The 72089-nt window shown below is 44.4% G+C and overlaps 3 protein-coding genes and 2 pseudogenes across 3 annotated transcripts in view; 1 reads left to right on the forward strand and 4 right to left on the reverse strand.

Moving 5' to 3' along the window:
• LOC127032834 (olfactory receptor 10A7-like) overlaps positions 1-4603 on the reverse strand; it is a 59779-nt gene extending 55176 nt beyond the window's left edge. Inside the window, exons 1-2 of the mRNA XM_050920438.1 lie at positions 4333-4603; positions 3707-4047 (exon numbers count right to left, since the gene is read on the reverse strand). Coding sequence (XP_050776395.1) covers positions 3707-4047; positions 4333-4603 — 612 coding nt within the window. The remainder of the gene's footprint in view (positions 1-3706; positions 4048-4332) is intronic.
• Positions 4604-17554: 12951 nt separating this feature from the next.
• LOC127032864 (olfactory receptor 6N1-like) lies at positions 17555-18485 on the reverse strand. Its single transcript, XM_050920458.1, has one exon. It carries the CDS (start codon positions 18419-18421, stop codon positions 17555-17557), a length of 867 nt encoding a protein of 288 aa, XP_050776415.1. The 5' UTR covers positions 18422-18485.
• A 9800-nt stretch (positions 18486-28285) lies between these two features.
• LOC127032880 (olfactory receptor 6B1-like) lies at positions 28286-29263 on the reverse strand. Its single transcript, XM_050920474.1, has one exon. The coding sequence runs from the start codon at positions 29237-29239 to the stop codon at positions 28286-28288; it is 954 nt and encodes a 317-aa protein (XP_050776431.1). The 5' UTR covers positions 29240-29263.
• Positions 29264-35931: 6668 nt separating this feature from the next.
• LOC127033179 (olfactory receptor 6N1-like) lies at positions 35932-36952 on the reverse strand (annotated as a pseudogene).
• A 20181-nt stretch (positions 36953-57133) lies between these two features.
• On the forward strand, positions 57134-58104 carry LOC127033181 (olfactory receptor 6B1-like; annotated as a pseudogene).
• The last annotated feature ends 13985 nt before the right edge of the window (positions 58105-72089 follow it).

Genomic DNA, 72089 nt, shown 5'->3' on the forward strand with positions numbered 1-72089 from the left:
GTCTCAGGGTTTTCCCTACAGGAGCCTCTCTCACTCTCTCAAGTCTCACTTCAGCCTCCTGAGCAGGCATTTTACTCTAGCCTCCTTCTGACCTTTATTGAACATTGCCTGATTCCCCTCAGCTGGACTTCTTCTCTAATTAGGGCTGGCTTGGCCACAGGCTCTCCAGACCAGGGCACATGGCCCTGTCACAGGCAAGGATAGGCCAGTATAGGTAAAATGGTGCAATTTCTATATGTAGACAAACCTTGACATATTTATTCCTCACACTGGTTACAAAGGGGATAGATAATGGGACGTATGACAAGAAAGACAACAGAGAGAGAAGACTTAGTTTAGTTATTTTATTGCACAATGCTCTTGGTAACAGATACACAGCTATTAGTATCACCGAGAAAATGGCAAAACATGAGAAGGAAGTGGTAGGAAGCATTGCCTGGGCATGGAAGAAATTCTCAGGACATTGGTTTGGCTATAAGTGTGCAGGCTGGGTTTTCCCATAAGAGACTGATGTTAAGCATCCAAATCCTATGGACAGTGAGTGGCAGTAAGGCACCTAACACCCTTAGGTCCCATTGTCAATTACAACTGGACATGATGGAGCAGACAGTGCATTGGACTAGGGCTCTGGAGAACTGGTTTCTATGCCTGTCCCTGCCACTAGCCCACTGAGTGACTGTGGCAGGTAACGTCACCTCTTTCTGCCTTCGTTTCCCCAGCTATAATGTGACAATGAGGATGTGGAGCTAGGGACAGAGTCACAAAGCTCCTTCTTACTCTCACAGATATTATGGAGCACACAGCAAGCAGCAATAACAATGGGAATATTGCTTTCGCTGAGGTCTAACCTACTCAGCAAACTGCACCAGTGCCCCTTTAAATGTCCAAAGGAACATTCTACCACCATTCTGCATTTACTCAGCCTATAGTTCAACTGCTCCTTACTGCTGTTCAGGCTGTCTGTGTACAGTTTCACGAGCCATGGAGCAAGGGGTAGGCTGGGTCCCCAAGGATAACTATTGGCATTTCAACATCTGCAACAGTAATTTTCTGATCTAGGAAGAAAGTCCCTTCTTGCAGCTTTCCAAACAGTCCAGTTCTGATAGATGTGAGCGTCATGCACCTTTCCCGATCATCCCAAATTGATGTCGGTGAAATGGCTCTTGTGATCCATCTGCCCTTGCAACACCATCGAGAAATATCCTTTGCAGTTTATGTACTGTTTGGCAAGGTGGTCTGGTGCCACGGGCGGCTCCAGGCACCAGCGCTCCAAGCACGTGCCTGGGGCAGCAAGCCGCGGGGGGGCACTCTGCCGGTCGCCACTAGGGCGACAGGCAGGGGGCCCTTGGCGGCTTGCCTGCAGAGGGTCCACTGGTCCCGCGGCTTTACCGGACCTCCTGCAGGCCTGCGGGAGGTCTGCTGAAGCCGCGGGACCAGCGGACCCTCCGTGCTTGGGGCGGCAAAATGTCTACAGCTGCCCCTGTCTGGTGCCAAGATAGTGATATGTGTTCCGTCTATCTCCCCACCACAGTTAAGGAACCACATTGCAGCAGACCCATCCACTATGACCTGCACATTTCCCAGAGTCACTATTCTTGTTAGCAGAAGGGTATTGATTGCCCTGGCTACTTGGATCATAGCAGCCCCACGGTATATTTGTTCACTCGAAATTGGTAGTCAGGCATTGCAAGCTTCCACAGGGCTATCACCACTTGCTTCTCAACTGCCAGGGCAGGTCTCGTCTTGGTATTCCTTACGTATGTGAAAGTTTTGCAGCTACTAGGAATCATTCCATACCTGCAACACTATCTGGTCCCACCACTCTGTGCTTGTTTGCTGGGCCCAGAATCAGCATTTCATTGTATCAGCATGCCCCAATGCTGTCATGATATCCCAACTGCCACATCCTGTGTTTTCAGGAACATCTGTGTCCATGTCCTCCTCACAAACTTCCCTGTGCTGGCGGTTCCTATCTAGGCTCTGCACATACTACAGGATCATGCGTGAGGTGTTTACAATGCTCACAAAAGCAGTGTGCATCTCAGCGGCTTCCATGCTTGCTATGCTGCATGGATAACCCAGGAAAAAAGGCGCAAAATGATTGCTTGCCATTGCTTTCAACAAGAGAGCGAGGGAAGGAGGGGAGACTGACAACATGTACCCAAAACCACCCGCGACAATGTTTTTGCCCCATCAGGCATTGGGAGCTTAACCCAGAATTCCAGTGGGCAGCGGGGACTGTGGGAGAGCTACCCACAGTGCACCACTCCGTGAATTGATGCTAGCCACGGTATTGAGGATGCATTCCGCTAACTACTGTGCTTAGTGGGGACATACATGATCAACTGTATAAAATTGCTTACTAAAGATTGACTTCTATAAAATCAACTTAATTTCGTAGTGTAAACATGCCCTAAGTGTTTGCCATAAAAGGGCCACAGTACCCTATACTTGTGCCTCTGGACATGCCTTCTGCAGCTCCACACTAGGCACCCGGACTCTGAAGCCTCAGAGTGATGCATGGACCTGGGGAAGATAGACGTTCCCCTGCCTGACTCGCCTGCAGGGCCCGATCTGTCAGGTGAGTGCCCAGATGCTTTTGAAAATCCCACTGAGCAGCCAAGTATCTTGAAAAACAGGCTCTAAATCATTACTGCAAATGGGCAAATAAGAGGCCCGGGCTGGTGTCCTGTGGCACAGGTTAGAGTAGTGGCTCTCAACTTTTCCAGACTACTGTACCCCTTTCAGGAGTCTGATATGTCTTGCGTAACCTAAGTTTCACTTTACTTAAAAACTACTTACTTAGAAAATCAGACATAAAAATACAGAAGTGTCACGGCACACTGATAGTGAAAAATTGATGACTTACTCATTTTTACCACATAATTATAAAATAAAACAATTGGAATATAAAAATTGTACTTACATTTCAGTGTATAATATATAGAGCAGTATAAACAAGTCATTGTCTGTAGAAAATTTTAGTTTGTACAGACTTTGCTAGTGCTTTCTATGTAGCCTGTTGTAAAACTAGGTAAATATCTAGATGAGTTGATGTATCCCCGGAAGACCTGTGTACGTCCATGTGTATGCATACCCCTGGTTGAGAACACTGGATTAGAGGGTTTCCTTTTGCTTTTCTGTTCTTTTGAAAAGAAGCCTGGGAATGAAATACACTATAAGAAACAAAAGTTAATTATACAATTGCCTAACATTGGAGTTCCATGGTGATGTTGCAACTCAATATTTTTATAATATAGGTATCATATTTGTGTGTTTGTATGTGTGTTGGTAAAGAAGTCTCTAACCCTACAATGAATGGGTGCTCAGCATTCCTGCAGAGTCCATTTTGCCTGCACCCTCTCAATGAGCACAGTCTCTCTCATTTTCTGATCTTTGATCAGCTCAAGTTCAAATCTCCCACCAGCCCAGTAGTACCCACATGTGGCACCTTACATAAGTCCTAAAAAGAATGGGGACACAGGTTTTCAGAGGTCTGGCTATGCCCATGTTACTGTGATTCTGTAAGAGCATGGCAAGAAGACCAAGGAAACTAATGGAAAGATGATATTAGACTACAGAAGGCTTTGGTTCAGCCCCTAAACTAGCCTATGGTATGTCTATTTTATTTTAACCTAAGGAAACTGATTGGTTAGCATTGTCCAAACATGGATTTCCTGCTAGCTTTTTTCAGAGCCTCCTTGACCTCTTTGTTTCTCAGGCTGTAGATGAGGGGATTCACCAAGGGAGTCAGGACAGTGTAGAAGACAGAAAGAACTTTCTTGAAGTCTCTCAGTTTGTTGGTTGTGGGGAACATATAGGCAATCAATAGAGTTCCATAATACATGGTCACCACAATGAGGTGGGAGGAGCAGGTGGAAAAGGCCTTTTGCCTCCCAGTGCTGGAAGGGATTTTTAGGATGGTTGCAATGATGTAGATGTAGGACATCGAAGTAAGTAGGAATGGGACCAGTAAGAAAATCAAGCTGATTGTTAAAGCCAACATTTCCATCATCTGAGGATCATTGCAGGAGATTTTTACCAGGGGGATAAAATCACAAAAGAAATGGTCAATATCATTGGGTCCACAGAAAGTCAACTGGGTTATCAACAATGTTAGTATGCTACTAACAAGGAAGACACCTGTCCAAGAGCCACCTGCAAGCTGGAGGCAAGACCTGACACTCATATGGGCTGCATAGTGGAGTGGATTGCCTATGGCTAAATACCGATCATATGACATCACCAATAAGAGAAAGCATTCTGTCGCAAACATAGAAGCAAAGAAATAATATTGTGCGATACACCCACTAAATGAAATAGTCCTGCCCTCAGTCAGGAGACTGGCCAGCAAGCTGGGCAGGATGGTCGAGGTGTAGCAAGTCTCCAAGCAGGACAAGTTCCCCAGGAAGAAGTACAGGGGTGTGTGAAGGTGTTGATCAGTCACAACTAGTGCCACGATGAGGATGTTCCCGGCCATGGTTGCAATGTAGATCACTAGAAACAGCAGGAAAAGAAGGATTTCCAGTTCAGGGAGAGTCCCAAATCCCAGGAGGATGAATTCTGTGATGGACGTTTGATTTCCCTTTTCTGAGTTCATCATGGGGTATGTCTATGGGAAAGAAATTTACTGCGTGACATAAATGAACACCATTCACTCAGTAAAACGTCAGCATTGTTTTTTGAATGTCTGCCTCTGCTGGCTACCAGAACTATAGCTGAGTAGAGAATAGAGGACAAGGGAGGGAAAATGCCATCTCTTTTGATTCCTGGGACAGATTTCATATCTGAGCAGACTATAGGTTAAAGAAAATGTTAATCTCTTTGGAAACCTGTGTAGTACCTTGACACATAGCACCAAGCACTGAAATATTATAGTGATGGGGCTGATACAGAAGAGCACAGAAACACAGAAAGAGGAGACAGATTAGACTGATATTGGTTCAAATAGTCACATATATCATGGCCTAGTATCTAAAAGCAGAAAGAAGTAGGCTGGAGTTCCACTGTTGAAATGGGTCAGGATTTTATATTTTAGAGGAAGCCACAACAAAGAAAGAAACCAGTCAAATAGGGCTGGGAATTACAATGCGTGGGCAGCCAACTGAAAGTGAATTGCTCAAAAGCTTCTCTCGTTCACCAATAGAAGTTGGTCCAATAAAAGATATTATCTCTCCCACCTTGTCCCTCTACTATTCACAAAGCACATTAATGCCCCTGTTTGGTGGTGGTATAGAAATACAGTCAGAAAGTTGGTGCTCACCTGTAACCACAGCACAGCCCAAGTTTGAAGGGATGAACTCTTATTTCTCAGGGTTCGGCTGCCAGGATTCAGGATCCTCAGCTGAGGTTCTTGTCTCTCCTCTTTCTGCAGAAACTGGATTTTGTCAGTGAAGAGATCTGCAGTTACCTGAAGGGATGAGCAGATGCATTTGATCTACATTTGAGCAATGAGCTTCTCCTTGGATTTACAAAGTGCAAATGCTGCCTCATATTTGTATTCAGTCTTCACGGTTTTTAGTACGGTCACACTTCATACGTTCTCCCACTTCATTGATTTATTGTCTCCAAAGCTTTATAGCTAACAATGCCCAATGGGACTTGTACAGTGTGATTTGTATAATTGTATCTTTTATGAAGTCTAATTATTCCATGTGGAATATATTTCAGATCATGAACAAACACCAGCTTCCATTCTTGGGAGATGCCTGTTATAATCTACTTGCCCTACCTGGTTATTAATATTCGATATATACTGCCACTTAGTGGCCCTTTTTCTAGTATTATTCTATTGGCTACAAAAATCTACAGGTCATTAGTCAGTATGTCTAATACACCCTTCAGTTCCTCTGCTCTGCTGCCATCTAGTGTTGACTTCCCAGCATGGCAGCATGTTTCTTTGCTGTCCTCTAGTGGGTTCTTCTTGCTTTCATAGCTGCAGCTTTCCAGTTCTTGACTCATATCAATTGCTGGACATTATTTAGTATAACAGCCCATTTCTCACTCCACAACATGTGCTACTATCCACAGCTCATTACATATTGCAGGGCCCATTTCTCATCATTTATACACCATTATTGAACTTCACCTTCCTTTCCACTTCCCTCAGGTGGTCATTTGGCAACATAACATCTTCTTTCTTGCCCTTCCACTTTAGCTGCTATCCACTGGACAACAACACTACATCTTTCCATTCCTCTGCCCTCTAGTGACCCTAGCGAGCTTAATCACACCTTTCCTCATTTCTTACCTACTGCTAGGTGTGCACTATTCCAAAGTAGAGCCACTGAGAACCAAATTGTAGAACAGCCTGATTGCAACATTAGTGGCTGTATTAGAGAGAACCTGAGACATAAGGTCTAAGGCCTGAACAGAAGTCAGGCCTGTCTGCTATAAAGCAAAGTCAGGCTGTGAGCAGAAGTAGGATGTTATAAAACGTGCCTGCTGGCAGGTTCACTCTCTGATGTATAAACTTTCCCATTATTGGAAAAACAGAAGCAATCTAAGCAGTAACATGAGCACATTCCAGAGGGATGGTACCAGAACACCCCAATACCAAGAATGGTACAAGGACATTTCCCAAAGATAAGAAGAACATGCTGAACCCTTAAAGATAAGGTCAGGATGACAGTAAGATGGATAGAGATGTTTTGATAAGGTATTGCGAGGTAACAAACTATGTCAGAGTGGCAATACGAAACTTGTTTGTATCAGTGTATAAAAGAAGAGTCGCAGAGGGGGTGTCTTTCTCCGGCCTAGGAGGCAATGGAAATACCCGCTGTTCACTGAGCCATATCCATTGTCACGGGCATACATATTGTAGTGTAGCTATAGATATTGATCCGGGCAACTAGGACCGTGCTTCATCAGCAGTAAACCTGGATGAGTGCCTTCGCTACTGAACTGGAGTCTGGTAGTTTTATTGGGAAGTTCGACCAGAGACAGAGCAGCACACGGCGAGAACACACACTCACATGCAGCCAAAACATCTAACGACAGCGGCTACAACAGCACTTACAACAACGGCGGTGGCTCACAAATGTTTAGCAGGGGTTTCCCATCCATCCGATGCATTTCTATTGATGTGGGGTCTGTATCCAATGGAAATGCATAGATTGAACCTACCATGACAGAACACCAGTGGCTTTTTAGGCTGAGATTCTCAGAGGCATCTAAGAGAGCTAAGCATCCAAATCCCATTTCATAGGGATTAGGGTGCCTAACTCCATTAGGGCCCCTGGAAAGTAATTTCTGCAGGGTTTAAGTCCTACCATTCTCAGTGTTGCCCATCTTCCCTGTCTCTGGACAAGCCCTGATGTGCTCCCAGTGACTGAGCCAGCACTGCCATTTTGGCATCACAGGAGTTCTGCCCATTGGTAGGTGGTAGTCACTTTCTCTTATCCCAAGGAGATAGCCCTGCATACAGCAGAGCTGTCTAAGGCACCTGGGGCTGATTGGACACCGTGCCATGAGAACGACCCCTCTCGGGACGGGTGCTTGTTGCAGTGAGTTTTGGGGACACTCATTGCAACAGTATCCCTCCCTTTGCACTGCTCTGTGTAGCTGGAAGCAGCAGAGAAGCTTCTGTCCTGCAGGGCCACATGCCAAGTCCTTCCTCAATGACCGTTTGACAGACCCAACCCCAGGAATGGACTCGGTTCTACGTGTGCCCTGGCAAATACCCTGCTGGGTTTGGACAGACCCAGTGGACCTGGCTTGTGAGTCTAGTTCTTTCTTTGCCCAACTTCCCACCTCCAAGGGCCTGGTGAGCCTGGTGCTGTGGCTTTGCTGGAGCTGGTCACAGCTGGGCTAACCCCAGATAAGAGCTATGAAGCTGTTCCTGGTGAAGTGTCCAGACTGCTGGGGCCTGGCTGTTTGCATCCGGCCTGTATAAGTGCAGCGAAGATGATAGATTTGCAGATGCATATTAGGGCAATAAGCACAATTTCAGTGGTGGCAGATTTCCCAGGCTTATTTCCCTATCTCTGATGCCCCAGGAGTTAGTATTTTTATTATCCAAACATTAATTTTGATCAAAAATTGCTTTTTTATGAAAATAAAAAAAATGGTTAAAATTGTCTCCACTCTGCCTGGTGCCCAGTTAGAAAGTCTATGATGGGACCATGGTTATGGCCACCTCCCTCCCTGGTAAAAAGGACAACACTGACCTGAACTCTGTTTGGATTCTCCATTGTGTCCTTAGAGGCATAAGAAATGACCTGTAGCTACAAGCATGATGAAGTCATCCTGTCATGGATGCACAGGTCCAGTGCTCTTGAACAGCTCTGGAAGAGTCCCTGGGAGAACTACTTCAGGTTGTCAGCCCCCTTAGGGTCACACGTTCACTAGGGTAGGCCTCTTGGCTTCACCACCTCCTGGAACCTAATGTAGCAGCCTTCAGCACCCCTGCTTCTCACTGTGAACTCCCCTCAGCGAGTCCACCTGAATCGGACACATGGGGAAGACTTGCACACCCAAAGGGGGGCAATGAATCCCCGACTTCCTAACTCTGGAGTGATTTTCAGCCAGCGATGTAAAAGCAGGAGGGTTTATGGGATGTCTGGAACACAGCGTAGAAAGTCCTTCATTAACATAGAGAACGGCAAGTTACATCTGGGTCAATCCTAAAGCCCAGAGCTCTCTGACCCCTCTGTAGTCCCAATCCAAAAGCTTCTCCCTGCCTCCAGCAGCCCGCACTAAAGAATCCTACCTGGCCCCTCCCTGGTCTCTCCCTGGCCCCTCCCTTTGTCCTCCAGCTTATCACACACAGCTGGCTTCCTGCTAAGGGTGGGCCATCCATGGTCATTTGTTTCTAGGAGGCAAATATCCAGGCAATTGTAGTGGCCATTGTGTTCTGGAAGTCTCCATGGCCATGGGTACCCAGGCCCCAGGCAGATAGGTGTCAGTCATACCTATGTCTCTAAGTCTCTGCAAAGTGTAAACAGTCCTTTCCCCCACCTAATTTAATATGCACCCAGTAGGGGACACTGAGGCACACACAATATTCATATGAAACATTATGAAAAATTCCCACTTCATCTGAATTTGATTACAAGACTTTATTATCTAACATAGAGAAACAATGAACAGGGGATGTACACAAGGATTTACGCTGATGGTTAGTAGATTTTGTGTCTTACACAATGTTTGCTCTGTGAAGTTTTGAACACTGTACACCCTTCTCACATAGAGTGAACTGCCAACACCATGGAGAAAAATACTATAATACTGCATGTATCAGTGCTGAAAATGATAGAGTGATAGAACTGTCCACAACGGCACTTTCCTATAAGTTGTGTTACATGCAGCGATGGCTCTAGCTTTTTTGCCGCCCCAAGCACGGCAGTCAGTCTGATTTGGTGGTTTGCCTGTGGGAGGTCTGCTGGTCCAGCAGCTTCAATGGGACCTCCCGCAGGCAAGCCACGAAAGGTAGCCTGACTGCCACACTCACAAGGACCGACAGGGTTTCCCCCATAGATTGCCTCCCCAGGCACGCGCTTGGAGCACTGGTGCCAGGAGCCACAGCTGGTTACATGGACTCAGCAAGGGACCACAAAAACTGTCTTAGTAACTCTACGCAGATCATCTCCAATTCTTTTTCACTTTAGCGCTGAGATTTTTCAATGGGACTTATCAACTTAATTTTAATGGGGGCTGATTGCTTAAATCACCCAGGCAGCTTTGAAAACCTCAGGCTAAGTACTATTCTCAGAGTCTCTGACTGTTTTTGTGAAAACCACATTTACTGACTGCTTTGCACAAGGCTTCCTTGACCTCTCTGTTTCTCAGGCTGCAGAGGAGGGCAACAATGATTGAGAAAGGAAAAACTACCATCTGAAAAGAGATTGCAAAGGTCAAGATTGTTACCTTTGAAATGAGAGGGATAAAAGGGGACATGATAAATAATGATCTGGAAAAGGCAGAATGTGGAACTTCTGTTTTCCCTGCCCTTTACTGCAAGAACATAGGGGACTGTGACAAAGTTCCTCCTCTACCTTGGTGGGTCCTGCTCTTATTGGCAGATTTGCTCACCTCAGTGACCTTCCCCACAGTCTGGGTCAACTCCTCCTCTGTCTGATCAGGAGTTGGGAGGTTTGGGAGGAACCTGGGCCTGACCTTTATTCCGGGTTCCAGCCCAGGGCCCTGTGGATCGCAGCCGTCTATAGTGCCTCTTGTAACAGCTGCATGACAGCTACAACTCCCCGGGCTCCTTCCCCATGGCCTCCTCCAAACTCCTTCTTTATCCTCACCACAGGACCTTCTTCCTGGTGTCTGATAACGCTTGTGCTCCTTAGTCCTCCAGCAGCACACCCTCTCACTCTCAGCTCCTTGTGCCTCTTGCTCCCAACTCCTCACACGCACTTCCTCTCCACTGGCTCCTCCACCCACCTGACTGGAGTGAGCTCCTTTTTAAACCCAGGTGCCCTGATTAGCCTGCCTTGATTGGCTGCAGGTGTTCTAATCAGCCTGTCTGCCTTAATTGGTTCTAGCAGGTTCCTGATTACTCTAGTGCAGCTCCTGCTCTGGTACCTAAGGGAACAGAAAACTACTCACCCAGTGACCAGTATATTTGCCCTCTACCAGACTCCTGCACCCCACTGGCCTGGGTCTGTCACAGGGACATACAATGAAATTAAAATATGGGAATCTTAAAATCTATACAATGAAATCCTTGTTCGCACAGCATTTAGTTGAAGTGCGGCACTCACAGTGATGCTGGCAGACCAGGCCACAGCTCCTGCCAAGGTCTCTTTCTCTCAGTGGGACACTGACAGATACACAGCTGCAATCACCCTTGCTGTTGAGAGAAGCCTGTATTACCTATTGAAACCTGAGACTGAGACTCATTCATAGGTCTGCTTTCTTGCTTGAATCTTGTAAATAAGTCTCATTTCCTTTTCCTATTTAATAAATCTTCCTATAGTTCACTACAGCATTGGGTACAAGTGTCATCTCTGGTGTGAGACCTAAAGTGCAATTCACCTGGAGGAAGTTGGGAGTAACCTGAATATTGCTGCCATTCTTGGCGTAAGGGGCCGTGTACCACAGATACGGTCACGTGGGTGTCAGGAGAGACCGGTGCAGCCAAGGGGACTGTAAGTGACTGTCAGGGCTGTTAAAGTGCCTGAGGAGTTTGCACTCAGATTTCACCAACCAGCTGCATCAAGTTTAGAACTCACAACCAATGAGGGGTTCGTGCCCTGGTTTGTAACAGTCTGTCCTGAGCTTGGCACTCACCCTGTTGCATCCCCATTGGGAGCATCACACTCACTGCCACAGGAAGTCATCGATATGAAGGATTTAATTGGATTCCAGAAGAGACTGATATAAATATCCAGATATAAATATCCAGAGTTATCCTAATTATTGGCAACAACAGGTTTGGAATGGATACTAAGCCTCGTGTTTGTGGGGCTAAGACAATCTCATGATGGCTCAAACTTCAAGCCATGAGCTCGTATTTCTCAGGGTTTGGCCGTTAGGACTCGGTTGCCACCACTGAGGTTTTTGGGTTTCATCATTCAGTAGAAACTGGATCTTCTCAGCGAAGACACCTGCATCTACCTGAACAGAGAAGCAGCTGCTGCAACCTATCTTAGATCATGCTCCGCCCCCTCCATTTACGAAGTGCAGAATCCTCATGTTTGTATCCTTCTCCATGAAAGGCTTTGTCTCCCTTGATTCCATCTCTGAAGGGGCTGAGCCTGGGGAGTTAGCGCTGTGTTTTCTGTGCAGACAGTACAAACAACTGTTGTGATGCAACCAACCTCCCTCGCCCAGAGGAATTGCATTTCTTCTACCAGCTATATGAGCTCATTGCTCTGCATGGCTGAAATGTAATGTAGTGTCCATGGAGTGCCTGGCCATGCAGAGACTGACTCTACTCAGCAATCTTTGCTCATGTCACTTGTCCCATTGCCTTTGTAGTAGAAGAAGAGAGCCTGAGACATGAGGCCTGGTATAAGGAGCCTGGTAGGATACCTAAGGCCTGAACTAAAGTAGTCAGGCCCAGCTGATATAAAACAAAGTTAGGAAAATCAGGTTGTGAGCAGAAGTCAGGCCCTGTTACAAAACATGCCTATGTGCAAGTTCACAGAACCTGACAGGAACAGGGCTGGTGTTGTAAAAACAGAAACATTCCTAAGAAGTGCTAGGAACAGGACACTCATGTAAACTCATTCCGGAAGGGTGGTAGCAGAATACCCCAATACCAAGTATGGTGTAAACACACTCCCCAAAGATAACAGGGACACACTGACACCTCCTAAAGATAAGGTCAGGATAACAGGGTGATGGATAGACATGTTCTGATCTAACCACAGGTACAAGGTAAAGTGGTAACTAGCCACATCAGAAGGGCAATAGGTAACTTGTTTGTATCAGTGTATAAAATAGCGGTCAGAGAGGGGGTGTTTTGGTCCTGCTGATGGGGAGCGGAGAGTTCTGCAGCTCACTGAGCCGAGTCCATTGTAACGGGCATATATGTGTTAGTGTACCTGTAGCACATATAGGATGCAAAGACTGTGCTTCATTGATAATAAATTTGGTCAAACACCTTCGGCACTGAACCAAATCTGTGGTCTTCTTGGAAAGTTCAATCAGAGTCTGCTGGGCCTGCTTTTTGTGCAGAGCTAGTGCAGCACACGGAGAGAACACACACAGAGCCGACAAGTGACAACAACCTTCAGTGGAAGAATTGCACAAGTAACAATGGCTAACATGATTGGGCTTACCTAATTGGGTGCTGAAGCCACACAGTTTAACAAACACACAGGAGATTGAATGTAAGAAAAAAGCACTAATTCTCCAGGCTTAGCCCTTTCAGAGGTTGAAATAAGTGTGACTTTTATAATTGCAACTTTTTTTAAGTCTAATAATCCTAATGTGTAAAATATTTGAGATCATGAACAAACACCAGCTTAAATTTTTCAGAGATGCCTATCCAAGGTGATGGCCTATTATGATGTACTTACACCATCCCTTTATTAACATTCAATATATACTGCCATCTAGTGGGCATTTTTGAAAATAGCTGCCCATACATTGCCCTTACAACATACTTTCACTTCGGGAAGAAAAACCAAATGCACAAAGGCAGAATGGGGGATAACTGGCTTGGAAGAGGCACTGCTGAGAAGGATCTGGGAATTGTGGTGGATCACAACATCAACATGAGTCAACAATGCGATACTGTTTCAAAAAAAACAAATGCAATTATAGGTTGTATTAACAGATGCATAGCACGCAAGTCTTAGGAGGTGATAGTACCACTCTGCTTGGCTCTGGTTATGCCTGAGCAGAAGACTCTGTCCAGTTTTGGTCACCAATGTATAGAAAGGATGTAGAGAAACTGGAAAGTATCCAGAGACGAACAACAAAGATGATCAAAGGGATGGAATGCAAGTCATGTGAGCAAAAGGCTGAAGGAACTGTTTATGTTTAGTTTGAAGACTGCTATCATACCCCCCCCATCTGCTCTTTTCCAAATACTTGAAAGGCTGCCATAAAAAAGAGAAAAGTTGGTCTCTCTTGCCACAGTGGGCAGGACAAGAGACAATAGGTTCAAACTGCAGCATTATAGATTTAGATTAAATCTCAGGAATCTCCTTCACTGGAAGTTTTCAAAAGGAGGCTGGACAGCCATCAGTCTTGGATGGCTGAGACTCAAACAAATCCTGCATCTTGGTAAGGGGTTGGACTAGATGAGCCTTGCAGTCCCTTATAACCCAAGGGTTCTATGCTGCCACCTAGTGGCCATTTTACAATATAACTTTCCCATTATTTTATTGGCTACTGAAATCTATTGGTCACTATTTTTAACCACCCACTCCTTTCCTTTTCTCTACTCAGCTGCCATCTTATGTCGATTTCCCATGGCAGCATGTTACTCTGCTCTCCTCTAGTGGATGATTCTTGCTATAGCTGCTTCTTTCCCATTTTTGACTCTCGTGTCACCTGGTGGACATTGTTTAATATAACAGCCCATTTCTCAATCCGTAACATATCCTACTCCAACAGATTCATTACAAAGCACAGAATTCCTTTTCTCTTCAATGCTCTTTGCTCACCACTTATACCATGTTATATAACTTCACCTCCCTTTCCTCATTTCTTACTTATTGCTAGGTGTGCGCTGTTCAAAATTTTAACCATTGGGAACCAAATCACACAACAGTATGTTTGCAACAATAGTGGCCTATCGTAAAAAGATGGTTAAAGGTTAATGTCTCTTTTACCTGTAAAGGGTTAAGAAACTCAGTGAAGCTGGCTGACACCTGACCAGAGGACCAATGGGGGGACAAGATACTTTCAAATCTTGGTGGAAGGAAGTCTTCGTTTGTGTTGTTTGTTTTGTTCGTTGTTTGCTCTTGGGGCTAAGAGGGACCAGAGGTACACCCAAGTGTTCCCAATCCTGCTGAATCAGTCTTTCATGTTTCAAAATTGTAAGTGTAGCCAGGTAAGGCTGATTAGTCTTATGTTTGTTTTCTTAACTTGTAAATGTGTCTTTTGCTGGAAGGATTTTTACCTCTGTTTGCTCTAACTTTGAATCTCAGGCTTGGGGGTGAGGGGGAAGTCCCTCTTGGCTATATGAATCTGAGTACTCTGTAAGCATTTTCCATCCTGATTTTACAGAGATAAATTTTACCTTTTTTTCCTTTAATTAAAAGCTTTCTTTTTAAGAACCTGATTGATTTTTCCTTGTTTCAGAATCCAAGGGATTGAGTCTAAACTCACCAGGGATTGGTGGGGGGAAAGGAAGGGGGAGGGTTAATTCCTCTTTGTTTTAAGATCCAAGAGTTTGGATCTGTGTAGTCTCTCAGGGCAACCCAGGGAGAGGAAAGTCTGGGGGGTGGGGAAGCAGGGAGGATGGTTTATTTCTCCTTGCTTTAAGACCCAAGGGGGTTGGGTCTTGGGTTCCCCAGGGAAGGTTTTGGGGGAACAGAAGTGTGCCAGACATAGACTTCTGGCTAGTGGCCGTGTACCAAATTTAAGCTGGTAATTAAGCTTAAAAGTGATCATGCAGGTCCCCACTTTTTGGACGCTAAAGTTCAAAGTATGGGAAAAAAACCTTGACATGGCCACAACTAAATATACAACATTAGTGGGTCTCAAAGGTTAATTGGGTTTTACCATTAATTCAGTGCATTTCTGTTGCTGGGCAGTCTGTTTCCAGTGGAAATACATAGATTGAAGCTACAGTGACAGCAGCCCAGTGGTTCTCCAGACTGAGATTCTAGGACGTGTCTAAGTGAGATAGGCACCCAAATCCTTTTGCAGTGGGAGATGGATGCTGAACTCTGTTAGGTCACTTGGAAAATCTTTTCCATGGTGCTGAAGTCCTGCAGTTCTCACTAGTGCCCAGCTCCGCTGCCTCTGTCTTAAGTCCTGATGTGCTCACAGTGACTGAGCTAGCACTGCTGTGTGTGGCACCACAGGAGTTCAGCTCATTGCTAGGCGGTAGCCTCTTTCTCTCACCATAGGTTGTGTCATGGCCCGAAGAGGGGACCCTGCATGCGGTAGAGCTGTCCAAACCAGTTTGGGAAGGCTGGACACCGTATCTTGAGAACTAGCCCTCTCGGGGCATGTACTCATTGCAGTGAGTTTTAGGGACACTCATTTTAACAGGTCCTCTCCCTTTGTACTGCTCTGTGCTATTGGTAGCAGCAGAGCAGCTCATGCCCTGCAGGGCTGCATGCAGAGTCCGTCGTCAGTGACCATTTGACAGACCTAATGCCAGAATGGCCTCAGTGCTACGGGTACCCTGGCAAACCCCCAGCTGCGTTTGGACAGTCCCAGTATTCCTGGCTTGTGAATCTACCTCTTTGTTTGCCCAGCCTCCCCACCTCCAAGGGCCCGGTGAGCTTGGAGCTGTTGCTTTGCCAGAGCTGGTCACAGCCAGGTTTAGCTCAGGTAAGTGCTATTAAGTTGTTCTTGGTAAAGTATCCGGAGGTTACTGCTGGTGCCTGGCTGTTTGTATCTGACCTGTGTGAGTGTAGTGAAGGTGGTTGGTTTGCAGGGGGTATGGTCAGGATGGAATTAGGCACAATTTCAGAGGTGGCAGATTTTCTAGCCTTATGACCCCAAAAAGGTTGCACCAAGAATTTGGACAATAAAAATACTAACATTTATTTTGATAATAATGGCTTTTTTACAGACACAAAAAAAATTGGTTAAAATTGTCTCCTCTGCTCTTGGTGCCCAGTTGAAAACTTCATGATGGGAACATGGTTTTGGCCACCTCCCTCCCTCGTCCTTCAACTTAGATGGACAATGAGAGTTTTAAACTTAATTTTAATGGTGCTATGCAACAGGACCCCCGGTGTACAACCTGGAGCTGCGGGACCACTGTGCCCCCTTATCTCTTCAGCCTGGGCTGTCTCTCATGGTGCTTTAATAGTGAGAAGCAGCAACCCCCTGCCCTCCCCAATTGCTGTTATCACAAATCACCAGCATACAGAGACACACTCAGCTGAATTGCATGAATGCTCTCCAAGCTACTCGTGAACTATACAGAGGAAGACACCACCAAATCCCCCCAGCCTTGCACCCCAGAAATGTACCATCTTACACTGCTCAAGACCTTCTCTTGAACAATGCAAGCTCATTAATTATTTCACCACTTCATCAAAGGATAGTGGGCACCAACCTTTATAATCTGAGCAGATTCCCAAGAAGTTTAAACAAACTCACTGGTTAAGATTAAACATTAAAATAAGTTTATTAACTACAGACAGATAGATTTTAAGTGATTATAAGTGTTAGGTAACTGTCTCTGACCCTTATGCCTAAGAAATAAAAAGGAAACACACATTCTAAATCCTAAACTTTATCAGACTCAGTAAGATTTGATTCAAACAGCTTTTCTCACCCCACTGGATGTCACAGCCAGTTACAGTTCTTAATACACAGGCTGAATTCCCCTCCTAGCCTGGGAACAACCTCCCCAGTTCAAAGTCTTTGTCTTCCCAGTGTTCTTGTTGCCTCCAGAATAGGTGGGGGAGGAGAGAGGTGGTCTCATGAGGCCACTGTCCCTAATGTTACACTCTCAGTTCATGTCCATGGAAAAATACTGGCCCAGATATGTCCTGCTGGGCCTTGCTGAATCACAAAGTTCAGTGATTCCCATGGTGTGGTATTTACACAACTGTCTTTTACAGAATTATGAATCTCTTGTATACAATTCCCCTGCTGGTCAATCGCTGGTGATGGTCACTTAATGCCCACCTGGGTTTGGAGCAGCTCCTATGTTGTCCCTGTAGAACTAACAGTGGGCGACTCCCAGACTCCCAACATATTTCAATAACAACAATATTACAAAATCTCATACTGCCATATACAATGATGATATACATATTTTAACAGAAGAATGAGTTTCAGCAGATCATGACCTCACATATGATACCTCACAAGGCATGCTTTTCATGAAACATCAAAACCATATACAAAAGACAAATATAGGGGTTACAGGATGCTACTTTGAGGTACAGTGCATCACAGGCTCATTGCTTCAATCACAGAGGCAGCTTTCAAAACCTCAGACTAAATTATTATCTCATAGTCTCTGCATGTTTTTGTGAAAGCCACATTTACTGACTGCTTTGCTCAAGGCTTCTTTGACCTCTCTGTTTCGCAGACTGTAGATGAGGGGGTTTGCCAGGGGAGTTAGGACCGTGAAGCAAAGAGAGAGCACTTTCTTCAGATCTATGAGTATATCATGTTTTGGTAGCATGTAGAAAATCATTATGGTGCCATAGAAAACTGTCACCACAGTGAGGTGAGAGGAACAGGTAGAAAAGGCCTTTTGTCTCCCGGTGGTGGAAGGGATTCTTAGGATGGTGGCGCTGATACACATGTAAGACATCATGGTTAGTAGGAATGGAGGCAGGGTGAATACGGAGACAAATATGAGATTCACCAATATGCTCAGATGTGTGTCACTGCAGGAGAGTTCCATCAGTAGGACGGGATCACAATAGAAATGGTCAATTTCATTCGGGCCACAGAAAATTAACTGTGATATGAATACTATAAAGATGGTAGTGGCCAAGCTACCGTTTAACCATGACCCAGCAGCCAACTGGAGGCAAAGCCTGTTATTCATAAGAGCTGAATAGTGAAGGGGTTTACATATCGCTAAATACCGATCATAAGACATCGCTGCTAGGAGACAACATTCCGTACCTGCTAGAGCACAAAAGAAATACAGTTGTGAGAGGCAGCCACTGACTGAGATGGTTTTGTCCTCAGTCAGGAGACTGATCAGCATCCTGGGCAGGAGGGTGGAGGTGTAGCAGGTCTCCAAGCAGGACAAGTTCCCCAGGAAGTAGTACATGGGGGTATGAAGATGCTTATTAGACACAACTAGAGCAGTGATGAGCATGTTCCCAGCCACAGTTGTCATGTAGATCACTAGGAACATTAGAAAGAGAATAATTTGCAGGACAGGGAGATCCCCGAAGCCCAGGAGGATAAATTCTGTGACAGCTGTTTGGTTTCTCCGGATTATGTCTGCCATGGGTTAAGTCTAGGAATAATAAAGCAAACTGTGCAATTGAATTGGAAGAACAGAGCTGAAAGGTAATCAAGGGTCATGAATTAATTCCATAAATATTCAGAAACTCCCTCCATTTCCTGGCTACCAGCTGAAATTTTAAGGCTAAATGTAGACTTCAGTCAAAGTGCCAGGAATCTCAGTTCGAGAACAGATCTTTTGTACCCATGTAGACCACCCTCTGCCATAGCAGAGCAATGACTAGTATAACAGTCCATTTATCTGGTAGCCAAGTACTGATACGACAGATCAGACACTTCATCTAATATTGTATCCCATCTAGTGACATACAGAACTTTAACAAGGATGCTTACATGCTGTATTTCACATCTGGCAATTGCCAGAATCATGCCATGACTTTGGAGTCAAAATCAATAAACGCATCAACTAAAATGTTGAACCGATCTTCTCTTAGAATTAATGGAAATTAATCTAACAGTGTTGCTTGCTATATTCAGCATTTCAGTGCCCTGTAGGAGAAAGAATAATTTCTCCGCTCTCCTCACAAGAGAACAGTTCATGTCATAGATTTATGAAGTGGAGTAAATTCTCCTTTCGTTCCCGTGGTGGTGATGGTGACGTGGTGAGGGACTGGCAATGCCTTTTCTGATTCCCGACATTGGCTACATAGCAGTAAAAAAATATAGCTCTTAAGAGGATGGCACTTAGGAATAAGTAAAACCAGGCTGATGTGCAACCCTAACTGGGGAGTGACCCTCTGCACTCCATATGATTGTGGGATGATAATAGAGAAAAGCACTGGTGTGTGTGTGTGTGTGTAAGATGCCGTCCCTGAAATCAGTGTCTAAAAACCCTCTGGCCTGTGTGATCTGGGCTAGTAAGACACTAGCACCACTCCACACTCCATGTGCAGCACACTGAGCCAAATCCCCAGCTGGTGTAAATCAAGGTATCTTCATTTTTGTCAGTGGGGCAGATCCTCAACTGAGGACGTGTCACAAGACATGGATCTCAAGCTCCATCTCTGTGAAATGGTGCTATGAATCCTGACTGGCACTGCTGTGGGAAGGTGAGGATAAAACTTCTTATATTAATCAGAAGAAGAGCTCTGTCTAGCTGAAAATCTTCTCTTGTTCACCAACAGAAGCTGGTCCAATAAAAGATATGACCTCACCTGCCTCGTCCCTCTAATATTCACAAAGCACATTCATGCCCCTGTTTGGTGGTGGTATAGAAATACAGTTAGAAAGATGGTGCTCACCTACAACCACAGCACAGCCCAAGCTTGAAGCGATGAGCTTCTATTTCTCAGGTCTTGGCTGCCAGGAATCAGGATCCTCGGCTGAGTTTCTTGTCTCTCCTCTTTCTGCAGAAACTGGGTTTTCTCAGTGAAGAGACCTGCAGTTAGCGGAAGGAATGAGCAGGTACATTTGATCCACCTTTGGAAAATGAGCTTCCCCTTTGATTTAAAAAGTGTAAATGCTGCCTCATATTTATATTCAGTCTTCAAACTTTTTTATAAGGTCCCGCTTCAACCTTTCTCCCACGTGGTTCATTTTGTGGCTCCAAAGCTTTGTAGCTAACAATGCCCAATGGGACTTGTACAGTGTGACTTGTATAATTGCATCTTTTTCAAAGTCTAATAATCCATTGTGGAAAATATTTGAGATCGTGATTAAAGAGCATCTTACATTTTTGGGAGATGCCTGCCCAAGATGATGGCCTCTTATAATGTACTTGCACCACCCCCATTATTAATATTAAATATATCCTGCCATCTAGTGGGCATTTCTGAAAAGAGCTGCCCATATATCACCCTTACAACATGCTGCCACCGAATGGCCATTTAACATTCTGCCCCACCCCCTCCACACACATGATAGAGTTTTGTGGTGATCTGGAAGCCTAGAATCATAGAATCATAGAATATCAGGGTTGGAAGAGACCTCAGGAAGTCATCAAGTCCAACTCCCTGCTCAAAGCAGGACCAACACCAACTAAACAATCCCAGCCAGGGCTTTATCAAGCCTGACCTTAATAACCCTCTAAGGAGGGAGATTCCATCACCTCCCTAAGTAACCCATTCCAGTGCTTCACCACTCTCTGAGTGAAAAGGTTTTTCCTAATATCCAACCTAAACCTCCCCCACTGCAACTTGAAACCATTACTGCTTGTTCTGTCATCTGCAACCACTGAGAACAGTCTAGATACACCATCTTTGGAACCCCCTTTCAGGTAGCTGAAAGCAGATATCAAATCCCCCCTCCCATTCTTCTCTTCTGCAGACTAAACAATCCCAGTTCCCTCAGCCTCTCCTCATAAGTCATGTGCTCCAGCCCCCTAATTATTTTTGTTGCTCTCCACTGGACTCTTTCTAATTTTTCCACATCCTTCTTGTAGTGTGGGGCCCAAAACTGGACACAGTACTCCAGATGAGGTCTCACCAATGCCAAATAGAGGGGAATGATCATGTCCCTCGATCTGCGGGCAATGCCCCTACTTATACATCCCAAAATGCTGTTAGCCTTCTTGGCAACAAGGGCACACTGTTGACTCATACCCAGCTTCTCATCCACTGTAACCCCTAGGTTTTTCTCTGCAGAACTGCTTCCTAGCCATTCGGTCCCTAGTCTGTAACAGTGAATGGGATTCTTCTGTCCTAAATGCAGGACTCTGCACTTGTCCTTGTTGAACCTCATCAGGTTTCTTTTGACCCAGTCCTGTAATTTGTCTAGGTCCCTCTGTATCCTATCCCTACTCTCCAGCGTATCTACAACTCCTCCAAGTTTAGTGTTTCGCCATCTCCAACTCAAGGAATATTTTCAACACACCACTGAACAGTGTATTGACTCACAGGAACCTCCCTACCAATACTACAAGAGGAAGAATTCTGTGTGGACTCCTCCTGATGGTCATAATGACAAACTGGACTTCCACACAGAGTGCTTCCACAGATGTGCACGGGCTGAAATTGTGAACAAACAGCATCACTTACCTCATAACCTCAGCCGTACAGAATGCAAGGCCATCCACAGCCTCAGAAACAACTCTGACATTATAATCAAAGGGGCTGACAAAGGAGGTGCTGTAGTCATCATGAACAGGTCAGATTATGAACAGGAGGCTGCCAGGAAACTCTCCAACACCACATTCTACATGCCACTATCCGCCAATCCCACTGAGGAGTATCAAAGCAATGGCACCATCTGCTCAACAAACTCCCTGGTACAGCACAGGAACAAATCTACACAGACATACCCCTAGAGCCCCGAACAGGAGTATTCTATCTGCTACCTAAGATCCATAAACCTGGAAACCCTGGACGCCCCATCATCTCAGGCATTGGCACTCTTACAGCAGGATTATTTGGACTCTCTCCTCAGATCCTACACTACTAGCGCTCCTAGCTATCTTCGAGACACCACTGACTTCCTGAGAAAACTACAGTGCATTGGTGATCTTCCTGAAAACACCATCCTGCCCACCATGGATGTAGAAGCTCTTCATACCAATATTCAATACAAGGATGGACTACAAGCTGTCAGGAACAGTATCCGTGATGTGCCCATGGCAAACCTGGTGGCTGAGCTTCATAACTTTGTCCTCATCCACAACCATTTCAGATTTGGGGACAACTTATACCATCAAGTCAATGACACTGCTAGGGGTACCCGCATGACCCTACAGTTTGCCAACATTTTTATGGCTGACTTAGAACAACGCTTCCTCAGCTTTTGTCCCCTAGAGCTCCTCCTCTGCTTGTGCTACACTGATGACACCTTCATCATGTGGACCCATGGGAAGGAGGTCCTTGAAGAATTCCACCTGGATTTCAACAATTTCCACTCTACCATCAACCTTAGCCTGGACCAGTCCACACAAGAGATCCACTTCCTGGACGCTGCTGTACAAATAAGTGATAGTCACATAAACACCACCCTATACTGGAAACCTGCTTACTGCTATACTTATCTACATGCCTCCAGCTTCCATCCAGGACATATCACATGGTCCATTGTCTACAGCCAAGCCCTAAGATACAACCAAATTTGTACCAATGCCTCAGACAGAGACAAACACCTAGAAGGTCTTAAAACTACAATACCCACCTGGGGAAGTGAGGAAACCAATTGCCAGAGTGAGATGGTGTCATAAACAGATAGCTAAGGGTTAATGTCTCTTTCACCTATAAAAGGGTTAACAAACAGTGACCTGAAACTCCTGACCAGAGGACCAATCAGAAAATAAGACTTTTTCAAATCTGGGTGGAGGGAAGTTTTGGGTGTGAGTTCTTTGTTCTTTCTCTTGGTTCGGTGACCCTCTCAGCTCTGGGAGTGATCTCTCTATCTCCAAGTTTTCTAATCTTCTGTTTCCAAGTTGTAAGTACAAGGATAGTAAGACAATAGGTTTATCTTGTTTTTTTGTATTTACATGTGTGTAGTTGCTGGAATGTTTTAAATTGTATTCTTTTTGGATAAGGCTGTGTATTCATTTTTTCTTTTAAGCAATTGACCCTATATATTGTCACCTTGATACAGAGACCATTTTTATGTCTTTTTCTTCCTTTTTATATAAAGCTTTCTTTTTAAGACCTGTGGATTTTTTTTAGTGGGGGCTCAAGGGGATTGAGTCTGCAGCTCAACAGGGAATTGGTGGGAGGAAGAAGACAGGGGGGAAGAGAGAACCTCTTTGTGTTAGATTTACTAAGCCTGACTTTGCATACCCTCTGGGTGAGGGGAGAGAGAGATCGATTTCTCAATACTTGTGTTTCAAGGACTTGAAGCAGGGAATATCCTAGAGTACACAGGGTGGGGAAATCTGAGAGGAGGTAAAGAGGGGGAAGGGAAGTGGGTTATTTCCCTTTGTAGTGAGACTCAGGGCATCTGAGTCTTGGGGTTCCCCAGGGAAGTTTTTGGGGAGACCAGAGTGAGCCAGACACTGGAATTCTGGCTGGTGGCAGTGATATCAGATCCAAGCTGGTAATTAAGTTTGGAGGTTTCATGCTAGCTTCTCATGTTCTGAACTCTAAGGTTCAGATCTGAGTAGGAAAGTTATGACTGATGGGTACCCAGAAGTCACCTATTAAAAGAAAGACTCAACAAGGAAAATAACAGAACACTACTGTCCATCACGTACAGCCCCAGCTAAAACCTCTCCAGCACGTCATCAACCATCTACAACCTATCCTGTAAACCCGATCCCTCACTCTCACAGACCTTGAGAGGCAGGCCAGTCCTCACTTCCAGACACCACAGAAACACCAACCCAGGAACCATTCCCTGTAGCAAACCTCGTTGCCTACTCTGTCTCCATATCTGCTCTAATGACACCTTCTTAGGAGCCAATCACATGATGAGTCACACCATCAGGGGCTCATTTACCTGCACATCTACTAATGTGATATATGCCATTACGTGCCAGCAATGCCCCTCCGCCATGTACATTGGCCAAACAGTTCAGTATCTATATAAAAGAATAAATGGACACAAATCAGACATCAGGAATGGTAACATACAAAAACCAGTAGAACACTTCAATCTCCCTGGATATTCAGTAAGAGATTTAAAAGTAGCCATCCTGGGGGGAGCAGGGAAGACTTCAAAGAGAAATTGCAGAGCTACACATCATTTGCAAATGTAACACCATTAATTTGGGCTTGAACAGGGACTGGGAGTGGTTGGCTCACAATAAAAGCAATTTTACCTCTCTGGTATCAGAGGGGTAGCCGTGTTAATCTGGATCTGTAAAAGCAGCAAAGAATCCTGTGGCACCTTATAGACTAACAGACATTTTGGAGCATGAGCTTTTGTAGGTGAATACCCACTTTGCCAGATGCATGTCATGCATGTATCTCACGAAGTGGGTATTCACCCATGAAAGCAAATGCTCCATAACGTCTGTTAGTCTATAAGGTGCCACAGGATTCTTTGCTGCTTTTCCCCTCCGGGTATTGACACCTCCTCATCAATTATTAGGAGTGGATCACATCCACCCTGATTGAACTTGTCTTGTCAACATTGGTTCTCCACCTGTAAGGTAACTCCCTTCTCTTCATGTGCCAGTATATTCATGCTTGTACCTATACATTTCACTCCATGCATCTGAAGAAGTGTTTTTTTTACCCACAAAAGCTTATGTCCAAATAAATCTGTTAGTTTTTAAGGTGCCACTGGACTCCTTTTTGTTTTTGTGGAAACAGACTAACACAGCTACCCCTCTGACATTTAACAGTATAACTTTCTCATTATTGTGTTGGTTACTGAAATCTGTTGGTCACTAGTCAATATTTCTGCTACCCCCTCCAGTTCCCTCTACTCTGCTGCCATCTAGTGGTCATTTCCCAGTATGAAAGTGTAACGATGCTGGTTCTGGCAGGACCCAACTGAGAGTGCCAATTCAAGACAAATTGCTTAAAGCAGGGAAGTTACAGCCCAAGGCTGGGGTTTTTCCACCTCTAAGGCAAACCAAACCAGCCAGACAAAGAGGACTTTGCTCTCACCCCACTGGCTAACCACAAGTTACACAATCAATTCCCTTAGACACTCCAGTTTCCCAGTATCACTACCAGTGTCACTCGTTATGGGGATGGATGGTTATGAAAACCAATACCCCAGTAAAAGAAAAAAGGTTCTTTTGATCCCAAAGGACCAAGTCTCAGACCCAGGTCAATATACAAAACATATCTTACCCACAAATCATGCTGTTGCCAGTCCTTCAGAATCTAAAATCTAAAGGTTTATTCATAAAAGGAAAAAGAAATAGAGAGCTAGAATTGTTTAAGTGGAATCAATAATTTACAGTAATGGCAAAGTTCTTGGTTCAGGCTTGTAGCAGTGATAGAATAAACTGTAGGTTCAAGATCAAGTCTCTGGAGTGCATCCCCAGCTGGGATGGGTCATTCAGTCCTTTGTTCAGAGCTTCTGTTTGTAGCAAAGTCCCTCCAAAGGTAAGAAGCAGGACTGAAGAGCAGATGGAGATGAGGCATCAGCCTTTTATAGTCTTTTCCAGGTGTAAAAATACCTCTTTGTTCTTACTGTGGAAAATTACAGCAAAATGGAGTCTGGAGTCACATAGGCAAGTTTCTGCATACTTTGCTGAGTTACAATGCCTTCTCTCAATGGGCCAGTTGTATAGCTGATGGTCCTTAATGGGCCATCAAGCAGGCTAGGCAAAGCTAAACCCAACTTGTCTGGGATGTCTCCCAGAACCATAGCATAAGTTTGGAATACAGACAGTATACAGCCAATATTCATAACTTCAACTACAAAATTGATACACACATATAGACAGCATAATCATAACCAGCAAACCACAGCCTTGTCTTGCCACTTCTTCAGATGCATGGAGTGAAATGTATAGGTACAAGCATGAATATACTGGCACATGAAGAGAAGGGAGTTACCTTACAGGTGGAGAACCAATGTTGACAAGACAAGTTCAATCAGGGTGGATGTGATCCACTCCTAATAATTGATGAGGAGGTGTCAATACCCGGAGGGGTCATTTGACCCCCTTTATATAAGTTTTGGTGCCACTACAGGACCTTCATTGCATCTATGTTCTATATGATCCAAGTTCAAATCAATAACATGACAGACAGTCTGGACTGTTAATGGACTGATGGATTATTCTATCACTGCCTCTTTCCAGTTCTTGACTCATGTCACCTGCTGGTCATTATTTAGAAAACTGCCCACTTCTGACTCTGCAACATCTGCTACTATCCATAGTTCATTACATGCATAGAGGTCCTTATCTCTTCAGGGTCCTTCCCTCACCATGTATAGACCATTATACAGCTTCACCTCCCTTTTCTCTTCCCGCGGATGGTCACTTGGCAACATAATTTCTCCTGTCTTGCCTTTCTGCTTTGCTGCTATTGGTTGCCTATTGGTCAGAAGGGCTGCAACTTTCCCATTCCTCTGCCCTCTAGTGACCCTAGGGAGCATAATCTTACCTCTTCTCATTTCTTACCTACGGTTAGGTGTGCGCTGTTGCAAATTATAGCCACTGAGAACCAAATCGTACAACAGCATGTTTGCAACATTAGTGGCTACTACAGCACCTACAACAACAGCAGCAGCTCTCAAAGGTTCAGCAGGGGTTTCCCATCAATAGAGGGAATTTCTGTTTCCAATGGAAATGCATAGATTGAACCTACTGAAATAGAATCCCAGTGGCTCTTCAGGCTGAGATTCTCAGAGGCATTGAAGGATGTTAAATGCCCAACTCCCATTTCACAGGGATTTGGGTGCATAACTCCATTAGGGCCTTTGGAAAATCCTTCCCGCAGTGCTGGAGTCCTTCTGTTCTCACCAGTGTCCACCTCCCTGCCTCTGGCCAAGCCCTGACATGCTCCCAGAGACTGAGCCAGCACTACCATTTGGGCATCGCAGGAATTCTGCCCATTTGTAGGTGGTAGCCACTTCATCTCTCAGTAGGTTGCCTCACTCCCCAAGGGGAGGGCCCTAAGTGCAGTGGAGTTGTCTAAGACGCATAGGACTGGCTAGGCATCATGCGCTGAGAACTAGCCCTCTCAGGACGAGTGCTTGTTGCAGTCAGTTTTGGGGATGCTCAGCATAACCAGTCCCCTCCCTTTGAACTGTTCTGTGCAGCTGGCAGCAGCAGAGAAGCTTCTACCCTGCAGGGCCACATGCCAAGTCCCTACTCAGTGACCGTTTGACAAACCCGACCCTAGGAATGGCCTCAGTTCTATGTATGCCCTGGCAAACCCACTGCTGAGTCTGGACAGCCCCATTGTCACTAGCTTGTGAGTCTACTTTTCTGTTTGCCCAGCATCCCAGCCTCCAAGAGCCCTGTGAGCCTGGAGCTGTTGCTTTGCCGAAACTGGTCGTAGGCAGGTTTAGCTCAGATAAGAGCTATAAAACTGTTCCTGGTGAAGTGTCCAGAGGTCATTGCTGAGGCCGAGCTGTTTGCATCCAGTCTGTGTGAGTGCCGTGAAGGTGGCTGGTTTGCATAGAAGTATGATGGCAATAAGCACAATCTCAGGGGTGGCAGATTTCCCAGGCTTACATCCCCATCTATGTTGCCCCAGGAGTTAGTATTTTTCATTGTCCAACCATTAATTGTGATCAAAAATTGTTTTTTTATGGAAATGAAAAAAAAAGGTTAAAATTGTCATCACTCTGCCTGGTGCTCAGTTAAAAACTCCATGATGGGAAGGTGGTTATGGCCACTCTCCTCCATGATCCTTCCAGTAAGATGGACAACATTGTCCTGAGTTCCGACTGGATCCTCTGTTTCATATTTAGGGGAATAAAAAATGATCTGCAGAAACAAACATGATGTCAAAACTCGTTGTGTTTTGTTCGTATTTGACTGTCTGAATTTGATTACAAGACTATTATCTAACATAGTGAAACAATGAACAGGGGATAGATACAGGGATTTACTTGTATAATTAGCAGGTTTAGTGCCTTACACAATGTCAGTTCTGTGCATTTTCAGATGTTGCACAAGTTCATTCCATAGGGTGCAGATTTAGCCAGCACGATGGAGAAAAATATAATCATACTGAGTGTCTCAGTGCTGAACATGAGAGAGTGACAGCTGTCCGCAACCTCACTTTCCTATATGTTGTGTAACATGGACGCAGCACTGGACTACAAAGACTGTCTCAGTAACTCCATGCAGATCATCTCCATTTTTTTCATATTAGTGCTGAGATTTCCAATAGTAGTTTTCAACTTAATTTCAATGGGAGTTGATAGCCTGAGGTTTTCAAGCTGCCTGGATGATTTAGACAAAGTCTCAGCATGTTTTTGTGAAAGTCACATATTTACTGATTGATTTGCTCAAAGCATCCTTAACTTCTCTGTTTCTCAGGCTGTAGATGAGGGGATTTACCAGGGGAGTCATTACTGTGTAGGAAAGAGAAAGCACTTTGTTCAGGATTAATGTATTGCTTTTCGGAAGCACATAGACAATCATTAGGGTTCCATAGTAAATTGTCACCACAACGAGATGGGAGGAGCAGGTGGAAAAGGTCTTTTGTCTCCCTATGGTAGAAGGGATACTCAGGATGCTGGCAATGATACACACATAGGATATCAGGGTTAGTAGTAAAGGAGGCATGGTGAATACACAAGATAGAATGAAATTGAACAATACTAACCAGTGTGTGTCACTGCAGGAGAGCTCCATAAATGGGAGGGCATCACAATAGAAATGGTCAATTTCATTTGGGCCACAGAAAGTTAACTGTGATAGGAACAAGACAAAGACAACAGTAGCCAAACAACCATTTAACCATGACCCAGCAGCCAACTGGAGGCAAAACCTGGTATTCATAAGAGTTGAATAGTGCAGGGGTTTACATATCGCTAAATACCGATAATAAGATATCGCTGCTAGGAGATAGTATTCTGTACATGCCAGAGAACTAAAGATAAAAAATTGTGTGAAGCAGCCACTGAATGAGATGGTTTTATCCCCAGTCAGGAAACTGGCCAGCATCCTGGGCAGGATGCTTGATGTGTAGCAGGTCTCCAAGCAGGACAAGTTCCCCAGGAAGAAGTACATGGGGGTGTGAAGCTGCTGATGAGTCAGAACAAGCACCACTGTGAGGATCTTTCCAACCACGGTTGCCATGTAGATTACTAGGAACATCAGGAAGAGAAGAATTTTAAGTTCAGGGAGAACCCCAAATCCTAGGAGGATGAATTCTGTGACAGCTGTTTGATTTCTCCAGTCTCCGTCTGCCATGTGTTTAGTCTAGGAACAATAAAACAAACTGTGCAACTGAATTGGACACACATAGTTAAAAGTTTGTGATTTAATTACATAAATATTCAGAAATTACCCTTCCTCTCCTGGTTATGGGTTGAAATTTTAAGGCTAAATGTGTATCTCAAACTAAGTGCAAAGAGTCTCAGTCTGAGGCTACAACATGGTTGTCTAAGTAGATCTCCCTCTATCATGTCAGAACAATGACTAATATAACAGGCCATTTCTCTGGTAGATGAGTACTGATATGACAGATCAGACCATTTCTTTATCTAGTGTCATATTCCTTCCAGTGACATACAGGAGATTAACAATGATGCTGAAATGATGTATTTCACTTCTGGCAATGTCCGGAATCATGCCATGACTTAGAAATCAAAATTAATAAATACATCAATTACAATGTTGGACTGAGATTTCCAATGCGGTTTAGTGTTCGTATGCATGGGTTTCCTGGTAGAATTAGTAGAAATTAATTTAACCATATATCCTGGTATATTCAGCATTTCAATGCCTTGTAGTAGAAGGAATAATTTTCAGCCCCTCACAAGAGATCAGTTTATGCCATATGTTCTAAAGTGGCGTAAATTCTCTCTTAATTCCTGTGGAGGTGATGGTAACATGATGAGGGACTGGCAATGCCTTTTCTGTTTCCCAATGTTGACTGTGTAGCAGTAATAAAATAGGGATCTTTGGGGGGTGAATCTTAGGAAGGGACAGAACCAGGCTGATGTGCAACCCTACCTGGGGAGTCACCCTCTGCACTTCATAATACTTGTGGGATGATAATTCACTTGGGGTTGGGGGTGGAAGATGTTGTCCCTGAACTAGGAGTCTAGAAACAATCTAGCATGTGTCTTCCGGGCTAGTAAGACTGTCTCCACTCCCCACTCCTTTGGGGCACACACTGAGCCTGATCCCCAGGTGATATAAATCAACGTAGCTCCATTTGTGTCCGTGGGGCAGTTCCCCAACTGAGGACCTGTCACAGAACATGGTTCTGAGGCTCCACCTCTGTGAAATGGTGCTATGAACGCTGACTGGCACTGCTATGGGAAGGCGAGGCTAAAACTGCTAATATTCACCTGAAGAAGAGCCCTGTGTCGCTCAAAAGCTTCTGGTTTCAGAGTAGCAACCATGTTAGTCTGTATCTGCAAAAAGAACAGGAGTACTTGTGGCACCTTAGAGACTAACAAATTTATTTCAGCATAAGCTTTTGTGGACTATAACCCACTTTGTCAGATGAATAGAATGGAACATACAGCAAGAAGATATATGTACATAACAGAGAATATGAAATGGTGGAAGTTATCATACTAACTCTAAGAGGCTAATTAACTCATAGAATAGTAGGGTTGGAAGGGACCTTAGGAGGTATCTAACACAACGCCTGCTCAAAGCAGGACTAATCCCCAGACAGATTTTTGCCCCAGATCCCTAAATGGCCCCCTCAAGAACTGAACTCCCAAACATGGGTTTAACAGGCCAATGATCAAACTGTGGAGCTATCCCTCACCCCAATTACAATAAGCTATTATCAGTAGGAGAAAAAAAAACTTTTGTAGTGATAATCAAGATGGCCCATTTCAGACAGTTGACAAGAAGGTGTGAGGATTCTTATCATGGGGAAATAGATTCAATTTGTATAATGACCAACCACTCCCAGTCTGTATTCAAGCCCAAGTTAATGGTATCTAGTTTCCAAATTAATTCCATTTCAGCAGTTTCTCATCGGAGTCTGTGTTTGAAGCTTTCTCTTGCAAAATTGCCACCTTTAAGTCTGTTACTGAGAGAACAGAGAAGTTGAAATGTTCTCCTACTGGTGTTTTAATGTTGTGATTCCAGATGTCAGATTTGTGTCCATTTATTCTTTTTGTGTAGAGACTGTCTGGTTTGGTCAATGTACACAGCAGAGGGGCAATAACTTTGGCTTGAATACAGACTGGTAGTGGCTGGGTCTTTACATAAATTGAATCTATTTCCCCATGATAAGTATCCTCACACCTCATTAATTAACTAGTCTCTAAGTTGCTACAAGTACTTCTGTTCTTTTTTCAAAAGCTTCTGTCATTCACCAACAGGAGTTAGTGCAATATAACATATTAGCTCACCCACTTTGTCTATCTAATATTCACAAAGCATATTCATGGTGGTATAGAAATGCAGCCAGGCAGATGGTGCTCACCTATAACCACAGCACAGCCCAAGCTTGAAGAGATAAGCTCTTTTTTCTTAGGGTTTGTCAGCTGAGGTTCTTGTCTCTCCTATTTCTTCTTCAAAAACTGCGTTTACTCAGTGAAGAGACCTGGACTTACCTGAAGGGATGAGCAAGTGCATTTGATCTACCTTTGGAAAATGAGGTTCTCGTTGGATTTACAAAATGTAAATCCTCTTTCATATTTGTATTCAGTCTTCATAGTTTTTGGTACGGTCCCACTTCAACCCTTGTCCCACTTGGCTCATTCTGTGTCCCCAAAGCTTTGTAGATAACAATGCCCAATGAGACTTGTACAGTGTGACTTGTATAATTGTATCTTTTATTAAATCTAATGATGCCATGTGGAAAATAATTGAGATCATGAACAAACACTAGCTCTCATTCTTGGGAGATACCTGTTAAGATGATGTCCTGTTACGATGTACTTGCCCTACCCAGTTATAAATACTCAATATATGCTGCCACCTAGTGGCCCTTTTTCTGTTATAGCTTTCCCATTATTGTATTGGCTACTAAAATCTTTTGGTCACTACTCAGTATTTCTGACACCCCCAATCAGTTCCTCTCCTCTGTTGCCATCTAGTGTTGATTTCACAGCCTGTTTCTTTGCTCTCCGCTATTGGATTCTTCTCGCTGTCATAGCTGCCTCTTTCCAGTTCTTGAGTCATGTCACCTGCCAGCCATTATTTAGTATAACAGCCCATTTCTCACTTCCCAACATTTGTCAGTATCCAGAGTTAATTACATATTGAAGAGGTCTTTTTCTCTTCAGGGCCCATTCCTCACAATTAATAAACCATTATTCAACTTCACTTTCGTTTCCACTTCCCTCAGGTGGTCATTTGGCAACATAACATCTCCTTTCTTGCCCTTTCACTTTGGCTGCTATCCACTGGGCAATACCACTACATCTTCCCATTCCTCTGCCCTCTAGTGACCCTAGAGAGCATAATAACACCTTTCCTCATTTCTTACCTACTGGTAGGTGTGCACTATTCCAGAATAGAGCCACTGAGAATGAAATAGTAGAACAGCCTGATTGCAACATTATTGGCTGTAGTAGAGAGAGCCTGAGACACAAGGCCTAAGGCCTGAACAGAAGTCAGGCTGTGAGCAGAAATCAGGGTGTTACAAGACATGCCTGCTGGCAGGTTCACTCTCTGATATATGAAGTTGGCAAGAACAGGGCTGGTGTTGCAAAAACAGAAGCAGTCCTAAGTACTAAGCAGTCACGTAAACACATTCCAGAGGGATGGTACAAGAGCATCCAGATATCAAGAATGGTAGAAACGCCCCCCCTAAAGATAAGAGGAACATGCTGACCCCTTAAAGATAAGGTCAGGCTGACAGTAAGAAGGATAGAGATGTTTTGATAAGGTATTGGGTGGTAACAAACCACGTCGGGGGCAGTCACTAACTATGTCAGAGGGACAATACGAAACTTGTTTGTATCAGTATATAAAAGAAGAGTAGCAGAGGAGGAGGGAAAAGAAAATATCCGCTGTTCACTGAGGCATATCTATTGTCACGGGCATACATAGTCTAGTGTAAATATAGATATTGATCCTGGCAACTAGGACAGTGCTTCGTCGGCAATAAACCTGGCCGAGTGCCTTCGCTACTGAACAGGAGTCTGGTAGTTTTATTGGGCAGTTCGACCAAAGTCTGCTATACTGGCTACCTGGCCACAGCCAGTGCAGCAAAAGAGAGAACACACACATGCAGCCAAAACATCTTATGACAGCAGCTACAACAGCACCTTAAACAACAATAGTGGCTCACAAACGTTCAGCAGGGGTTTCCCATCCATCCAGTGCATTTCTGTTGATGTGGGGTCTGTTTCCAATGGAAATGCATAGATTGAACCTACCATGACAGAATACCAGTTGCTTTCCAGGCAGAGTTTCTCATTGTGTTTAAGGGAGTTAAGCAGCCAAGTTAAGGATTTGGTGCCTAACTCCTTAGGTCCCTTGGAAAGTAATTTCTGCAGAGCTGAAGTCCTACCGTTCTCAGTGGTGCCCATCTCCCCTTTCTCTGGCCAAGCCCTGACATTCTCCCAGTGACTGAGCCAGCCCTGCCACTTTGACATCACGGGAGTTCTGCCCATTCGTATGCGGTAGCCACATTCTCTCTCCATAGGTTGCCTCATGCCCCAAGGAGAGGGCCCTGCATATAGCAGAGCTCTCTAAGGCACCTGGGGCTGACTAGACCCCATGCCCTGAGAACTACCCCTCTCGGAAAGGGCGCTTCTTGCAGTGAGTTTTGCGGACACTCAATGCAACAGTTCCCCTCACTTTGAACTGCTCTGTGCAGCTGGCAGCAGCAGAGCAGCTTCTGCCCTGCAGGACCACGTGCACAGTCCTTCATCAGTGACCGTTTGATAGACGCGACCCCAGGAATGGCCTCAGTTCTACATGTGCCCTGGCAAACCCCCTACTGGGTTTGGACAGACCCAGTGGACCTGATTTGTGAGTCTACTTCTTTGTTTGACCAACTTCAAGCCTCCAAGGGCCTGGTGATCCTAGTGCTGTGGCTTTGCTGGAGCTAGTCACAGCTGGGCTTAGTCCAGGTAAGAGCTATAAAGCTGTTCCTGGTGAAGTGTCCATAGGTCACTGCTGGGGCCTGGGTGTTTGCATCCGGCCTGTGTGAGTGCAGTGAAGGTGGAGCATTCAGGGCCGCCCAGAGGATTCACCGGGCCTGGGGTCAATGGCGGTGGCGGTAATTCGGTGGTGGGGGTCCTTCTGCCCTGGAGCGGAAGGACCCCCTGCCGCCGAAGACCTGGAGCGGAAGATGCTCCAGGGGCCCCTCCCCTGCAAGAGTTTTCTGAAGCCCTCGGAATGAGTGAAGGACCCCCGCTCCACAGGCCCCGAAAAACTCTCATGGGGGCCACTGCAGGGCCCAGGACAAATTGCCCCACTTGTCCTCGCTCTGGGTGGCCCTGGGTGGATTTGCAGATGCATATGATGGCAATAAGCACAATATCAGTGGTGGCAGATTTCCCAGGCTTACTTCCCTATCTCTGCTGCCCCAGGAGTTAGTATTTTTATCGTCCAAACATTTATTTAGATCAGAAATGGCTTTTTTATGGAAATAAAAAATTGGTTAAAATTGTCTCCACTCTGCCTGGTACCCAGTTAGAAAGTCTATGATGGGACCATGGTTATGGCCACCTCCCTCCCTGGTTAAAAGAACACTGACCTGAACTCTGTGTGGCTTCTCCATTGTGTCCTTAGGGGCATAAGAAATGGCCTGTAGCTACAAGCATGATGAAGTCATCCTGTCACGTATCCACAGGTCCTGTGCTCTTGAACAGCTCTGGAGAGTCCCCGGGAGAACCCTTTCACGTTGTCAGCCCCCTTAGGGTCACACGCACACTAGGATAGGCCTCTTGGCTTCACTGCCTCCTGGAACCTAATGTAGCAGCCTTCAGCACCCCTGCTCCTTTCTGTCAGCTCCCCTGAGTGAGTCCATCTGAACTGGACACGTGGGGAAGACTTGCAAGGGAGGCAATGAACCCCCAACTTCCTGACTCTGGAGTGACTTTCAGCCAGGCTTGTAAAAGCAGGAGGGTTTATGAGATGTTTGGAACACAGCATAGAAAGTCTTTCATTAACACAGAGAATGGAAAGTTACATCTGGGTTAGTCCAAAAGCCCAGAGTTCTGTGACCCCTCTGTAGTCCCAGTACAGAAGCTTCCTCCTGCCTCCAGCAGCCCACATTTAAGAATCCCATCTGGCCTCTCCTCGGTCCTTTGTCCTCCAGCTTTTCACACCCAGCTGGCTTCCTGCTAAGGGTGGGCCACCCAGGGTCCTTTGTTGCTAGGAGGCAAATGTCCAGGCAATTCAAGTGGCAATTGTGTTCTGGAAGTCTCCATGGCCATGCATACCCAGGCCCCAGACAGCTAGGCATCAGTCATACCTATGTCTCTAAGTCTCTGCAAATCTAATCTAACTAAATATGCACCCCACAGAGGACACTGAGGCACACACAATATTCATATGAAACATTATGAAAAATTCCCATTTCATCTGAATTTGATTACAAGACTTTATTATCTAACATAGAGAAACAATGAACAGGAAACGTACACAAGGATTTCTGTTGATGGTTAGTGAATTTTGTGTCTTACACAATGTTTGCTCTCTGCAGTTTTGAACACTGTACACCCTTTTCACGTAGGGTGATCTGCCAACACCATGGAGAAAAACACCATAATACAATGTGTATCAGTGCTGAACATGAGAGAGTGACAGAGCTGTCCACAATGGTAATTTCCTATAAGTTGTGTTACATGGACACAGCGAGGGACCACAAAAACGGTCTGTGTCACTCTATGGAGATCATCTCCAATTCTTTTTCATTTTAGTGCTCAGATTTTTCAATGAGACTTTTCAACTTAATTTTAATGGGGGCTGATTGCTTAAATCACCCAGGCAGCTTTGAAAACCTCAGACTAAGTTATTATCTCAGAGTCTCTGCATGTTTTGTGAAAGCCACATTTTCTGACTGCTTTGCACAAGGCTTCCTTGACCTTTCTGTTTCTCAGGCTGTAAATGAGAGGGTTTACCAGGGGAGTTAGGACCGTGTAGCAAAGAGAAAACACTTTTTTCAGGTCTCTAAATTTATCATATTTCGGTAGCATGTAGACAATCATTATTGTGCCACAGAAAATTGTCACCACGATGAGGTGAGAGGAGCAGGTAGAAAAGGCCTTCTGCCTCCCAGTGGTGGAAGGGATTTTCTGGATGGTGGCAATGATACACACGTAGGACGTCAGGGTTAGTAGGAATGGAGGCAGAGTGAATACACAGATTAGTATGAAATCCATCAATATGATCAGGTGTGTGTCACTGCAGGAGAGTTTTATTAATGGGATGGGGTCACAATAAAAGTGGTCAATTTCATTCGGGCCACAGAATATTAATGGTGACATGATTAATATAAAGATGGTAGTAGCCAAACAACCATTTAACCATGCTCCAGCAGCCAACTGGAGGCAAAATCTGTTATTCATAAGAGTTGAATAGTGCAGGGGTTTACATATTGCTAAATACCGATCGTAAGACATTGCTGCTAGGAGATAGCATTCCGTACCTGCCAGAAAACCAAAAAAATACAGTTGTGGATGCAGCCACTGAATGAGATGGTTCTATCCCCAGTCAGCAGACTGGCCAGTAGTCTGAGCAGGTAGGTCGAGGTATAGCAGGTCTCCAAGTAGGACAAGTTCCCCAGGAAGAAGTACATGGGGGTGTGAAGGTGCTGATCTGTCACAACAAGCACCACGATGAGAGTGTTCCCAACTGTCGTTGCAATATAAATCACTAGGAACATTAGAAAAAGAAGAATTTGCAGGTCAAAGAGATCCCCGAATCCCAGGAGGATAAATTCTGTTACGGTCGTTTGGTTTCTCCATTCGGTGTCTGTCATGGGTTGAGTCTAGGAACAAAAAAACAAGCTGGGCAATTGAATTGGAAAAACAGCATGAAAAGTTAATCAAGACTTGTGAATTAATACCAACAATAATCAGAATATTCCCTTCCTTTCCCGGTTACAGGTTGAAATTTTCAGGCTAGATGTAGCCTTTAGAGCAAAGTGCCAGGAGTCTCAGTCGGAGGACAGAAGATTGGTATCCAAGTAGACCTCTGCCATATCAGAGCAATGACTCATATAACAGCCCATATCTCTGGTAGAGAACTGGCCTGATCTGTCATATCAGTATTGGGTTATCTATTATATCGCACCTCGTGATATACCAGAGCTTAACAACTAAAATCTTCTACTCAGATTTTTCAATGCAATCTAGTGTCAATAGGCACCAATCTCATAAGAATTAATGGAAATTAATCTATCCATATGTAATGATGAGTACTCTGGCGGGACACAACTGAGAGTATCAATTCATGACAAATTGCTTAGAGCAGGGTAATTACAGCCCAAAACTGGTGTTCCTTTACTAAGGCACAGCAAACCAGCCAAACAGAGAAGACTTTGGTTTTACCCCACTGGCTAACCATAAGTCACACAAGCAATTCCCTTAGATACTCCGGTTTCCCAGTATCAACACTAGCATCGCTCCTCAAGAGGATGTCTCGTTATGAGAATCAATATCCCAGTAAAAGAAGAATGGTTCTTCTGATCCCAAAGGACCAAGCCCCAGACCCAGGTCAATATACAAATCAGATCTTACCTGCAAATCACGTTGTTGCCAGTCCTTTAGAATCTAAAATCTAATGGCAAACTTCTTGGTTCAGGCTTTTAGCAGTGATGGAATAAACCGCATATTCAAATCAAGTCTCTCAAGTACATCCACAGCTTGGATGGGTCATTCAGTCCTTCATTTAGAGCTTCAGTTTGTAGCAAAGTTCCTCCAGAGCAGGATTGTCAAATTCTCAGTCCATCTGTGGCTAGAGAAACTCCCCACTTCTGCCCGCAGAGGAGAGACGGAGGAGAGACGCAGGCAGACACATTGCCAGGAATCTCAACTACAGGCGCCGCCCCCCCTGGAGTTCCCATTGTCTGGGGGAGAGGGACAGAGAAACCATTACTAATTGCAAGGCAGAGTCAACTATGGAGGTAACATCATTAGTTTCCAGGCAGAGTCAGCGCAGAACAGGGGTTCTCAAACTTTTGTACTGGTGACCCTTTTCATACAGCAAGCATCTGAGTATGACCTCTCACATAAATTAAAAAAAATGTTTTAGTATATTTAACACCACTATAAAAGCTGGAGGCAAAGCGGGGTTTGGGGTGGAGGCTGACAGCTCGCAACCCCTCATGTAATAACCTTGTGACCCCCTGAGGGGTCTCGACCCCCAGTTTGAGAACTCCTGGTGTAGAGGCAGCATCCCTTTTTTCCACAATGAATACAAGTAAATATACCGAACACAACTATCTGATGCATGCCTTGCTGCAATCCTGAAGGTTTCAACTGCTCAGTCACTGAGGCCAAACATTAACAAACTGACAGAACTGAAGCATTGCCAGGTGTCTGGCAAACACTAAAAACTCTCTGAGAGGCGAAGAATTGTATAAAGTTGTATGACAGTTTTATTATTTCTAAGATATTTGAAATAAAAATTATAATATACATTTTTTGTTTTCTGAACACCATCTTCAATGACATTATTGGTCCATTGGAAGGATTTGAGGACTGGCACTGGCCCTAAGGTAAATTGAGTTTGAGACCCCTGCTCCAGAGGTTAGAAACAGGATTGAAAACAAAATGTAGATGATGCAGCTGCTTTTATAGTCCTTTAGCCATGTGGCTTGTGCTTCCTTTGTCTCAAATACAAGCTACCCAGCACATGGCATGGAAAAACCTAAGAGTTCTGTTCATAGGCATGTCCCTGCATGCCTTGCTGAGTCACAAGGTGTATTTGCCTTCTCTCAGTGAGTCAATTGTATAGCTGATGGTCCTTAATGGGCCATCAAGCAGGCTAGGCAGTGCTGATACCAAATTATCTGGGGTGTCGCCAAGAAGCATAGCACAAGTTTGAAATACAGACAGCATAGAGACAATACTTATAATATTAAATACAAAACATAATACATGCATACAGATAGCATAATCATAACTAGCAAATCATAACCTCCTCAGAGACACCTTACTTAATCGCATTTTGACAAGATTTGGTGCCACTACAGGATCTTGGTTTCAATAATGGTCTGTATGGTCACAGTTTGTGTCAACAACATCACACCCCCAATGCAAAATTGATGCAGGAAAGAATGACACAAACATCGACTGCATCCCAAGAGCTCCCCATCATTGGATCGGTCTTACTACAGCTAGTATTGGGTTAGAAGTCGTATCAGTGTAAAATAGAAATGGTTTATCAAAATCATGTGGAATAACATGCTTGAATCTCTTTACAAACTCAAGGTAAAACTTGATTAGAACAATAGTGGATTGGATCTGCTCTTGTTCCTGTATGTCTCATGTGATCTTGCCAAGAGCTAAAGAACATAACTACTTTATCCACACAAGCTCTGGCAAATGTTAGGGACTCAATTAATATTACTTTAATGTAGATATTAATGTTGTTCATAGTATAGGAATCTCGGAATTTAGCTACGAAAGCAATATGTTAGTGTGCCTCAGTTTCCCTTTTCATTCAGCACATAAGATCTGGAATGTCTTTTCTTCTGTGAAAAGTTCCAAGACTATACTGTACAACATCAGTATTACAAGGTCTTTTAACATAAAGTGTGTTCTTATGCATAACTCTTAACATGTTCAAGGGATTTTTCAAAAGATGAGGCACATTGTATGTTTTTACAAAGTTTGGTATTAGCAACACATTAGCTACAAAAAATCACCATTAGCAATAACAAGAAATCCATTGCAACTGTGCATGTACAAGGATTTTTGTTATGCCGTGCCTTTTGTTTAATACCATTAGCATGATAAAGTTTTTTTCTTTTCTTCCTGTCCTGAGGGGTCAAATCCTGAGCTTTCTTGCTTAACAGAATTCACTGGCTGTTTGGGTGTGGTCTCTTTGCTAACAGCTATTAGCAAGTCTTTCTTCTCCCTAACACCCAGGTAATATGCATTAACAGAGACAGGAGCCTGTTCATTGGTTTTCAGATCCTTAACTGCTATGAATTCCAAGGCACAACACAAATCCAAAGCATCTGAACCTGAGATTTTGCTTGCTCTCTCCTGCATCCTTAAGCATTCAGCCATAAAACGGTTCTGCTCTGAAACACCAGTAACCAAATCTGTCCTCAGATGCTGAAGCACAGACTGCTCACTTACAGAATCAGCAGGGAGACATTCCTGTTCCAACACCATTGTCTTCTAAACAAGCTGGCCAAACACAGTCACTTGGTCATAGGGCTGTTTAAATTTCCTATGAATTTTTCATTTCATCTGAGACATTTTCTAAGCGATCCACACTGGATCTTTCAAAAGGGAAGTCAGTGGATCCATTCCCAGTAGAAAATTTCTGGCTGTTAGGAACTGAAACTTTCTTGACTAAATTATGTCCACATCCTTCAGTTGCAGCAAACTGCTTGCAAAGACTATCATGAAATTTTTTCTCTTCAGGAATCTTTCTAAGCAGCAGTTTATATTTACTTTGATCCACAGAAGCATTGCTCTGCCGAGCCACTATCAACTCCTGAGTTTTACTTATGTCCAAAATTACCTTTGGCTCATCATGCGGATTCCTACCCAATCCTCTTTCAGGCAAACTGCTAGATTTCATAGTCAAAAGGTTAGAAGCATTGTCCTTCCCTTTGCCACACACAAGCTCAGGAATCTTTTCCTTCTTCCTACAAGTTTTCAAACTGTTAGTGAGTAACACAATCAAAGCAACTTTATGCTCTCCTGGTGCCCTAACTAGGGTATGACCCTGATTAGACAGAGTTGCTAAGCCATTTTCCAGCCACACATTACCAACAGGCAAAATATAAGCACCAGCATTGTCTGGTCTCTGGGATTCTGCTAGGACACTAACTGGATACAACCTAGTTACAGTGCCATTCTTCTTAGCAGAAACAAATTTAGGACCATTCCCTTTCTGGGCTTCAGTTGAATCCAGGACCAACAAATGCAGTACCATCAACCTTCACAGGCTAAAAGGCACCTTCTGTCTACTTCACAGACAAAGAAGAGCTGGAGTAACCTTCCGCTTTAACAGAAACACAGTTTGGGATTCAATTTCCCTTGTCCCAACACACAGGGCTGTTCACAGACAATTGCTTGGAGACTTGGGTAGTGCCCCTAACAGCCAAAACCAAGACTGATGTGCAATCCTAACTGGGAAGTGACCCTCCACACTCCATAATGAGTGTGTGTTGATAATATAGGAACAAGAAAGGCACTGGACGGGTGGGGGCAGAAGCTGTCCCTGAACTCAGAGTCTAGAAACAATCTAGCCTGTGTGATCTGGGCTTGTAAGTCTCTGTCACCACTTCCCATCTCATTTGGGGCACACCGTGCCAGATCCTCAGCTGGTGTAAATCAACGTAGCTCCATTTATTTAAGTGGGGCAGATCCCCAACTCAGGGCCTGTCACAAGACATGGATTTCAAGCTTCATCTCTGTGAAATAGTGCTGTAAATGCCAACTGACACTGCTGTGGAAAGGAGAAGCTAAAACAGTAAATATTCACCTGCAGAAAAGCTCTGTGTAGCTCAAAACCTTCTCTCATTCACCAACAGATGTTCAGCCAATAGATGTGATTGCCTCACTCATCATGTCCCTCTCATATTCACAAAGCACATTCATGCGTCTGTTTGGAGGGTGGTTAGAAATGCAGTCAGGAAGATGGTGCTGACCTGTAAACACAGCACAGACCAAGCTTGAAGCAATGAGCTCTTATTTAACAGTTCTTAACTGCTAGGACTCGGGATCCTCAGCTGAGGTTCTTCTCTCTCCTCTTTCTGCAGAAGCTGGATTTTCTCAGTAGGCAGACCTGCATCTCCTTGAATGGATGAGCAACTGCCGCAATCTATCTTAGAACATGCTCCTCCCTCTCTATTTACAAAGTGCAGAGGTGTCCTCATACTTGTATCCTTCTCCATGGAAAGCTACGTCTCCCTTGATTCCTCCTCTGAAGGGGCTGAGCCTGGGGAGTTAGTGATTTTTTTTATTGTGCAGACAGTACAAACTGCTGTCCTGATGCAACCAACCTCCTCCACCCAGAGGAATTTCCTTTCTGCTGTATGAGAACATAGCTCTGCATGGCTGAAATCTAATGCAGCGCCCATGGAGTGCATGACTGTGCAGAGACTGATTCTACTCGGTCATCTTTTCTCATGTCAGTTGTTCTATTGAAGGCAAATACAAGAGTAAAAATGGCTAAGATGATCAGGCCTGCCAGATTGGGTTCCTAAGTCACACAGTTTAACACACACACAGGAAACTGAATGTAAAATAGATTTAATCCATAGTTTGCAAACGAAAGATTTGGATGAAAGAATCTCTCCCCCACCAGCCTGGAAATAGTTCTCCCAAGGATCTTTATAACTGCTAATTAGAAATGTTCATTTAACAATACTCTCACCCTTCTGCTGAGCCGTAGCGGAACTCAGCATCTTGCAAATTGGTTTCTGTGACACCTCAAGGGAACACCCGGCACCCTCATGTTCATCCTTATAATAAGATTGCGTGGCATCCATGCAAAGTTTGTCATGTTGGGTGTCTTTGGAAGGCTCATGATGCATTGATCGTCATTGTTATAGTAATGTACTGACTGTAATTTCATGTATACAGTTATAAGTCTAAAAATGTGCTTAATACATTTCCAGACAAAATGCTCTGGGAGCAGAGGGGCAGTCCACACCTCATCAGGTTGTGTATGGGACAAATCCAGTCCAGACTAAGACTACCTGACTCTGAAGGGAGAGGAACCAAGAGGGAGAAAGAACCTTATAAAAGGGACATGTTTGCCATACTCTCTCTCTCAGTGGTTTGATCATTGGCCTGTTAAACCCAGAGTTGTGAGGTCAATCCTTGAGGGGGCCACTTACGGATTTTGGGCAAAATCAGCACTTGCTCCTGCTAGTGAAGGCAGGGAGCTGGACTCAATGACCTTTCAGGGTCCCTTCCAGTTCTATGAGATTGGTATACCTCCATATATTATTTTTTCCACCTCCATCTATACACACCACCATCAAGTGAGTAAAGCGCTGATCAAAGCGAAGAGCCTGGCATAAGGGCAAACAGCCGGCCTGTGGTGAGAAGCATCTAAGTTGTAAGGGGCCTGAGAGTGTTAAGATGAGCTTAGAATGCATTTTGCTGGTATTTCTTTTGGTAATTTTCCAAATATTTTGCCTATCACTTATAATCATGTAAAATCTATCCTTTACGTTTATCCTCAGCAGAGAGTTTGTCTGAAGTGTTTGGTAAATCTGCTCAAGTGGCAAAGGCTGTGCATGTCTACTTTCCCTTAAAGTAAGTGGTGAATCAATTAATAAATTGGCATTGTTCTGTCCAAGGTGGTACATCCCTGAGGTACAAGGCTGGGAGCTGGAGGGATCCGGTGGGATCCGTTGGCGTCCTTCTCTGTGAGATTCATGAGTGTCTGTGGGAGCATTGATGCAATCGAGCTGGGTGTGGGGCTCCACTTGCTGCTGGACTGAGTGATAACAGCACCTGGAGGGATTTGCTTCTTGTCACTAGCAGAGCATTGTGACAGACACCCCAGATTAGTGTGTTCAGGGGACAGAGCAGGTCACATAGTTCCAGGCTGTATCTGGGAAACCACCTAGACCATCACAGTTTCCCACTGGAGGAGAATCCAGTGATGTGGCCTCTTAGTGTCACTTGTTTGTTTACACTATGTAAACCAGTCCTGGAACAGAGGTGGCCACAGACAACAAGCAGGGTCTCCCCTCTTTTAGGGATCTCAAACCGTAAGCCAGGAGGAAGACTAGTGTGCAAGGACCTCTCCCCCCCACAATACTTTCAGCTTAGGACACTAAGGGTGAAAGCTGGGTCATTACCAGTAAGTGTGAACTGGGCAAGGCAGAGTACTTCTCTGTATGACCTCTCTGACGAGTGTTGCTGTGCTTCTTTCTAATGCTCTTGCATCATGTGTTTACATATTTTTGATGCAATAGCCCTCTGGTCTGTCCTAGTTATAATTGCAAAAACTTCTTTATAGATCCATTGTCGTTCCTAGTATGTGCTGCATGGGTTGCCTGACCATTCTGTGTGTTGGATTCACATTTCTGAGAGTTTCCTGCCTCTCCCAAAGGAAGAGAAAATAAATGGTTTGAAATGGAAAGGAAATGTCCAGCCTTCTCTGTCCTGAGGCTACTGAAGTGATGCATGGTGCCCACTTTTGGGGGGCAATCCTGTTTAAAGTAAACTTCTTAGGTTTCCTGACCTCTTTGATTTGGCCAGTGTTCCTACCAAGTGGCACTGAGGAGTTCTCAAAACTGTACCTGCAAAAGTGCCAGAAAGATTGTGAGATGACAGTTTGGAAAGAGTTTTCCATAAATGTGTCCTTTTATAGTCAGCGCTTTTTGAGACCCTGCCTGGTGACAGAATGGAACCTGGACATTTGGAGGCTGGCTAACTAGTCTCCCCAATCCCTGGTCTTACTGACTCAAGAGAGATGGAGAGGGACAATGTATGTGAACTCACTTCCTAATTGAAATATCTGAGGTGTGAAAATACCGAGTCACTGCACAGGGGTTGTTCTAATGTAACTAACCTCTGGGCATGTCACGGTTATTACTAAACTTCAAAGCATCATTGTTTGAGCCAAAAATTCAAAAAGTAATAACAAAATGTTTTTTAAGTACATCAGAAGCAAGAAGCCTGCTAAAGAACCAGTGGGGCCCCTGGGCAACCAAGATACAAAAGGAGCAGTTATAGACGATAAAGTCATTGTGGAGAAACTCAGTGAATTCTTTGCTTCAGTTTTCATGGCTGAGGATCTTAGGGAGATTCTCAAACCTGAGCCGGCTTTTGTAGGTGACAAATCTGAGGAATTGTCACAGACTGAGTTGTCACTAGATGAGGTTTTGGAATTAATTGATAAACTTAACACTAATAAGTCACTGGGAGCAGGTACGGTACAACCCCTGAGTTTACTGATTCATTAAAAATTCTTGCTAACGGGCTTGCAATTTCATGTGCCAGTTGCTTTAATATTCTTGGATGAAGATTATCTGGGCCCTCCAATTTTGTCCCATTAAGCTGTTTGAGTTTGGCTTCTACCTCGGATGTGGTAATATCTACCTCCATATCCTCATTCCCATTTGTCATCCTTCCATTATCCCTAAGCTCATTAGCCTCATTAAAGACCAAGGCAAAGTATTTGTTTAGATATTGGGCTATGCCTAGATTATCCTTAACCCCCACTCCATCCTCAGTGTTTAGCTTTCCCACTTCTTTCTTTCTTTTCTTCTTATTTATATGGCTATAGAACCTTTTACTATTGGTTTTAATTCCCTTTGCAAGGTCCAACTCTACATGGCTTTTAGCCTTTCTCACTTTATCCCTATATGTTCTGACCACAATAAGGTTGTTTTCCTTGCTAATCTCTCCCATCTTCCACTCCTTGTAGGCTTTCTGCTTTTTCTTAATCACCTCTCTGAAATGCTTGCTCATCCAGCTTGGTCTACAACTCCTGTCTATGATTTTTTCTCCTTTCTTAGGATGCAGGCTTCTGATAGTTTCTGCAACTTTGACTTGAAGTAATTCCAGGCCTCCTCTGCCTGTAGAGCCACAAGTTCTTCACTTCAATCTACTTCTTTAACTAATTTCCTTAATTCTTTAAAGTTAGCCCTTTTGAAATAAAAAACCGTAGTCCCAGATCTATTTTTGATTATCCTCCCATCTAGTTTGAACTGAATTAGCTCATGAACCTGTCTGTTACAGCTATCCCCCTATTTCCCCATACTCCATTTTGTTTTTGTTCTCCTCCTGCGACCGCCCTGCCCTGGCTGTTAAGTTGCTTACCAGCTTACCCTCGTTCTCAAAGGGAGGGCCCCTTGAGTTGTTTAACAAGAGCCATTGCCCTTCTCAAAGGGATGGCCACTTGTGCTGCGTGCTAAATGGGACCACTGCCCTGTTCAAAGGGTTAGTCCTGTTATCACCTCGTTGAACCTGGGCTCGGTGTAGGGCAGGCAATGTCCAGAGCTGCAAGACCTATTGTGTTTTTAAGATCCTGGTCATGAGTCATAGGCCTCATGTCCTTTTGAGACACCTATTGCACAGGACTCTGCCCAGACATGTTTCTGTGCTCATCTGCCTGGTTTTTCCCTATGCCTCCTCCCCTGTGACAGAGGGAGCCTATCAGGATTACTGACCGGAAACTGCCTGTGTTTGCCTTTAAAAACAGACATTTTTGGAACAAACATCAGAAAGGTTCCTGCATTGCTGCCTGGTCTGATCAGCCAGGGGTTCTGGGGGGTCCTTTCTCCGCTCTCGTTTTATTTTTGAGCGAACCCCCGGTTTTTGAACCCTCCCCACGAAGAACGAATTGCTACCTGAGAGATCTCCTGATTATTGAGACTGTACCGAGCCCTTCTTGCTTCTTCTGATGTTGCTGCTGTTTCTGCCTTTGCTGTTGCCTTGGAGACTGGTAAGAATCCCTCTGTAAAACTTTCCCTACTTTTATTTTATTATTTTAGCTGCTGGCTCTGTTTCCCCAGCACACAGACTCAAGCTAAACCTTGGTCCGTGTCTTTAAAACCTCTCAAACTCCGCGGCACTTTGCTGCTAAAAATAAGTTTGTGCCGCTGCTAAGCTCTGCTCCTGTGGGCTTTGCCTCGGGGCTCCCTGCTTTCAGCTGTATCCCTTGGCTTCAGCCACCATTGTCATAAACAGATAGCTAAGGGTTAATGTCTCTTTCACCTGAAGCACCTGACCAGAGGACCAATCAGGAAACCAGATTTTTTCAACTTTGGGTGGAGGGAATTTTGTGTCTGAGTCTTTGTTTTCTGTCTGCCTGCTTTCTCTGAGCTTTGGAGAAGTAGTTCTGCTTTCTAAGCTTCCGTTTCTAAGTGTAAGAACAAAGAGATCAGATAGTAAGTTATATGGTTTCTTTTCTTTGGTATTTGCATGAATATAAGTGCTGGAGTGCTTTGATTTGTATTCTTTTTGAATAAGGCTGTTTATTCAATATTCTTTTAAGCAATTAACCCTGTATTTTGTCACCTTAATACAGAGAGACCATTTGTATGTATTTTTCTTTCTTTTTATATAAAGCTTTCTTTTAAGACCTTTTGGAGTTTTTCTTTACTTCAGGGAAATTGAGTCTGTACTCACCAGGGAATTGGTGGGAGGAAGAAATTAGGGGGAGATCTGTGTGTGTTGGATTTGTTAGCCTGATTTTGCATTCCCTCTGGGTGAAGAGGAAAGTACATTTTGTTTCCAGGACTGGGAACAGAGAGCGGGAGTCACTCTGTGTAGTTTCACAGAGCTTGTGTCTGTGTATCTCTCCAGGAGCACCTGGAGGGGGGAAGGGAAAAAGGATTATTTCCCTTTGTTGTGAGACTCAAGGGATTTGGGTCTTGGGGTCCCCAGGGAAGGTTTTTCAGGGGGACCAGAGTGCCCCAAAACACTCTAATTTTTTGGGTGGTGGCAGCAAGTACCAGGTCCAAGCTGGTAACTAAGCTTGGAGGTTTTCATGCTAACCCCCATATTTTGGACGCTAAGGTCCAAATCTGGGACTAAGGTTATGATATGGTGGCAGCGGTGGGATATAGACAGACTCCAGAAGCCAGTAGGAATATTATATTTTTCTTTTCTCTGCTAAGGGCTTTTTAGCAGAGAGAAACAGTTTGGTTTTAAAAGGGAACCAGAGAGAATTTTTTTTTTCTGCTCTCTCTGGCAGTTTGTGGCTTGCATAATAAGCAAGAAACCATTAAGGTGCTATTAAGAGTCTTTTGTCACACAATAGCACTCCCATTGAGAGTCATTACCAGCACTATATACATGTAAATAAAGTGGTTTTTCAGGTTTACTTAACATTGAAGATTAGCTAAAGGCACTGTTGCTAGGCAGACTTCAGGAGGCAACAGAGAACCTGCAGTTCAGAAGATAAACACCAGAGGGCACCCCAACACAAGAAAACAGGAATCATGACTTCTAAGGCAAAAATTGAGACCGAAGAGCAATTCAGAGAAGCTGAACACAGGTGACAACTGGAAATAAAACAAAAAGAGATGGAGATGAAAGAAAGAGAAGAACAGATCAGAGAGGCAGCCTACCAAAGAGAACAGGCAGCCTACCAAAGAGAACAGGCAGCCAAAGAGGCAGCACACAAAAGAAAACTAGAAGAAGAAGAGGTGGCCTACCGAAGGAAACAAGCAGAAGAAGAGTTGGCCCACCGCCGAGACATGGAAAAGCACCAAAAAGAAATGGAAAAACAACAAAAAGAGAATGAAGAGAAGGAAAAACAGAGAAAACATGAACTGGACTTGGCAAAAGCTGGGCTGCATGTGCCAGCCAACCCTAACAACCCGGCGCCAATTATTGCTCCACAGCACAGGAAATTTCCCACCTACAAGGCAGGTGATGACACCGAGGCCTTCTTGGAAAATTTTGAAAGAGCCTGTCTTGGGTACAGAATCCCCGAAGACCAGTACATGGTAGAATTAAGGTCACAGCTCAGTGGACCTTTAGCAGAGGTGGCAGCCGAAATGCCTAAGCAGCAAATGAATGACTATAAACTTTTTCAAACCAAGGCCAGATACAGAATGGGGATAACCCCAGTTCATGCCCGTCGGCGCTTCAGAACCCAAAAGTGGAAACCAGAGGTGTCATTTCCCAAACACGCCTACTACATTGCAAAAAACTATGAGGCCTGGATAACAGGAAACAACGTTCAAACCTTGGAAGAACTGCACCTCCTCATACAAATGGAGCAGTTCTTGGATGGTGTTCCTGAAGACATCACACGGTACGTACAAGATGGAAAACCCAAAGATCTCGCTGAGGCGGGGGAGATTGGAGCCAAATGGATGGAAGTGGCAGAAAGCAAGAAAGCTACTGTCAAGGGGAACGATTACCCCAGGGGGCACACAGACCATAAACCCTACAACCGAGGACAGCCAAAGACCCCACATACCACCCAAGTAAAGCCACAGACACCCTACTCTTCTACCTCACCAGTCTCCAGTAACTCACCTCAGCCCAGTGACCCATCAGATGGAAGATGCTTTAAGTGTAATGAACTGGGACATATCAAGGCCAACTGTCCCAAGAACACCATGCGAGTGCAATTCATTACACCACCATCACACCAAAGATCCCCAGGCCCAGATGCCTCTCAAATACCCTTGGAGCGAAGGGAAAATTTGAGAGTGGGTGGTAAGAAGGTTACTGCGTGGAGAGACACGGGGGCACAAGTGTCAGCTATCCACCAATCCTTCGTTGACCCCAAATTCATCAACCCAAAGGCCAAAGTTACAATTTACCCCTTCATGTCACAAGCTGTAGACTTGCCTACAGCTCAACTGCCTGTCCAGTACAAAGGCTGGTCAGGAATGTGGACTTTTGAAGTCTATGACAATTATCCTATCCCCATGCTACTGGGGGAAGACTTGGCCAACCAGGTGAGGCGGGCCAAGAGAGTGGGAATGGTTACCCGTAGCCAAACCAGGCAAGCTTCCAGACCCATTCCTGTTCCTGAACCGTCCACAGACGCCCCGTCTGTGTTACCAGAGACCCAGACAGAGGTATTGGATCCAAATTCCATGCCAACCACTGAAACTGCCACAGCACCTTCAGTCGCAGGCCCGGAACTGGAATAGCAACCAGCACCAGCAAGTGCAACCACATCTTCAAACTCAAAGCCAGAGGGTGCCAGGGAGCCAAAACTGGCAGAAGCAACAGACAGCCATACCCAAAAGGCTCAGCCAGAGCCTGAAATACCCTCAGGTGCACCAGCAGAGAGCGGTACACCAGCAACAGAAACAACCCCATCACCTACATCGCTTCCAGAGGGACCAAGCCCAAGTCCACAGTCTGAGGAAGAACTGGTGACCCCAGCCTCAAGGGAACAGTTCCAGACTGAGCAGGAAGCAGATGACAGCCTTCAGAAAGCTTGGGCGGCAGCACGGAGCACCCCACCGCCTCTCAGCTCTTCTAATCGATCCCGGTTTGTTATAGACCAAGGACTTTTATACAAGGAAATTCTTTCTGGTGGACACCGGGAAGAATGGCAGCCGCAAAAACAATTGGTGGTTCCAACTAAGTACCGGGGGAAGCTCTTAAGCTTAGCCCATGATCATCCCAGTGGCCATGCTGGGGTGAACAGAACCAAGGACCGGTTGGGGAAGTCCTTCCACTGGGAGGGGATGGGCAAGGACGTTGCCAAGTATGTCCGGTCTTGTGAGGTATGCCAAAGAGTGGGAAAGCCTCAAGACCAGGTCAAGGCCCCTCTCCAGCCACTCCCCATAATTGAGGTCCCATTTCAGCGAGTAGCTGTGGATATTCTGGGTCCTTTCCCAAAAAAGACACCCAGAGGAAAGCAGTATGTACTGACTTTAGTGGACTTTGCTACCCGATGGCCAGAAGCAGTCGCTCTAGGCAACACCAGGGCTAACACTGTGTGCCTGGCCCTAACAGACATCTTTGCCAGGGTAGGTTGGCCCTCTGACATCCTTACAGATTCAGGGTCTAATTTCCTGGCAGGGACCATGGAAAAACTGTGGGAAACTCATGGGGTGAATCACTTGGTTGCCACTCCGTACCACCATCAAACCAATGGCCTGGTGGAAAGGTTCAATGGAACTTTGGAGGCCATGATACGAAAATTCATCAACGAATTCTCCAATAATTGGGACCTAGTGTTGCAGCAGTTGCTGTTTGCATACAGGGCTGTACCACATCCCAGTTTAGGGTTTTCACCGTTTGAACTGGTGTATGGTCACGAGTTTAAGGGGCCATTACAGTTGGTGAAGCAGCAATGGGAGGGGTTTACGCCTTCTCCAGGAACTAACATTCTGGACTTTGTAAGCAACCTACAAAACACCCTCCAACACTCTTTAGCCCTTGCTAGAGAGAATCTAAAGGATGCTCAGGAAGAGCAAAAGGCCTGGTATGACAGACATGCCAGAGAACGTTCCTTCAAGGTAGGAGACCAGGTTATGGTCTTGAAGGCGCAACGGGCCCATAAGATGGAAGCATCATGGGAAGGGCCATTCACGGTCCAAGAGCGCCTGGGAACTGTAAATTACCTCATAGCATTTCCCTCATAGCATTCCTCACTAAAACCTAGAGTTTACCATGTTAATTCTCTCAAGCCTTTCTATTCCAGAGACTTACAGGTTTGTCAGTTTACAGTCCAGGGGGATGATGCTGAGTGGCCTGACGGTGTCTACTACGACGGGAAAAAACACGGTGGCGTGGAAGAGGTGAACCTCTCAACCACCCTGGAACATCTGCAGCGGTGACAAATCAAGGAGCTGTGCACTAGCTTCACCCCATTGTTCTCAGCCACCCCAGGACGGACTGAACGGGCATACCACTCCATTGATACAGGTAATGCTCACCCAATCAGAACCCCACCCTACCGGGTGTCTCCTCATGCCCAAGCTGCTATAGAACGGGAGATCCAGAACATGCTACAGATGAGTATAATCCGCTCATCTACCAGTGCATGGGCATCTCCAGTGGTTCTGGTACCCAAACCAGATGGGGAAATACGCTTTTGCGTGGACTACCGTAAGCTAAATGCGGTAACTCGTCCGGACAACTATCCAATGCCACGCACCGATGAGCTATTGGAGAAGTTGGGACGTGCCCAGTTCATCTCTACAATAGACTTAACCAAGGGGTACTGGCAAGTACCGCTAGATGAACCTGCCAAGGAGAGGTCAGCATTCGTCACCCATGCGGTGGTGTATGAATTCAATGTCCTTCCTTTCGGCCTTCGAAATGCACCCGCCACCTTCCAGAGGCTGGTAGATGGTCTACTAGCTGGACTGGGAGAATTTGCAGTTGCCTACCTCGATGATGTGGCCATTTTTTCAGACTCCTGGCCTGAACACCTACTACACCTGGAAAAGGTCTTTGAGCGCATCAGGCAGGCAGGACTAACTGTTAAGGCCAAAAAGTGTCAAATAGGCCAAAACAGAGTGACTTACCTGGGGCACCATGTGGGTCGAGGAACCATAAACCCCCTACAGGCCAAGGTGGATGCTATCCAAAAGTGACCTGTCCCACGGTCCAAGAAGCAGGTCCAATCCTTCTTAGGCTTGGTAGGTACCACACTACAGCCAAATCGCTGCCCCACTGACCGACCTGACCAAAAAGACCCAGCCAAATGCAGTTAAGTGGACAGATGAGTGTCAAAAAGCCTTTACCCAACTTAAGGCAACACTCATGTCTGACCCCGTGCTCAGGGCCCCGGATTTCGACAAACCATTCCTAGTAACCACAGATGCATCTGAGCGTGGTATAGGAGCAGTGCTCATGCAGGAAGCAACAGATCACAACTTCCATCCTGTCGTGTTTCTCAGCAAGAAACTGTCTGAGAGGGAAAGTCACTGGTCAGTCAGTGAAAAGGAATGCTATGCCATTGTGTACGCCCTGGAAAAGCTACGCCCATATGTTTGGGGACGGCGGTTCCAACTACAAACTGACCATGCTGCACTAAAGTGGCTTCATACTGCCAAGGGGAACAACAAGAAACTTCTTCGTTGGAGTTTAGCTCTCCAAGATTTTGATTTTGAAATTCAACACATCACAGGAGCTTCTAACAAAGTTGCTGATGCACTCTCCCGTGAGAGTTTCCCAAAATCCAGTAGTTAAAGAGTGTTCTTAAAATGTAAAAGTCTGTTAGTTATATACTTAGTAGTATATGTAAAGGTGCATGTGTTGTAATAATCTGTTTATTTTAAAGTTCTAGAAGGAAATCGCCGCCAGTGAGCTTCCCCACTGTCTGCAATTTGGGGGGCGTGTCATAAACAGATAGCTAAGGGTTAATGTCTCTTTCACCTGAAGCACCTGACCAGAGGACCAATCAGGAAACCAGATTTTTTCAACTTTGGGTGGAGGGAATTTTGTGTCTGAGTCTTTGTTTTCTGTCTGCCTGCTTTCTCTGAGCTTTGGAGAAGTAGTTCTGCTTTCTAATCTTCTGTTTCTAAGTGTAAGGACAAAGAGATCAGATAGTAAGTTATATGGTTTCTTTTCTTTGGTATTTGCATGAATATAAGTGCTGGAGTGCTTTGATTTGTATTCTTTTTGAATAAGGCTGTTTATTCAATATTCTTTTAAGCAATTAACCCTGTATTTTGTCACCTTAATACAGAGAGACCATTTGTATGTATTTTTCTTTCTTTTTATATAAAGCTTTCTTTTAAGACCTGTTGGAGTTTTTCTTTACTTCAGGGAAATTGAGTCTGTACTCACCAGGGAATTGGTGGGAGGAAGAAATTAGGGGGAGATCTGTGTGTGTTGGATTTGTTAGCCTGATTTTGCATTCCCTCTGGGTGAAGAGGAAAGTACTTTTGGTTTCCAGGATTGGGAACGGAGAGGGGGAGTCTCTCTGTGTAGTTTCACAGAGCTTGTGTCTGTGTATCTCTCCAGGAGCACCTGGAGGGGGGAAGGGAAAAAGGATTATTTCCCTTTGTTGTGAGACTCAAGGGATTTGGGTCTTGGGGTCCCCAGGGAAGGTTTTTCAGAGGGACCAGAGTGCCCCAAAACACTCTAATTTTTTGGGTGGTGGCAGCAGGTACCAGGTCCAAGCTGGTAACTAAGCTTGGAGGTTTTCATGCTAACCCCCATATTTTGGACGCTAAGGTCCAAATCTGGGACTAAGGTTATGATAACCATCCCTTGGCTTCCTTGGGAGCTGTATCCTGGTCACATACCACTCTGCCCTCTGTGACTTCCCCATAGCATAAGGTGCACCATAGGTCTTGGTTTTTTTAATTTAATAAGTCATAGTTTGTTAAAATTGTACAGCTTGTAAATTTCACCTGCCTTGTTATAGTTTACTGTTTTATTGCTCCGTATAGTTGCTTGTTATAGCTTTGCTTAGAATTGTGATATTTGTTGTTTTGCCTAGTCGTTGGTTAAGATAGATAAGGTTTTTGCTGCTGTAAATTCGTCTTCCCGCTGTCCCGATCTCTCCCTGAACTTTCCCGTGTCTGTTTTTCCCCCGCTCCAATCTCCCCCTCTGTGTGCTTCTCCGTGTCTCCCTGTTATAACCCTTTGCTGCCCCCCCCGCGTCTTCATCACCCTCTGAACCTCCCAAACTCCTTGCTGCTTCTCCCCCTGTATAAACTTCCCAAACCCTTTGCCGCTTTTTTTCCCTTTGTTTTTGGTGTCCGCTTGTTGCTTAAACCTCTCTCCAGCCCTCCTTTACACTTCTTCGCTGCCCCTCCCCTACCGAAGATCACCATCACGCTGCTCCATTGTCCTTACCCTGCAGGGCTTCAGAGTCTCTCGCTGCTTCCAGCCGCACTCTCCTCTCATCGGTTGCCACTAATTATTCACTCCCCTCCCCCCTCCTGTTCCTTGACAGATTATCTGCTATCCTAGCCTCACAAATTAAGTCATTACTTTTCTTTTATACCGTTACATTGCATAAGTTCACTTATATTCACATTTTACTTGTAATTATAACACCCCATTGGTTGCTTCCACTTTTCTAATATACGTTGTATTTGCATTGATACCATTGTGTTACATTGTGTATAAGGCCACTAACCACTTAATACATTCTATCTAAGATTGTTGACCATTTTATTTAGAAGCTACCATTTTATTTTGCATTTCTTTTTGATACGCTTATTGACTGTACTGTACCCCATTGTGCTGAACCCCACTTACTGTACCCCACTGTTAGAACTCCCTACACTGTTCAATAAGAAGAACCCCCCCATCATTGTCTATTGTAAACACCCTATACACCCCATCCCATCCTATTTCATTGTTAAATTCCCACCACTTCCTTTTTCCTTTAATAAAGAAATTAAATGGCACCCCACCTGTGTGGTAATTGCTCCCCAAGATCTCATATACCTGCAGGCAGGGACAGAACCAAGGTTGTCCCCTACAACCATTTCTTCTATGAGGTCCTCACTACTCACCAAAACCAAATCTAAAATGGCATCCCTTCTTGTTGGTTCTTCAACTACTCGGTTGAAGTAGAAATCCAGTTTGTCATTTCGACCATCAGGAGGAGTCCACGCAGAATTCTTCTTCTTGAAGTGTTGGTAGGAGGGTTCCTGTGGGTCAATGCGCTGTTCAGTGGTGTCTTGAAAATATTCCTGGAGTCGGAGGTGATGAAAGTAGGCTTCCAGGTCACTGCAGATCTCTATCATGTGTGTGGAGGGGGTGGGGCAGAAAGTTAAATGGCCATTTGGTGGAAGCATGTTGTAAGGGTGATATATGGGCAGCTCTTTTCAGAAATATCCACTAGATGGCAGCATATATTTAATATTAATAATGGAGGTGGTGCAAGTACATTATAAGAGGCAATCTTCTTGGACAGGCATCTCCCAAAAATGTAAGATGCTCTTTAATCACGATCTCAAATATTTTCCATAATGGATTATTAGACTTCGAAAAAGATGCAATTATACAAGTCACACTGTACAAGTCTCATTGGGCATTGTTAGCTACAAAGCTTTGGAGCCACAAAATGAACCACGTGGGAGAAAGGTTGAAGCGGGACCTTATAAAAAAGTTTGAAGACTGAATATAAATATGAGGCAGCATTTATACTTTTTAAATCAAAGGGGAAGCTCATTTTCCAAAGGTGGATCAAATGTACCTGCTCATTCCTTCCGCTAACTGCAGGTCTCTTCACTGAGAAAACCCAGTTTCTGCAAAAACAGGAGAGACGGAAACTCAGCTGAGGATCCTGAATTCTGGCAGCCAAGACCTGAGAAATAGAAGCTCATCGCTTCAAGCTTGGACTGTGCTGTCATTACAGGTGAGCACCATCTTTCTAACTGTATTTCTATACCACCACCAGACAGGGGCATGAATGTGCTTTGTGAATATTAGAGGGACGAGGCAGGCGAGGTCATATCTTATATTGCACCAGCTTCTGTTGATGAACAAGGGAAGCTTTTCAGCTACACAAAGCTCTTCTTCTAATGAATATAAGTAGTTTTATGCTCACCTTCCCACAGCCGTGCCAGTCAGGATTCATAGCACCATTTCACAGAGATGGAGCTTGAGATCCATGTCTTGTGACATGTCCTCAGTTGGGGATCTGCCCTGATGACACAAGTGGAGCTACCTGATTTACATCAGCTGAGAATCTGGCTTACAGTGTGCCCCAATGGGGTGGCGAATGCTGATAGAGTCTTACTAGCCCAGATGACACATGCCAGATTGTTGCTAGAGACTGAATTCAGGGACAAGGTCTTCCCCCCAGTGCCTTTCTTGTTCTTGTGCTATCATCCCACAATCATTATTGTGTGAGGAGGATCACTGTCCAGTTACGGTTTAACATCAGCCTGGCTTTTGTCCCTTCCTAACATCCACCTTCCAAAGAGCTGTATTTATTTATTGCTACATAGTGAACATTGGGAAACAGAAAAAGCATTGCCAGTCCCTCACCACGTCACCATCACCGCCACAGGGATGAGGGGACAATTTACGCCACTTCATAAATTTATGGCATAAAGTGATCTCTTGTGAGGGGGGGGCGGGAATTATTTCTTCTCTTAAAGGACACTGAAAAGCTGAATATACCAGGAAACATTGTTAGATTAATTTCCATTAATTCTAACAGAAGATCGATGCCTAAGGAAAATAGGCTGCACTTGAAATCTCAGTTCAACATTTCAGTTGATGTATTTATTGATTTTGACTCCTAAGTCATGGCATGATTCTGGCAATTGCCAGAAGTGAAATACTGCATTAAAGCATCATTGTTACACTTTTGAATGTCACTAGATGGGATACAATAGTAGATAAAGAAAGAGTCTGACCTGTTGTATCAATATTCGGCTACCAGAGAAATGGACTGTTGAGTTAGTCATTGCTCTGATATGGGAGAGGGTGCTCTACATGGATACAAAAGATCTGTTCTCGAACTGAGACTCCTTATACTTTGACTGAAGTCAACATTTAGCATTAAAATTTCAGCTGGTAGCCAGGAGTGGGTGGAGAGTTTCTGAATATTTGTGGAATTAATTCAAAAGACCTGATTACCTTTCAGCTCTATGTTCTTCTAATTCAATTGTACAGTTTGCTTTCTTCTTCGTAGACTCAACCTATGGCTGACAGAAACCAGAGAAACCAAACTGCTGTCACAGAATTTATCCTCCTGGGATTCGGGAATCTCCCTGACATGCAAATTCCTCTCTTCCTGATGTTCCTAGTGATCTACATGGCAACTGTGGCCGGGAACATGCTCATCACTGCACTAATTATGGCTAATCATCACCTTCACACCCCTATGTACTTCTTCCTGGGGAACTTGTCCTGCTTGGAGACCTGCTACACCTCCACCGTCCTGCCCAGGGTGCTAGTCAGTCTCCTGACTGGGGACAAAACCATCTCATTCAATGGTTGTTTCTCACAACTGTATTTCTTTTCTGCTCTGATATGTACAGAATGCTGTCTCCTAGCAGCAATGTCTTATGATCGGTATTTAGCGATATGTAAACCTCTGCACTATTCAACTCTTATGAATAACAGGTTTTGCCTCCAGTTGGCTGCTGGGTCATGGTTAAGTGCTTGTTTGGCTATTACAATTTTTGTCTTATTCCTATCACAGTTAACATTCTGTGGCCCAAATGAAATAAACCATTTCTATTGTGATCCCATCCCACTGATGGAACTCTCCTGCAGTGACCCACACCTGAGCATATTGGTGGATTTCATACTAGCCTGTGTATTCACCTTGCCTCCATTCCTACTAACCTTGATGTCCTATGTGTTTATCCTTGCCAACATCCTGAGAATCCCATCCATCACCAGGAGACAAAAGGCCTTTTCTACCTGCTCCTCCCACTCACTATGGTGACAATTTTCTATGGAACCATGATGATTTTCCACATGCTACCAAAACGTGATACACTCAGAGATCTGAAGAAAGTGCTGTCTCTTTGCTTCACAGTCCTAACTCCCCTGCTAAACCCCCTCATCTACAGCCTGAGAAACAGAGAGGTCAAGGAAGCCTTAAGCAAAGCAGTCAGTAAATGTGTCTTTCACAAAAAACATGCAGAAATTCTGAGACAATAAAGGAGCCTGAGATTTTGAAAACTGCCTGGGTGATTGAAGCAATGAGCCTGTGATGCACTGTACCTCAAAGTAGCACCCTGTAACTCCCATATTCGTCTTTTGTATATAGTTGTGCTATTTCATAAAAAGCATGCCTTGTAAGGTATATATGTAAAATCATGATCTGCTGAAACTCATTCTTCTGTTAAAATATGTATATCATCACTGTATACATCATTATCAAATTTTGTTATATGGTTGTTATTGAAATATATTAGAAGCCTGGGTGTCAGACACTGTTAGTTCTCCACTCACAACATAGGAGGTGACCTGCACCCAGGCGGGTGTTAAACAAATATCACCAACCATTGACCAGCAGGGGAATTGTAAACAAGAAATTCACAAATCTGTAAGAGACAGTTGTGCAGGCACCACACAATGGTAATTGCTGAACTCTATGACTCAACAAGGCCTAGCAGGACATGTCTGGGCCAGTATTTTCCAGGGACATGAATTGAGAGTATAAAATAAGGGACAGTGGCTTCATGAGACCACCTCTCTCCTCCCCAACCTATCTGGAGGCAATAAGAATGCTGCAAAGACAAAGACTTTGAACTGGGGAGGTTGGTCCCAGGCTGGGAAGGGAATTCAGCCTGTGTATGGAGAACTGTAACCTGGCTACAACATCCAAAAGGGTGTGGAAAGCTTTTTGATTCAAATCCTAGTGAATCTGATGAAGTTTAGGATTTACAGTGTGTGTTTACTTTTTATTTCCTAGGCATAAAGTTCAGGAGATAGATTTTAAATTATTGTAAGTGTTAGGTAACTATTTTTCTGTATTTAATAAACTTAGTTTAATGTTTAATTTTAAACAGTGAGTTGCCTCTAGAGGAGCCCAAGGGGTAATGTGTAACTGTCTCAGGTTACTGGGTTGGGGATCAAGCCAGTTTTGTGTTGTATTATTGGAAAGGAACCCTTAGATATTGAACCCGGCTCTGTAGCTGCTGACTCCAACTGGGAGAAGGGTAACATAAGGAATCAATACTTCACTTCGGGCAATGTTCCAGACACACCCTTGGATCCCTGACCAGGAGTATTCTATCTGCTACCTAAGATCCATAAACCTTTAAACTGTAGACACCCCATCATCTCAGGCATTGGCACTCTTATAGCATTATTATCTCACTATTTGGACTCTTTCCTCAGACCCTATGCTACCAGCACTCCTAGCTATCGTCGAGACACCACTGACTTCCTGAAAACACCATCCTGCCCATCATGGATGTAGCAGCTCTTCATACCAATATTCAATACAAGGATGGACTACAAGCTGTCAAGAACAGTATCCCTGACATGCCCATGGCACACCTGGTGGCTGAGTTTCATAACTTTGTCCTCACCCACAACCATTTCAGATTTGGGGACAACTTATACCTTCAAGTCAGCGTCACTGCTATGGGTAGCTGCATGGCCCCACAGTATGCCAACATTTTTATGGCTGACTTAGAAGAACGCTTCCTCAGCTTTCGTCCCTTAGCGCCCCCTCCTCCACTTGCATTACATTGATGACATCTTCATCATATGGACCCACAGGAAGAGGCCCTTGAAGAATGCCACCTGGATTTCAACATTTTCCACCCCACCATCAACCTTAGCCTGGACCAGTCCACACAAGAGATCCACTTCCTGGACACTGCTGTACAAATAAGTGATAGTCACATAAACCACCCTATACTGGAAACCTGCTTACTCCTATATTTACCTACATGCCTCCAGCTTCTATCCAGGACACATCACATGATCGATTGTCCACAGCCAAGCCCTAAGTTGCAACTGAATTTGTGCCAATCCCTCAGACAGAAACAAACACCTACAAGATCTTAAAACTACAATACCACCTGAGAAAGTGAGGAAACAAACTGCCAGAGTGAGGTGAGTACCCAGAAATCACCTACTATAAGACAGGCTCAACAAGGAAAATAAGAGAACACCACTAACCATCACGTACAGCCCCAGCTAAAACCTCTCCAGCACGTCATCAACCATCTACAACCTATCCTGGAAACCCGTTCCCTCACTCTCACAGACCTTGGTAGACAGGCCAGTCCTCGTTTACAAACAGCCCCCCAACCTGAAGCAAATACTCACTAGCCACTACACACCACACCACAGAAACACCAACCCAGGAACCAATCCCTGTAGCAAACCTCGTTGCCTACTCTGTCCCCATATCTACTCTAGTGACATCTTCTTAGGACCCAATCACATGATGAGCCACACCATCAGGGGCTCATTCACGTGTACATCTACTAATGTAATATATGCCATTATGTGCCAGCAATGACCCTCTGCAATGTACATTGGCCAAACAGCTCAGTTTCTACGTAAAAGAATAAATGAATACAGATCAGACATCAAGAATGGTAACATACAAAAACCAGTAGGAGAACACTTCAATAACCCTGGATATTCAATAAGAGATTTAAAAGTAGCCATCCTGCAACAAAAAAACTTCAAAAACAGACTTCAAAGAGAAATTGCAGAGCTATAAATTATTTGCAAACTTAACACCATTAATTTTGGGCTTGAACAGGAACTGGGAGTGGTTGGCTCATTACAAAAGCAATTTTCCCTCTCTGGGTATTGACACTTCCTCATCAATTATTGAGAGTGGATCACATCCATCCTCATTGAATTGGCCTTGTCAACACTAGTTCACCCACCCACACCTGTAAGGTAACTCCCTTCTCTTCATGTGCCAGTATATTCGTGCTTGTACCTATACATTTCACTCCATGTATCTGAAGAAGTGGTTTTTTACCCACAAAAGCTTATGTCCAAATAAATCTGTTAGTTTTTAAGGTGCCACTGGACTCCTTATTGTTTTTGTGGAAACAGACTAACACGGCTACCCCTCTGACATTTAACAGTATAACTTTCCTATTATCGTGTTGGTTTCTGAAATCTGTTGGTCACTAGTCAATATTTCTGACACCCCCTCCCGTTCCCTCTACTCTGCTGCCATCTAGTGGTGATTTCCCAGCATGACAGTATAACGATGCTGGGTCTGGCGGAACTTAACTGAGAGTGCCAGTTCAGGACAAATTGCTTAAAGCAGGGTAGTTACAGCCCAAGGCTGGGGTTTTTCCACCTGTAAGGCAAACCAAACCAGCCAGATAAGATCAAGTCACTGGAGTACATCCCCAGCTGGGATGGGTCATTCAGTCCTTTGTTCAGAGCTTCTGTTTGTAGCAAAGTCCCTCCAGAGGTAAGAAGCAGGATTGAAGAGCAGATGGAGATAAGGCATCAGCCTTTTACAGTCTTTTCCAGGTGTAAGAACACCTCTTTGTTCTTACTGTGGAAAATTACAGCAAAATGGAGTCTGGAGTCACATGGGCAAGTTCCTGCATACTTTGCTGAGTTACAAGGCATATCTGCCTTCTCTCAATGGGTCAATTGTATAGCTGATTGTCCTTAGTGGGCCATCAAGCAGGCTAGGCAGAGCTAACACCAGCTTGTCTGGGATGTCTCCCAGAAGCATAGCATAAGTTTGGAATACAGACTGTATAGAGCCAATATTCATAACTTCAATTACAAAATTGAGACACACATATAGACAGCATAATCACAACCAGCAAACCATAACCTTGTCTTAGACACCTCATTTGACCCCCTTTATACAAGATTTGGTGACACTACAGGACCTTGCAACCTTGTTCTATATAGTCCCAGTTCAAATAAATAACATTACAGACAGTCTGGATTATTAGTGGATTAATGGATTATTCTATCGCTGCCTCTTTCCAGTTCTTCGCCCATGTCACCTTCTGTCCATTACTTAGAAAACTGCTCACTTCTGACTCTACAACATCTGCTACTATCCATAGTTCATTATATACATAGATGTCCTTATCTCTTCAGGGTCCTTCCCTCACCACGTATAGACCATTAAACAGCTTCATCTCCCTTTTCTCTTCCCTCAGATGGTCATTTGACAACATAATTTCTCCTGTCTTACCCTTCTGCTTTGGCTGCTATTGGTTGCCTATTGGTCAGAAGGGCTGCAACTTTCTCATTCCTCTGCCCTCTAGTGACCCTAGGGAGCATAATCTCATCTCTTCTCATTTCTTACCAACTGTTAGGTGTGCACTGCTCCAAATTAAAGCCACTGAGAACCAAATCGTACAACAGCATGTTTGCAAGACTGGTGGCTACAACAGCACCTACAACAGCAGCAGGTCTCAGAGGTTCAGCGGGGGTTTCCCATCAATAGACAGAATTTCTGTTTCCAATGGAAATGCATAGATTGAACCTACCGAAATAGAATCCCAGTGGCTCTTCAGGCTGAGATTCTCAGAGGCGTCTAAGGTTGTTAAATGCCCAACTCTCATATCAGAAGGATTTGGATGCATAACTCCATTAGGGCCCTTGAAAAATCCTTCCCAGAGTGCTGAAGTCCTTCTGTTCTCACCAGTGCTCACCTCCCCTGCCTCTGGCCATGCCCTGACATGCTCCCAGAGACTGAGCCAGCACTGCCATTTGGGCATCACAGGAATTCTGCCTGTTGGTAGGTGAGAGCTGCTTCATCTCACCATAGGTTGCTTCACACCCCAAGGGGAGGGTCCTAAGTGCAGCGGAGCTGTCTAAGGCACATAAGACTGGCTAGGCATTGCGCGCTGAGAACTACCCCTCTCGGGACAGGTGCTTGTTGCAGTCAGTTTTGGGGATGCTCAACGTAATGACATAGCAAAATCTGTGAGAGTGAGGGATCATCTTTCCACATATCTATTCAAGTGACACCATCATAGTACTTAATCACATCAGCCACACTATCAGGGGTTCGTTCACCTGCACATCTACCAATGTGATATATGCCATCATGGGCCAGGAATGCCCCTCTGCCACATACATTGACCAAACCAGACAGTTTCTACACAAAAGAATAAATGGACACAAATCTGACATCAGGAATCATAACATTCAAAAACAAGTTGGAGAACACTTCAACGTCTCTAGTCACTTAGTAACAAACTTAAAGGTGGCAATTTTGCAACAGAAAAGCTTCAGAAACAGAGTTCATTGAGAAACTGCTGAAATGGAATTAATTTGAAAACTAGATGCCATTAACTTGGGCTTGAGTACAGACTGGGAGTGGCTGGGTCATTACACAAATTGAATCTATTTTCCCATGATAAGTATCCTCACACCTTCTTGTCAACTGTCTGAAATTGTCTTACTGCATGTTTCATTCTATGCATCTCATGAAGTGGGCTGTAGTCCAGAAAAGCTTATGCTCAAATAAATGTATTAGTCTCTCAGTTGCTGCAAGTACTCCCGTTCTTTTTTCAAAAGTTTCTGTTATTCACCAACAGGAGTTGGTGCAATATAAGATATTAGCTCACCCACCATGTCCCTCTTATATTCATAAAGGACATTCATGGAGTTATAGAAATGCAGTCAGGCAGATGATGCTCACCTGTAACCAAAGCACAGCCCAAGCTTGAAGAGATGAGCTCTTATTTCTTAGGGTTTGTCAGCTGAGGTTTCTTGTCTCTCCTATTTCTTCTTCAAAAACTGGGTTTACTCAGTGAAGGGACCTGGAGTTACCTGAAGGGATGAGTAGGTGCATTTGATCTACCTTTGGAAAATGAGGTTCTCGTTGGATTTACAAAATGTAAATCCTCTTTCATATTTGTATTCGGTCTTCACGGTTTTTGGTATAGTCCCACTTCAACCTTTCTGTTGACGGTCTGTTATAATGTACTTGCCCTACCCATTTATTCATATTCAATCTATGCCACCACCTAGTGGCCCTTTTTCTAGTATAAACTTTCCCATTGTATTGGCTACTAAAATATTTTGGTCACTACTCAGTATTTCTGACACCCCCTCTCAGTTCCTCTCCTCTGGAGCTAGTCACAGCTGGGCTTAGTCCAGGTAAGAGCTCTAACGCTGTTTCCTGGTGAAGTGTCCATAGGTCAATGCTGGGGCCTGGCTGTTTGCATCTGGTCTGTGTGAGCGCAGTGAAGGTGGTGGATTCAGAGCCTTCCAGAGGATTCACAGGGCCTAGGGCATTGGTGGTGGGAGGCCCCTGTTTTGGTGGTAATTTGATGGCGGGAGATCCTTCTGCCCTGGAGCGGAAGGACTCCTCGCCGCCGAAGACCTAGAGCGAAGAAGAAGCTCTGGGGACCCCTCCCCTATGAGAGTTTTCCAGAGCACCCGGAGCGAGTGAAGGACCCCCACTCCACGGGCCCCGAAAAAACTCTCATGGGGGCCACTGCAAGGCCCAGGGCAAATTGCCCCACTTGCCCTTGCTCTGGGTGGCCCTGGGTGGATTTGCAGATGCATATAATGGCAACAAGCACAATATCAGTGGTGGCAGATTTCCCAGGCTTACTTCCCTATCTCTGCTGTCCCAGGAGTTAGTATTTTTATTGTCCAAACATTTATTTAGATCAGAAATGGCTTTTTAATGGAATAAAAAATTGGTTAAAATTGTCTCCACTCTGCCTGGTACCCAGTTAGAAAGTCTATGATGGGACCATGGTTATGGCCACCTCCCTCCCTGGTTAAAAGAACACTGACCTGAACTCTGTGTGGCTTCTCCATTGTGTCCTTAGGGGACATAAGAAATGACTTGTAACTACAAGCATGATGAAGTCATCCTGTCACGGATACATATGTCCAGTGCTCTTGAACAGCTCTGGAAGAGTCCCTGGGAGAACCCCTTTAGGTTGTCAGCCCCCTTAGGGTCCACACTCTCACTAGGGTAGGCCTCTTGGCTATAACCGCCTCCTGAAACGTAATGTAGCTGCCTTCAGCACCCCTGCTCCTCACTGTGAGCTCCCCTCAGCGAGTCCACCTGAATTGGACACGTGGAGAAGACTTGCACACCCAAAGGGGACAATGAACCCCCGACTTCCTAACTCTGAGTGACTTTCAGCCAGGCTTGTAAAAGCAGGAGGGTTTATGAGATGTCCTGGAACACAGCGCAGAAATTCTTTCATTAACACAGAGAATGAAAAGTTACATTTGGGTCAGTCCCAAAACCCAAAGCTCTGTGACCCCTCTGTAGTCCCAATATAGAAGTTTCTCCCTGCCTCCAGCAACCCACACTTAAGAATCCCACCTGGCCCCTCCCCAGTCCTTTGTCCACCAGCTTGTCACACCCAGCTGGTTTCCTGCTAAGGGTGGGCCATCCAGGGTCATTTGTTGCTAGGAGGCAAATGTCCTGGCAATTGCAGTGGCAATTGTGTTCTGGAAGTCTCCATGGCCATGGATACCCAGACCCCAGACAGCTAGGCATCAGTCATACCTATGTCTCTGAGTCTCTGCAAAGCGTAAACAGTTCTTTCTCCCATCTAATTAAATATGCACACTATAGGGGACACTGAGGCACACACAATATTCATATGAAAACATTAAGAAAAATTGCCATTTCATCTGAATTTGATAACAAGACTTCATTATCTAACATACAGAAACAATGATCAGGACATGGACACAGCGAGGGACCACAAAAACTGTCTTAGTAACTCTGTGCAGATCATCTCCAATTCTTTTTCATTTTAGTGCTCAGATTTTTCAATGGGACTTTTCAACTTAATTTTAATGGGGGCTGATTGCTTAAATCACCCAGGCAGCTTTGAAAACCTCAGACTAAGTTATTATCTCGGAGTCTCTGCATGTTTTGTGAAAGCTACATTTACTGACTGCTTTGCACAAGGCTTCCTTGACCTTTCTGTTTCTCAGGCTGTAAATGAGGGGGTTTACCAGGGGAGTTAGGACCGTGTAGCAAAGAGAAAACACTTTTTTCAGGTCTTTAAATTTATCACATTTGGGTAGCATGTAGACAAATCATTATTGTGCCATAGAAAAATTGTCACCACAATGAGTGAGAGGAGCAGGTAGAAAAGGCTTCTGCCTCCCAGCGGTGGAAGGGATTTTCAGGATGGTGGCAATGATACCACATAGGACGTCAGGGTTAGTAGGAATGGAGGCAGAGTGAATACACAGATTAGTATGAAATCCATCAATATGATCAGGTGTGTGTCACTGCAGGAGAGTTTTATCAATGGAATGGGGTCACAATAGAAGTGGTCAATTTCATTCTGGCCACAGAATATTAATGATGACATGAATAATATAAAGATGGTAGTAGCCAAACAACCATTTAACCATGCTCCAGCAGCCAACTGGAGGCAAACCTGTTTATTCATAAGAGTTGAATAATGCAGGGGTTTACATATTGCTAAATAACCGATCATAAGACATCACTGCTAGGAGACAGCATTCTGTAGCTGCCAGTAAACCAAAAAAATACATTTGTGTGAAACAGCCACTGAATGAGATGGTTCTATCCCCAGTCAGCAGACTGGCCAGTAATCTGAGGCAGGAAGGTCCGAGGTGTAGCAGGTCTCCAAGTAGGACAATTCCCCAGGAGAAAGTACATGGGGGTGTGAAGGTGCTGATCTGTCACAACAAGCACCACGATGAGCGTATTCCCAACTGTGGTTGCAATATAGATCACTAGGAACATTAGAAAAAAGAAGAATTTGCAGGTCAGGGAGATCCCCGAATCCCAGGAGGATAAATTCTGTGATGATCGTTTGGTTTCTCCATTCGGTGTCCTGTCATGGGTTGAGTCTAGGAACAAAAAAACAAGCTGGGCAATTGAATTGGAAGAATACAGCATGAAAAGTTAATCAAGTCTTGTGAATTAATACCATCAATAATCAGAATATTCCCTTCCTTTCCCGGTTACAGGTTGAAATTTTCAGGCAGATGTAGACTTTAGAGCAAAGTGGCCAGGAGTCTCAATCGGAGGACAGAAGATTGGTATCCCTGTAGACCTCCCTCTGCCATATCAGAGCAATGACTCGTATAACAGCCCATATCTCTGTAGAGAACTGGTCTGATCTGTCATATCAGTATTGGGTTATCTATTATATCGCACCTTGTGATATACCAGAGCTGAACAACTAAAATCTTCTACTCAATTTTTCAATGCAATCTAGTGTCAATAGGCACCAATCCTCATAAGAATTAATGGAAATTAATCTATCCATATGTAATGATGAGTACTCTGGCGGGACACAACTGAGAGTATCAATTCATGAAAATTGCTTAGAGCAGGGGCAATTACAGCCCAAAACTGGAATTCCTTTACTAAGGCACAGCAAACCAGCCAAACAGAGAAGACTTTGGTTTTACCCTACTGGCTGACCGTAAATCACACAAGCAATTCCCTTAGACACTCCATTTTCCCAGTATCAACACCAGCACCGCTCCTCATGGGATGCCTCATTATGAGAATCAATATCCCAGTAAAAGAAGAATGGTTCTTCCGATCTCAAAGGACCAAGCCCCAGACCCAGGTCAATATACAAATCAGATCTTACCCACAAATCACATTGTTGCCAATCCTTTAGAATCTAAAATCTAATGGCAAACTTCTTGGTTCAGGCTTTTAGCAGTGATGGATTAAACTGCAGATTCAAATCAAGTCTCTCAAGTACATCCACTGCTTGGATGGGTCATTCAGGTCCTTCGTTTAGAGCTTCAGTTTGTAGAAAGTTCCTCCAGAGCAGGGGTCTCAAAGTCTCCAGTCCACTGGCTATCTGTGGCTAGAGAACCTCCCCACTTCTGCCCGTAGAGGAGAGACGCAGGCAGACACGTTGCCAGGATTCTCACCTACAGCGCCGCTCCCTCTGGAGCTCCCATTGTCTGGGGGAGAGGGACAGAGAAACCAGGCAGAGTCAGCATAGAAGACGGGTTCTCAAACTTTTGTACTGGTGACCTTTTTCATACAGCAAGCATCTGAGTATGACCCCCCCAATAAATTAAAAAAAGTTTTAATATATTTAACATCATTATAAATGCTGGAGGAAAAGCGGGGTTTGGGGTGGAGGCTGACACCTCACAACCCCTCCCATGTAATAACCTTGTGACTCCCTGAGGGGTCCCGACCCCCAGTTTGAGAACCCCTGGCATAGAGGCAGCATCCCTTTTTTCCACAATGAATACAAGTAAAAATACCGAACACAACTATCTGATGCACGCCTTGCTGCAATCCTGAAGGTTTCAACTGCTCAGTCACTGAGGCCAAACATTAACAAACTGACAGAACTGAAGCATTGCCACGTGTCTGGCAAACACTAAAAGCTCTCTGGGAGGTGAAGAATTGTATAAAGTTGTATGACAGTTTAATTTAATATAAATTTTTGTTTTCTGAACACTATCTTCAGTAACATTATTGGTCCGTTGGAAGGATTTGAGGACTGGCACTGGCCTAAGGTAAATTGAGTTTGAGACCCCTGCTCCAGAGGTTAGAAGCAGGATTGAAAACAAAATGTAGATGATGCAGCTGCCTTTTATAGTCCTTTTGCCATGTGGCTGGTGCTTCCTTTGTCTCAAATACAAGCTACCCAGCACATGGCACGGAAAAACCTGAGTTCTGTTCATAGGCATGTCCCTGCATGCCTAGCTGAGTCACAAGGTGTATCTGCCCTTTCTCAGAGAGTTAATTGTATAGCTGATGGTCCTCAATGGGCCATCAAGCAGGCTAGGCAGTGCTGATGCCAAATTGTCTGGGGTGTCACCCAGAAGCATAGCACAAGTTTGAAATGCAAACAGTATAGAGACAGTACTTATAGCTTTAAATACAAAAAATGATGCATACATACAGATAGTATAATCATAACTAGCAAATCATAACCTCCTCAGAGACACCATACTTAATCTCATTTTGACAAGATTTGTGTGCCACTACAGGATCTTGGTTTCAGTAATGGTCTACACGGTCACACTTTGTGTCAATAACGTCACATCCCCAATGTAAAATTGATGCAGGAAGGAATGACACAAACATCATTGACTGCATCCCAAGAGCTCCCGATCCTTGGTTCTGTCTTACTATAGCTAGTATTGGATTAGAAGTCATATCAGTGTAAAACAGAAATAGTTTATCAAAATCATGTTGAATAACATGGCTGAATCGCTTTACAAACTCAAGGTAAAACTTGGTTAGAACAACAGTGGACTCTATCTGCTCTTGTTCCTATATGTCTCATGTGATCTTGCCAAGATCTAAAGAACATAGCTACTTTATCCATACAAGCTTCGGCAAATGTTTGGAACTCAATTAACATTAAGTTAATGTAGATATTAATGTTGTTCCTAGTACAGGAGTCTTGGAATTTTGCTATGAAAGCAATGTTAGTGTGCCTCAGTTTCCCTTTTCATTCAGCACATAAGAGCTGGAATGTCTTTTCTCCTGTGAAAAGTTACAAGACTATACTGTTCAACATCAGCATTACAAGGTCTTTTAACATAAAGTGCATTCTTATGCATAACTCTTAACATATTCAAGAGATTTTCCAAAAGATTAGGCACATTGTATGTTTTTACAATGTTTGGTATTAGCAACACATTAATTACAAAAATCACCATTAGCAATAACAACAAATCCATTGCAAGTGTACATATACAAGCATTTTTGTTATGCCATGCTTTTTGTTTAATACCATTAGCATGATAAAGTTTTTTTCTTTTCTTCCTGTTCTGAGCTTTCTTGCTTAACAGAATTCACTGGCTGTTTGGGCAGTCTCTTTGCTAACAGCTATTAGCAAGTCTTTCATCTCCCTGCTAGCCAGGTAATTTGCATTAACAGTGACAGGAGCCTGTTCACCAGTTTTCAGATGCTTAACTGCTACCAGTTCCAAGGCTGGACCCTGTCTTAAAGAGAATTACTTTTGCTCCTCATGTGGATTCCTACCCAATCCTCTTTTAGGCAAACTGCAAGATTTCATAGTCGAAAGGTTAGAAGCCTTGTCCTTCCCTTTGCCACACACAAGCTCAGGAATCTTTTCCTTCTTCCTACAAGTTTTCAAACTGTCAGTTAGTAACACAATCAAAGCACCTTTATGCTCGCCTGGTGCCCCAGCTAGGGTATCACTCTGATCAGACAGAGTTGCTACACCATTCTCCAGCCACATATTACCAACAGGCAAAATACAAGCACCAACATTGTCTGGTCTCTGGGATTTTGCTAGAACACTGACTGGATACAACCTAGTTACAGTGTCATTCTTCCTAGCAGAAACAAATTTAGGACCATTCCCTTCCTGGGCTTTAGTTGAATCCAGAACCAACTCTGAGACAACTGCAGTACCCTCAACCATCACAGGCTGAAAGGCACCTTCTGTCTGCTCCACAGACAAAGAAGAGCTGGAGAAGCGTACTTCCACTTTTTCATGTTCTCTGTATGTATAAATATCATCTGTCTGTGTGTTGCATCCTATGCATCCGAAGAAGTGAGTTGTGGCCCACAAAAGCTTATGCTGAAATAAATTTGTTAGTTACTAAGGTGCCACAAGTACTCCTGTTCTTTTTGCAGATACAGACTAACACGGCTGCTGCTCTGAAACCTCTACTTTAACAGACACACAGCTTGGGATTTAATTTCCCTTGTCCCAGCACACAGGGCTGTTCACAGACAATTGCTTGGAGTCTGGGGTAGCGCCCCCCCATAGGCAAAACCAGGCTGATGTGAAATCATAACTGGGGAATGACCCTCCACGCTCCATAATGAGTGTGTGATGATAATACAGGAACAAGAAAGGCATTGGAGGGGGGCGGGGGCAGATGCTGTCCCTGAACTCAGAGTCTAGAAACAATCTGGCCTGTGTGATCTGGGCTAGTAAGACTCTGTCACCACTTCCCAACCCCATTGGGGCACACTGTGCCAGATCCTCAGCTGATGTGAATCAACATAGCTCCATTTGTGTCAGTGGCGCCGATCCTCAACTGAGGGCCTGTCAAAAGGCGTGGATCTCACACTCCATCTCTATTCTATGGTGCTATAAATGCCGACTGACATTGCTCTGGGAAGGAGAAGCTAAAAGAGTAAATATTCACCTGCAGAACAGCTCTGTGTAGCTCAAAACTTCTCTCATTCACCAACAGATGTTTATCCAATAGAAGCGATTACCTCACCCCTCATGTCCCTCTCATATTCACAAAGCACATTCATGTGTCTGTTTGGAAGGTGGTTAGAAATGCAGTCAGGAAAATGGTGCTCACCTGTAACCACAGCACAGCCCAAGCTTGAAGCAATGAGCTCTTATTTATCAGTGTTTGGCCTCCAGGACTCAGGATCCTCAGCTGAGGTTCTTCTCTCTCCTCTTTCTGCAGAAGCTGGATTTTCTCAGTAGGCAGACCTGCATCTCCTTGAATGGATGAGAAGCTGTCACAATCTGTCTTAGAACATGCTCCTCCCTCTCCATTTACAAAGTGCAGAGATGTCCTCATACTTGTATCCTTCTCCATGGAAAGCTACGTCTCCCTTGATTCCTCCTCTGACGGGGCTGAGCCTGGGGAGTTAGTGCTTTTTTTTAATGTGCAAACAGTACAAACAACTGTCCTGGTGCAACCAACCTCCCCACCCAGAAGAATTTCCTTTCTGCTTTATAAGATCATAGCTCTGCATGGCTGAAATCTAATGCAGCGCCCATGGAGTGCATGACTGTGCAGAGACTGATTCTACTCGGCCATCTTTTCTTATGTCAATTGTTCTACTGAAGGCAAATACAAGCGTAAAAATGGCTAAGATGATCAGGCCTGCCAGACTGGGTTCTGAAGCCACATAGTTTAACACATACACAGGAAACTGAATGTAAAGCAGATTTAATCCATAGTTTGCAAATTAAAAATCTGGATGAAAGAATCTCCCCCTACCCCCCAAGGAAATATTTCTCTTAAGGATCTTTATAATTGCTAATTAGAAATGTTTATTTAACAATACTCTCACCCTTCTGCTGAGCCGTAGCAGAACTCAGCATCTTGTAAATTAGTTTCTGTGACACCTCGAGGGAACACCCGTCACCCTCATGTTCATCCTTATAATATGATTGTCTGGCATCCATTGCAAAGCTTGTCATGTAGCACTGATCATCATTGCTATAGTAATGTACTGGCTGTAATTTCATGTATATAGTTATTAGACT

Source organism: Gopherus flavomarginatus, chromosome 12, assembly GCF_025201925.1.
Source record: "Gopherus flavomarginatus isolate rGopFla2 chromosome 12, rGopFla2.mat.asm, whole genome shotgun sequence".
NCBI classification, from domain to species: domain Eukaryota; kingdom Metazoa; phylum Chordata; order Testudines; family Testudinidae; genus Gopherus; species Gopherus flavomarginatus.

What these genes read in the sequence shown, in the direction of transcription:
- LOC127032864 (XM_050920458.1), bottom strand. Translation starts at nt 18,421, where the DNA reads ATGTTCCTAGTGATCTACATGACAACTGTGGCTGGGAACATGCTCATC.
- LOC127032880 (XM_050920474.1), bottom strand. Translation starts at nt 29,239, where the DNA reads ATGGCAGACGGAGACTGGAGAAATCAAACAGCTGTCACAGAATTCATC.